This window comes from Vigna unguiculata, chromosome 11 (genome assembly GCF_004118075.2).
Source record: "Vigna unguiculata cultivar IT97K-499-35 chromosome 11, ASM411807v1, whole genome shotgun sequence".
NCBI classification, from domain to species: Eukaryota; Viridiplantae; Streptophyta; class Magnoliopsida; order Fabales; family Fabaceae; genus Vigna; species Vigna unguiculata.
The window spans coordinates 5,456,962-5,529,050 of record NC_040289.1 but is presented as its reverse complement, the minus strand read 5'-3'; the positions used below and the strand labels follow the sequence as shown (position 1 = coordinate 5,529,050).

At 32.9% G+C, this 72,089-nt stretch overlaps 6 protein-coding genes, 1 non-coding gene and 1 pseudogene across 9 annotated transcripts; 2 read left to right on the top strand and 6 right to left on the bottom strand.

Moving 5' to 3' along the window:
* Positions 1–1,565: 1,565 nt before the first annotated feature.
* On the top strand, positions 1,566–1,649 carry TRNAL-CAA. Its single transcript has one exon. It is a non-coding gene; the product is annotated as a tRNA-Leu (tRNA).
* Positions 1,650–15,503: 13,854 nt separating this feature from the next.
* On the bottom strand, positions 15,504–19,396 carry LOC114169235 (G-type lectin S-receptor-like serine/threonine-protein kinase At1g67520). Of its 2 annotated transcripts, XR_003600859.1 has the most exons (8): positions 19,133–19,396; positions 18,710–18,817; positions 18,451–18,623; positions 18,166–18,373; positions 17,679–17,916; positions 17,452–17,602; positions 15,986–17,378; positions 15,504–15,852 (listed from the first exon to the last, which is right to left on the bottom strand). XR_003600859.1 is itself a non-coding variant. In XM_028054288.1 (7 exons), the coding sequence occupies exons 3-7, from the start codon at positions 18,604–18,606 to the stop codon at positions 17,100–17,102; spliced, it is 1,032 nt and encodes a 343-aa protein (XP_027910089.1). In that variant the 5' UTR covers positions 18,607–18,623; positions 18,710–18,817; positions 19,133–19,396; the 3' UTR covers positions 15,504–17,099. The 2 variants fall into 2 exon arrangements, 1 of the variants encoding a protein (XP_027910089.1); XM_028054288.1 differs by having other exon boundaries at positions 15,504–17,378.
* A 19,557-nt stretch (positions 19,397–38,953) lies between these two features.
* Positions 38,954–42,778, bottom strand: LOC114169228 (G-type lectin S-receptor-like serine/threonine-protein kinase At1g67520). The gene is made up of 7 exons (XM_028054280.1): positions 41,509–42,778; positions 41,084–41,191; positions 40,828–41,000; positions 40,540–40,750; positions 40,042–40,279; positions 39,809–39,959; positions 38,954–39,734 (listed from the first exon to the last, which is right to left on the bottom strand). The coding sequence occupies exons 1-7, from the start codon at positions 42,674–42,676 to the stop codon at positions 39,429–39,431; spliced, it is 2,355 nt and encodes a 784-aa protein (XP_027910081.1). The 5' UTR covers positions 42,677–42,778; the 3' UTR covers positions 38,954–39,428.
* A 5,275-nt stretch (positions 42,779–48,053) lies between these two features.
* Positions 48,054–48,431, top strand: LOC114170130 (uncharacterized mitochondrial protein AtMg00820-like). Its single transcript, XM_028055613.1, has one exon. It carries the CDS (start codon positions 48,054–48,056, stop codon positions 48,429–48,431), a length of 378 nt encoding a protein of 125 aa, XP_027911414.1.
* Positions 48,432–59,771: 11,340 nt separating this feature from the next.
* Positions 59,772–60,472, bottom strand: LOC114170128 (cysteine-rich receptor-like protein kinase 4). Its single transcript, XM_028055612.1, has 3 exons — positions 60,384–60,472; positions 60,214–60,301; positions 59,772–60,077 (listed from the first exon to the last, which is right to left on the bottom strand). Exons 1-3 carry the CDS (start codon positions 60,470–60,472, stop codon positions 59,772–59,774), a joined length of 483 nt encoding a protein of 160 aa, XP_027911413.1.
* Positions 59,879–63,159, bottom strand: LOC114169232 (G-type lectin S-receptor-like serine/threonine-protein kinase At1g67520). Of its 2 annotated transcripts, XM_028054283.1 has the most exons (7): positions 61,888–63,159; positions 61,423–61,530; positions 61,167–61,339; positions 60,879–61,089; positions 60,384–60,619; positions 60,151–60,301; positions 59,879–60,077 (listed from the first exon to the last, which is right to left on the bottom strand). In XM_028054283.1, exons 1-5 carry the CDS (start codon positions 63,053–63,055, stop codon positions 60,492–60,494), a joined length of 1,788 nt encoding a protein of 595 aa, XP_027910084.1. In that variant the 5' UTR covers positions 63,056–63,159; the 3' UTR covers positions 59,879–60,077; positions 60,151–60,301; positions 60,384–60,491. The 2 variants fall into 2 exon arrangements, with proteins under 2 accessions (XP_027910084.1, XP_027910085.1); XM_028054284.1 differs by lacking the exon at positions 59,879–60,077 and having other exon boundaries at positions 60,172–60,301; positions 60,398–60,619.
* Positions 63,160–66,754: 3,595 nt separating this feature from the next.
* Positions 66,755–68,030, bottom strand: LOC114170127 (putative cysteine-rich receptor-like protein kinase 31). Its single transcript, XM_028055611.1, has 3 exons — positions 67,887–68,030; positions 67,541–67,813; positions 66,755–66,844 (listed from the first exon to the last, which is right to left on the bottom strand). The coding sequence occupies exons 1-3, from the start codon at positions 68,028–68,030 to the stop codon at positions 66,755–66,757; spliced, it is 507 nt and encodes a 168-aa protein (XP_027911412.1).
* An 88-nt stretch (positions 68,031–68,118) lies between these two features.
* LOC114169231 lies at positions 68,119–70,763 on the bottom strand (annotated as a pseudogene).
* Positions 70,764–72,089: the final 1,326 nt, after the last annotated feature.

Sequence of the window (72,089 nt, the reverse complement as noted above, 5' to 3'; positions counted from 1 at the left end):
CCTTAACACTCTTATTTATAGGTAAATTGGTTACAATTTTCATAGATACAGATGATCATATATTCTCAAATAATATCTCCTAATTTGGTTTATAGTTACCAAATATGGGAGGGATAACATTTTATCAAGATTCTCCTATATTTCCTCGAATATTTATCATATTTCGTTATTCTAGAATGTTCTTTGACTTTTTGGAGACATCTTTCCACATCTTGGGTTATCGCGTGACTTCTTACTGTGTGACCTTAGTTCTATGGAGACATCCTTCTATGACTTGAACCATCAGTTGGCTTCTTACAGTGACCTCGACTTTATGGAGATTTCATTTTATGACTTGAACTTGTACTATCACATGAATCCTTACAGTGATCTCGGCTCTATGGAGACATCCTTCTATGACTTGAACTTGTACTATCACGTGGATCCTTAAAAGAAACCCGATTCAAGTTTGGTTCTATTTTGCAAGCAGTATTGATTAGGTGGAATATCTAAGATTTATATATATATATATATATATATATATATATATATATATATATATATATATATATATATATATATATATATATATGCGGTGCCTATGTTGCATGTGTATCAAGGTGGGAACTAATATAAAAGAAGGACAAGGAAGCACAAGGGCAATGCTTCGATGAGCTATAGCAAAATAGTGACAGAACTATAAACAATTTAAGCAAATCTGGGAAATATATCAAGTTGACTACATTATCAACTATAATAATTTTGGAGCTACTGAAATATGTTTTCATCATCTTCACCATTAGTTACTCTATCAATTTAAAAAAAAATTATTCTTTTGTTTTTTATTAATATACCTATTTGAAAAATAAGTTTAAGACTAAAAAATAATTTATCATAATTTAATCAAAAGTTAAAAGACATAACTACTAAAAAAAATTATAATAATCAAGTTACAATTAAAAATCGACTATTAAAAATCACATTGTACATTGTTTCTTCTTCTATATTAACAAAAAATGAATATATAAAAAGGTTATGAGATAAAAAATAATGCTAAATATTAAATAAATAGTTTACTACCAAGTGAGATAAGAGAAAATTACCTTATTTATTTATTTAATAATGAAAGAGAAAATATGAAAAAATATGATAAAAATACAGATTTTATGTCTAACTTTTTTTAATAATAAAAGAAAATAAATAAGTATGAGAGAAGAATACAACATATACAAAATTCATAAGACAATGGGAGAGAAAACAAAAAATATCTTAATAATTTTTTTTTATATATTTGATTTTATGTTTTATTATTTATTATTGTACTTTATAAAATAAATAAAAAATACTTAATTTAATTTTTATTACTTTTGAATACAATATTATTTAATTTAAAAATACAAATAATTTAAAAAATTTAAAAATTTATATAGTTTAAAAAAATTAAATATAAAATAATAAAAAAAATTAGGGAAGGGGGCCGTAGCCCGCTGCCCCTTCCAACCTTCGCCATCGAAAGTAGTTTGATCTGGTATGTATGTATCTATACTTTTATTTATAATTTAAATTGCTAACAAAAAAAATAAAAAGTCAGGATGGCCGAGTGGTCTAAGGCGCCAGACTCAAGTTCTGGTCTTCGTGAGAAGGCGTGGGTTCAAATCCCACTTCTGACATTAATTTTTTTTTTTTTTTTATAAAACTCAGATTTAATATATTGGAATCACATTCTTGGAAAAGGATTGATATCTTTACCATTTATATAATATAATGTAACGCAAAACTACCGGTGTTAAAATATATGAAGTTGGACAGTTCATTTAAAAAAAGTTTCCCCGATCTAATATCCAGAAAAAAAATCCATACATTTTTTTTAATATCCGAGGGATTTCTATATATATATATATAAAAATACCCAAATTAGAAAGATATGATATAACTTATGTGATTGGATTCCACTAAACTTAATTAGATATTATTATATTATAAATACATATTTCTATATAATTTGGATATGAGAAACTAAGATTAAATTTATTTATTTTAAATTTTGTTTTTTAATGAACTAATACTTAGTTTTAAATATAATAAATAGAATTAACACCATAATATTAATTGATTTTACAAAATGATTATAATAGTCTATGATCCATGCGAATATTTTTTTGTTTTTTTATTTTATTTTTTTTAAATAATAATATAATTGTTATTATATTTATTTAACCATTAAAAATATTAATAATAATATTAATATAAATTATAAATTATAAATTTTTTAAAAGATTAAAATTCTATTTAGCAAAAGTATTTAGTATAACAACTATAATTAAAAAAACATACTTATAATAATAACACCATTATGAATAGTAATAATAAAAATAAAAAATGATACTAATAATAATAATAACAATATTTATGCTATAAATATTATTAATGATAACGCTAAGGTTAATGTCAATTATAATAATCCATAATCCATAATTATATATAAAGATATACATTAAAATACGATCTCGAAGTAGATTAATTTAAGAGGTGTGTCTAACTATAATAATAATAATAATAATAATAATAATAACAAAATATCATTATAATAATATCTCGTAGTGATAAAAATAACAATAATACAATAACTATATATATATATATATATATATATATATATATATATATATATATATATATATAAAGAGTATACATTTGTTGTGTTCTTTTTTGTTTATACAATTTTATCATCTTAATTATTATGTTAAATTAAAATAATTATTCATAAAAAAAATTATTTGTCCATTTTATCATTTTAATAATTTTAGTAACTATTTTTCTAATTCAAATAATTACAAAGATATAAAAATAAAATGAACAACAAAACAAATAAAAAGTGCAAGTAATTGAGATATGATCCCGTAGTAAATAAATATAAAATGTGTGTTTAACTATAATAATAATAATAATAATAATAATAATAGAAATAATAATAATAGATAATAGATAATAATAATAATAACACTAAAATAATATCGCGTAGTGATAAAAATGAGGGATAAGTATGTTTTTCATCCCTGTACTAACATGCTAAATTGGAAATCGTCAAAGTTTATATAAAAATGATCCTTTTACTTTTATAATGAGTGAAAAGTATCTCCATTTATTAAATATTTAATGATTTGGAAAACGACGTAGATGACGTGACAACTTTTTACTTCAACCGTTGTTACTGCAATTAAAACATTTAAAATTTAATTACCACATGTGGTGAATTGTTAAATTTTAAATTATAAAAATCAAGTAATTAAATTTTAATGTTTTAATTGCAGTAACAGCTGTTGAAGTAAAAAAATTGCCACGTCATCTACGTAGTTTGCTAAGTCATTAAATATGTAACACCGTTTAAAATGGAGGATACTTTTCACTCATTATAAAATTAAAAGGGTCATTTTTATATAAACTTTGACAGAGGGATGATTTCCAATTTAACATGTTAATACAGGGATGAAAAACATACTTATCCCTAAAAATAATAATAATAATAATAATAATAATAATACAACTATATATATAAAGAAATATATATATATATATATATATATATATATAGATAAACATCTTTGGTATCCTTTTTATTTTTTCAGTTTTATCCTCTTAATTGTTATATTTTAAACTTAAATAATTATTTAAAATAAAAAAATTATTTTTCAGTTTTATTATTTTACTAATTTTAGTGACTATTTTTTTTTTTGAATTAAAATAATTATTCAAATGTAAAGATAAATAAACAACAAAACAAATAAAAGAGACAAGTAATCGAACATGATTCATATATAGTAAGTAAATGTTAAATGTGTATGTAACCATAATAATAAAAACAGCAGTAGTAATAATAATAATAATAATAATATTATTATTATTATAATGATTATAGTTCTAATTAATAATAATAGTAGTAATAATAATAATAATGTAATAATAGAAATAATTGTAGTTAATAATGATAATTATAATACTTATAGTTGGTAGTAATATTGATCATAATGATTATACTTGATAACAACAATTATAGTTAATAATCTATAAATATATAGAGAGAGAATTCCCTCTTTTGTCTTCACATTTCATAATTTCAACTTTACCCTTTAGTATGTAATTATTTGTTAATTTTTTAAAAATTAACGGTTACTTTTACAAGTTTTTATAATTCTTTTTTTTTCCTATTCATCAACAATTATTTTCTCCATATATTTCACTTTATTTTTTAAAATATAATTTTATTTTGTTTATTGACTTAATAACATTACAATATCATTCATTACTAATATAATATCATGCATATTCAAAAATTGCGTACACACAGGCACGATGGTGCATTTGTTTACGCTAGTAATAATAATTATTATAATTAGAGCTGATAATAATAATAATAATAATTAGAGTTAAAATTGATAATAATAACAATAATATAAAAATAAAATAATAAATATCATGAAAGTTAGGTTATATTGTTGTAAATGTTATTATTAATGAAATGAAGTTGTAAATTCAGTTTTAAATATAATAAATAAAATTAATATCACAATATGGTACAGTTAATTGATTTTACAAAATAATTATAATATTTTTATTTATTTCAAATATGTTTAGAATAAAAATATAATTGTTATTATATTTATTTAACCATTAAAAATAATAATAATATTAATATAAATTATAAATTATAAAAATTTTAAAAGATTAAAAATATATTTAGCAAAAGTATTTAGTATAATAACGTTCTTTATATTTAAAAAAAAACACTTATACTAATAACATCACTATGAATAGTAATAATAATAATAAAAATAATAATGATACTAATAATAACAAACAAATGATAATAAAAATAATGTTTATGCTATAAACATTAATGTCAATAATGCAAATATCAAGGCTAATGTTGACATACTAATAATCTATAATTATATATAAAGATATATACATCAGCAACAAAACAATTAAAAAGGAAAAATAATTGAAATATAATCTCATAAAGGACAACTAATTGAAATATGATCTCGTAAATAAAATTAAGATGTGTGTCTAAGTATAATAATAATAATATCATTATAATAATATCCCATAATAATAATAATAATAATAATAATAATAATAATAATAATAATAATAATAATAATACACTAACTAAATATATAAAGAGATACACATTCCTTCAAAAGGACCCGGGTTCAAATCTTACAAAAGTCAATTAGTTTTTATTTTTTCATTTATTTCTATTACATATTAAGAAAATAAGATACTACCAAAATTACTACATTGTCTATTGTCTTTTATTGACAAGTGTCCTAAAAATTAATTTTTTCGTCATTTTAAAACTCAGGTACAAAAGGACTTGGGTTCAAATCTGTCAATTTGTTTTTATTTTTTCATTTATTTCTTACATATTTAGAAAAAATATACTACCAAAATTACTACATTACCCATTATCTTTTATTGACAAGTGTGTTAAGAATTTTTTTTTTTTCATTTTAAAATTCAGGTACAAAAAGACATGGGTTAAATCCTATAAAAGTCTCGTTTATTTACGATTTCAACTACAATATTAATTATAAGTAATATTATTATTTTAATATTTTTATAAGTTTTATTATTTGTAATTATTAATAATAATATTATTATAAATATTATTTTTAGTGATAATAATAAAGTTCTAACCAATATTATAATAATAATAATATTATTATTATTATTATTAATATTATTATTATATGTTACTATTCTATATTATTAGTATTATTAGTATTATTAACATTATTAATATTAAAGTTATTAATGTTATTAGTAATATTAGGTAATATACTAATTTTATTATTATATATTATTGATACAAGAAAAGAAGTACTAGAAAAATTATTATTGTTATTATTAATATTATTATTGTTATCATTGTTATTAATAATTATTATCATTATTAGGAATTATAATTAAGAACTATGATTATTATATTATTATAATTACTATCATATCTAATTTAAAAAATTGGCATTCCGAAAATATTGTTATTAACCATAATAATTATTATTACTATTAACTAGCATAAACATAAGCGTTATCGTGTCTGTGTGTATTAAATATATGTGATATTACATTAGTAGATGATGATATTGTAATGTTATTAAGTTAACATATAAAATAAAATTAATTATATTTATTAAAAATAAAGTGAAATAGGCCAGAAAAAGATAAGAGGATAACCGTTGATAAATAAAGAATAATAGAAGAAGCAGAGATAGACCATTTTATAAAAAGTTTGTAAAAATAACGGTCAATTTTCAAAAAGTTAATAAATAATTATATTTTAAAAGGTAAATTTAGTATTTTGAAATGTGAACACAAAAGAGAAAATCTCTTTATATATTGTTATAGATATTATTTTAATTATCCATAATTGTTATTATTATTATTATTATTTCTATTATTATTATTATTATAGTTAAACACACATCTTAATTTTATTTACTACAGATTTATATTTCAATTATTTGTCTTTTCTATTTGTTTTGTTGCTGATGTATATCTTTATATATAATTATAGATTATTATCGTTAATATTAACCATATTATTAACATTGACATTAGTATTTATAGCATAGACATTATTATTATTATTATTATCATTAGTTTGTTATTATTGGTATTATTATTATTATTATTATCAATATTCATAGTGATGTTATTATAAGTGTTTTTTTAAGGTTAAAATACCTTTTTGGTCTCAATTTTCGTCAATTTTTTTCAAATAAGTCCTAATTTTGGTTTTGTGTTCAAATAGGTATCAATTTTCATCAATTTTGTTCAATTGGGTCCTTTTTTCCTAACACCATTTAAAGTTTAAATCATTAAGGCCATGAACAGTGACTGTCACGTGTCACTTCGAGGTTTTTTGAATTTTTTTATTTTTTTATTTTCTTTTTTATTTTTATTATTTTTAATTTTTTTTAAATGTACACGTGTCAACCCAGGAGCGTGCCACGTGTCACTTAGTGGTTTTTTTTAATTTTTTTTTTAAATTTTTGTTAAATAGATTTTTAATCTTTTAAAAATTTTAGAACTTATAGTTTATATTAATTTTATTATTAGTATTTTTAATGGTTAAATAAACATAATAACAATTATATTATTATTCTAAAATGATTTGAAATAATAAAAAAGTTGTGCATACAAACCTCACCTTAAAAGTTGGTTTGATGGTGTTGAGTTAGGCTTAAAGTCCACTTCTTACATAGTATCAAAGCTATTGTTTAAAAAAGTCTATCTTAGCAAGATTTATTGGACATTCTGTTTCACCCGTCATCAAACCGCTACCAGACCATCCATTTCTAGACACACGCACGAGATATATATACCTCGGCATGAGTGAGTGTTTTGGAATTTTCACATCGACTATAGATAAGATAATTTCATAGTATATAAGTAGAGTGCAAGCCTCACCTTAAAAGCTGGTTTCGTGGGGTTTGTGGGATTGAGCTAGGCTTAAAGTCCACTTCTTACCACACATGGGTCATACGCTATTTTAATTATTTCATAAAATTAATTAACTGTACCATATTGCAATATCAATTTTATTTATTATATTTAAAAGTTAATTTACTACTTCATTACTTTAATAATAATATTTGCAATCGTATAACTTAATTCTCATTATGGTTATTATTCTATTGATATATATCTTTTAATATATAATTATAGATTATTCTTTTAAAAATTTAAAAATTTATAATTTATATTAATATTATTATTAGTATTTTTAATGGTTAAATAAATATAATAAAAATTATATTATTATTCTAAAAAGATTTGAAATAAACAGAAACAAAAAAGTGTATATAGACGCATGAAGAATAGGCTATTATAATTATTTCGTAAAAATCAATTAACTGCATTATATTTTTATTATATTTAAAATTGAAATTACTATCGTATCACTTAAATTTACTACTTCATTATTTTAGTAATAACATTTACAATAATATAACCTAATAACATTTCATTACATAATATTTTCACTGCTTTATTATTTTAATATTCAAAATAAAAAAATACAACCCGTGCGTACGCACATGTCAATCTACTAGTTATATGTACAGATATATACATCAGCAACAAAATAATTAAGAAGGACAACTAATTGAAATATGATCTTGTAGTAAATAAAATTAATATGTGTGTCTAACTATAATAATAATAATAATACCATTATAATAATATCCTATTGTGATAATAACAATAATAATAATAATACACTAACTAAATATATAAAGAATATATAAAGAGATACACATTTTTTATGTCCTTTTTTTGTTTTTATAATTTTATTCTCTTAATTATTATTTATTAAATTTAAATAATTATTCATAATAAAAAATTATTTGTTAGTTTTATCATTCTACTAATTTTAGTAATTATTTTTTTTTCAATTCAAAAAATACAAAGAATAGAGATGAAATGAATAACAAAACAAATACAAAAAGCAAGTAATTGAAATATGATCTCGTAGTAAATAAAGGTGAAATATGTGTCTAACTATAATAATAATAATAATAATAATAATAATAATAATAATAATAATAATAATACCACTATAATAATATCGCGTAGTGATAAAAAAAATAATACTAATACTACTACTAATAATAATATTAATATTAATATTAATACAACTACATATATAAAGAGATAAACATCTTGGGTGTCCTTTTTATTTTATCAATTTTATCCTCTTAATTATTATATTTTAAATTTAAATAATTATTTATAATAAAAAATATTTTTCAGTTTTATTATTTTACTAATTTTAGTAACTATTTTTTTAAATTGAAATAATTATTCAAATGGAAAGGTAAATGAACAACAAAACAAATAAAAATGACAAGTAATAGAAACATGATTCCTACATAGTAAGTAAAAGTAAAATGTGTATCTAATAATAATAATAATAATAATAATAATAATAATAATAATAATAATAACTATTATAATAATTATAGTTCTTAATAATAGTAATATAATAATAAAAATAATGATAATAATATTTATAATTGATATTAATAATGATTATTAATTATAGTTGATAATAATAACTCGTAACAAATCTTGACCAATAATTTTTAGGAGCCAAAATAACTTATAGTAAAAAATTTTGAACTCATTAATAATTTATTCGGAATAAAAATCTCCAGTTATTTCTTTTTGAATGTAAATAACCATATTGTGTTTAAGAAATTCATCTTTCATCTTATTCTGAATTTTGTTTTGATAATCTTCGTTGTAGTAAATGAAACATTAAGAATTAAGTAAAATGAATTAGATAATCAATTAAGTAAAATATCTTTAATTTTTTTGTTTTTGTAAAAAATTGACATAATTCAATAATGGTCGATAAATCCTTCAAATTTGAATGAGTATGAACATCAACAATGAAATATTGGAGTAAAATTTTAAACTAATCACATATTTATCAATATACCTATTTTTATTTTAAGTTTAAGACAAAAAAATAATTTATCATAATTTAATAAAAATTGAGACGTAATTACTAACAAAAATATATAATAGTAATAATATTATATATTACAAATAAGAGTAATAACTTTACTACTAATAATGTTAATAAACTAATAGTAATAATATATAATAGTAACATATAATAATAATAACAATTATTATTATTATTATTATTATAATACTAATACTTGTTATAGTTTTACTACTATCACTTTAAATAATATTTATAGTAATAATATTATTAATGATCAGAAATACTAATACTTATAAAAATACTACAAATAATAATATTATTTATAATTAATATTATAGTTGAAATCATAAATAAATGAAAAAATAAAAATAAATTGACTTTTGTAGGATTTGAATCTGGGTCCTTTTGTACCAGAGTTTTAAAATGACGAAAAAACTAAATTTTATGACACGTGTCGATGAAAAAAAATGGGTAATGTAGTAATTTTGGTAGTATCTTTTTTTCTTAATATGTAATAGATTTATATTAAAAAATTTAATATAATTGTTGTTATATTTGAATAAATTATTTATATAATTATATTTTACTTTATATAATTAATATAATTATTGTTATATTATTAATAATAATAGGTTATACTAATAATATAATAATAATAATAATGAGATTAAAAAATAATAGTTAGATACAAATTTGTTAATTTTAAATTATAAATTAGTAATGAGTATAATGAAATATTATTGTTATATGATTAAAATAAATGATTATAATTTTGAGTTATATATTGTATTAAAATGAAATGTTTATGTATGATTGTGGTCTTTATTAAAGTAAAATGTAGATATATTGTGTAATATGATTCCGTACAAAATAAATATAACATGAAATTGATGTTATAATTTTTAAATAAAAACACATGTAGATATAAATACATGTATATTATATTCAAATAAAATGCGTATGCACGTAGTCCAGGGGCATGCCATCATAATGACCAAGGATCCAACATTTTTAAAATTTTTATAATTAATATATAATTTTTAATATATTTTTTAAAAATGTAATATTTTTAATATATTTTATATAATTGATATTCTAATTTTTTTATACATTTATATTTATATATAAAAGAAAAGTAATTTTTTTATTGTCCACGTTTATTTTTTTAATTTTATCTTTTAAATATTTGTTTAACTTAAAATAATTATTTTATTAATATTATATGATTATTTGTTTAATTTAACATTTTTTTATTTAGCTGTTTTTTTAACATAATATTATAAATGAAAATTAATTATAATAAAAGTATAAAAATTATTATATTTAATTTTATAACAATATAATTATTTTATTATTTTTTATTATCATAAAAAAAAATATTTTTACTAATTTATATAACAATTTTGGGATTATTCTATTGGTTCTTATTTTCATTCAAAAATATCAAGATTGTCTTCTAGATCTTCTAAATCTCAATTTGATCTCGATTTTTGAAAAGATGCAATTTGCTTTTTTCTTGTCAAATCTCTTAATCAGATCAATGTTTTTTTATCAAAATTGAAGTTGTGAGTAATGATGATTTGCTTTGTTGGTGTAATAGACATAATCCTAGTGTCAATTTTGATGAAAAATTTGAGCTTAATTTTAAGAACTTTAACGAAAAAAGACTAACACTACTAAAAAATTCATATTTCTTACATATTTTGTTTTGAAATTTTTTTCGTAGATAATACTTACAAATTTTGTCGTGAAAAATAATTTACAAGAAATTGCTTTGCAAAATATTTTGTATAAAACACTTTTCGCAACAAGTTTTTTAGGAAATACTTGTAAATTTTATAATTTTGTAAGAAATGATTATCCACGAAAGAATTACATGCCAAGAAAAATGCCATCTAATATGAGAATTTTTAATAGTGTAAATTGCATCAATTTTTAAAGAATCAAGACTAAATTGAGACTAAAAAAAAGAAAAACTAGAGGATCAACTTAACATTTTTGAACGAAAAAAAGGATCAAAAGAGTAATTCAACTAAAATTTTGACACCCTCAATATATTGGTTGAAGATCCACCATTGACATCGTTATTAGAGTAAAATGTAGGCATATTAGGTAATATAGTCCCGTATAAATTAAATACAACATGAAATTGATGTAAATTTTTTTAAATAGAAACACATGTAGATATAAACACTTGCATGCTATCACTACAAAAAAAACTGAAATTATCGACGGAATTTTACCGACAGATATGTTTTAGTCGAAAAATTTGAATTACCGACGGATTTTACCGATGGATTTTAAAAATTTCAATTACCGACAAAAATATATATTAAAGTGAATTACGTACCCACAAGTCATTATTATTGTAAAATGTAGACATATTGTGTAATATGATCCCGAACAAAATAAATACATTATGAAATTGATGTTGATTTTTTTAAATAGAAACACATGTATATTATATTAAAATAAAATACGCACTAGGGCAAGAAAGGGTTTTGATAACGGTTATTGTTGCCCTTTTATCACGATTCTAGAACGGAGGCATATTCTAGCGAGGCAAAAAAGGGTCAACTTTTGGCTTTGGTTGCCAACCGAAGTAAAAAATTCCGCATTCTGGTTCGGTTCAGCTGACAACCGAAGCCATGCATCCTCTTCTTCCCCTTAAACCTTAGGTAGACTTACCCACCGCGACGCCGTCACACGTTGATGCACAACACTTCATTTGCGTCCACCATCAACCAACCAGAGCACGAGCTTCATTACTTGCAACGAAAAACGTTATCCCTTCACTATAGTGTTGGACAAAACAATGCAGCAACTCCGCTGTTAACCACGCAAAAATGCATCTGCATCGCAAAAAAAAAAAATGTAAAACAAAAAAAAAAGAGGAATCACATTTTTCAACTAACCACCACATAGAGCAGAGGTGGTCGGAATAATGGCAGGTGGTGTGCTAGAATAGTAGTAGAGGTGGTGCGCATCGGAACAAGAACAACACAGTGGTTTTGCAGCGTTTTTGGAAAAGAACGAACGAGCAAGACGAATAGTGGCATTCACGATTTTTGAACCCTAAATAAAACTTATGGTCTCGATTCAATTTTTAACCAAGGAAAAAAACTTATGGCCTCGGTTCAATTTTTAACCGAGACAAAAACCCCTTTTTGGCATCGGTTTCCTTTTAACCGAGGCCAAAAACAATTTTGCTAGTGGTAAATTTGGAATAATTAGCAAGTTTTTGGCTTTGGTTTAAAATAAACGAAGCATATAAGGACATTTGGCCTCCGTTATTTTTGAATCGAGGCAAAAAAACCTATTTTGTTCGGGTATGCACTGAACCGAGGAAGAAAAGTTGGTGAAAGTTTCAAAAATGTTATCGCCTTGTTATATGCTCTGGTTTCGCAAAAACCGAAGCATATAACGCATAGCAAAATCGTGAATTTGCACTAGTGATGTATGCACGGGTCATTGCTAAATTAAAATTTAGGCATATTATGTAATATAGTCTTGTACAAAATAAATACAACATAAGATTGATGTTAATATTTTCAAATAGAAACATATGTAGATAAAAACACATGTATATTACATCAAAATGAAATACATATGCATGAATCGTTGTTAAAGTAAAATGTAAACATACGATGTAATATGGTCCCGTATAAAATAAATATACATAAAATTGATGTTAAAATATTTAAATAAAAATACATGTGTATTATATTAAAATAAAATGTGTATGTAAGGGTTGTTATTAAAGTAAAATGTAGACATATTCTGTAATAAAGTCCCATATGACAATAAATATAGCATGAAATTGATGTTATAATTTTTAAAAAGAAACATATGCAAATATAAATAATAATAATAATAATAATAATAATAATAAAATAAGTAATAATACTAATACTAATAATAATAATAATAATAATAATATTAAATCATAAAAATGATACAATAATTAATTAATGATGTTTAATAAAACAATAGTTTTATGATCCCGTCAAAAACAAATATATGCTGAATTTTGTAAATAGAAAAGCATGTACAAATGTACACAAACAAAAATATATAGAATCATATACATATATATTTTTCTAATGATAAATATTAAGATTAAAAAATAACATTTATATACAAATTTGTTTATGCTAATTAATTCAACAATTAAATTTTATGCTATTGTTAGTAATATTAAGTATTCAAAATATCACTTACATAATTTATTTTAACTTATATAATATAGTATCTAAAAATATATAAATATTTGTTTTTATATAATATATCTATAAATTTAACTTATGAATATATATATATATATATATATATATAAAATTAAAATAAAATATTGAACTGATTAAATATAAATCCATGTATTCATTATTCTCTTCCCTTCTCTTTGCATTAATTGTCTTTATTATAATGTCAACGCAAAAAGATTATCAAATATCTACAGACTTTATTCAAATGTCTATTGGCAGTCAAAAGAATCTCGAGTCAAGCTAGGAGTGGCTTGTGAAAGAGTACATGATTTGAGCTAAAGTGGCTTGAGAAAGCATATTTATGCGTACTTTGTAGCGTGAGTCTGCATTGTGAAACTTAACTCGTTAGTCAACAACATAGTCTATGTAATCAAATGAAGTAATATAAAAATATTAAGTATCTTCTCATTCGTTTAAACTTTATCGCATATCAATATTAAAAAAACTCATATTTCATGTAAATTTCATTTTGATTTTTTTTTTTAAAAAATACTTACAAATTTAGATGTAAAAAAAAATTTACAATAAATTGCTACCAATTTTCTTATAAAATATTTTGTATAAAACATTTTTCGTAACAAATTTTGTAAGAAATACTTGCAAATTTTATAATTTCGTAGAAAATGATTACCCACGAAGGAATTACCTACCAACTAAAATTCTTAGAAAAAACGGTAGAAAAAAAATTTTTCTTACAAATTTTCTTAACAAATTTGTAAGAAAAATTTTATGTAATATGAGAATTTTTAGTAGTGTATGATTTAATTAATTGAAAAAGGAAGCAAAACCTTGAACTACAAAAGATGGGAAAATGTCTCATTCCTTGTTTAAAACCTTTTTAGTATTGTTTGAGATTTCAATTATAGACAATATGGAAAAAATATGCCAAAATTTAAAAACATAATTTAACCCTCTCTTCTTGTATTGTTTCTTATTTTTCACAAGAATAGTGAAAGAAACAATGTAATACTAATTACAAATCACTCTAAAGAAAATGACAAATAAAGAAAGAAAGAAAAATATGGATATCCGTTAGAGGTTCACAATTACAACTAACTAACATAATCAAATGTGTACTATATTGTTGGGTTGATTAAAAGATTACATCTTGAAAAGTCCTTCATCACTTAGGATAAGCAATAGATCGGATGATAATGATTATATAATACACTCTAAATTCATGATTTTATATGTCCCAAATCAAGTACACTTTAAGTTTGTATTTAATTTTTTCTATACTTTTCATAAGAGTGTTGTAAGGTATGGGTTAAATTCTTACTTTAAAGAGTGTAAATGTAATTAGGTTCAAAGGACATTAAATAGTTGTCCATATGTTATAAAATTTTCAGTATTATTCTCTAGTTGTTATTAGATATAGTTATGATTTTTTAGGATCGTGAAGTTTCCACATTATATATTATTTCTTTATTGTGAAAGTAATTCTCAGGAGTAAATGTTGATGTTGTTGGTGATGACGCATTTTTTTTCCGTCATATATAAATTGTTAGTTTACCAAATGACGTACTAAGTTACTGGACGATCCAACTATCATACGCGCTGACAAGAGTTAGACAACCCCTCGCTTATAAGTATTAGACAATCCAATAAATAGTTGTCTCCAACCATAATACTTTTAATCCTACAAATAGTTAAATACAACAAGACTTACATTTATAGTTTTAACTATTTGAACTTTTTATTTTAAATTTATGTAAATTAAATAAAAAAGTTTGACATCTCTAAAAATGAAATTGTACTGCATGACCCATCAACACCTCCAACCTTCAGCCCAAGGATAAGTGGTCGAAGGCCGATCGCTACAGGCAGACTATCCAATAGTTGGGATCAAGGTTGTGAACTTTGTTGATGTGACAATTTCTCTGGAGTGATTTTAGGGAGCTCACAACCAAGCGGTCCTAAGGACAAGCAGCTGAAGGACACCCGCAACGGTAGGTGTCCTGGTGATAGTGATAAGTAATTGAAAATCACACTGATAAGCTTCCTAGTGTGAATGTCGGCAAACACATGGCTGATCGGGGTACGAACGCTCAGTGACGTCAGTCAAGCAGACCAAAAAGATAACATCTGAAATTAAAGTAAAATAAGTCAGTAATCAAGTTTAAAAAGCAATTGAGCCTTGATTAAGAAAAATCCTAATCACAGCCCATATAAAAAACTATAAATAGGGGTTCAAGATAAGTTGGTAAGGACTTTTTACCTCACATTTATTACAACATTAATTGCATATTCCTGAACAGACTTAAGCATCGAAGCCTAATTGACAAGTACCTTGATTACTCGGGAAACCGAACAGGAGAACACATAGTGGATTTAAATGGAGAAATTGCAAGGAGAAGAAGGGAGATTGACTGAAGACTAATTGAGTGTTTTAGATAGGTGCTTGGTTCCTATACCCGAAACATGCGTACTGTATGACCCATCAACACCCCCAATCGTTCGGCCCAAGGATAAGCGGCCAAAGGTGGCCCACTATAGGAGAACTATCCAACGGTTGAGATCAAGGTTGTGAAATTTGTTGATGTGGCAATTGCTCCGGAGTGATTTTAGGGAGCCTACAACCGAGCGGCCCTAAGGACAAGCGGCCAAATTATGCCCACAATGGCTAATGTACCTAGCGATAAGTAATTGAAAATCACTCTAATACCCTTCTTAGTGTGAGTGTCGGCAAACACATGGCCGATCGGGGTGCGAATGCTCAACGACGTCATTCGGGCAGACCAAAAAGATAACATCTGAAATTAAAGTAAAATAAGTCAGTAATAAAGTTTAAAAAGCAATTGGTCCTTGATTAAGAAAACCCTAATCATAGGCCCATATCAAAAACTATAAATAGGGGCCCAAGGTAAGTTTGTAAAGACTTTTTACCTCGCATTTATTACAATATTAATTACAAACACCCGAATAGACTTAAACTGACTTAAACATCAGAACCTAATTGACAGGTACCCCGATCGCCCAAGAAACCGAATGGGAGAACACATAGTGGATTGAAAAGGAGAAATAGTAAGGAGAAGAAGGGAGATTGAGTTAAGATTAATTGAATGTTTTAGATAGGTGCTTGGTCCGTATTCCTAAAACAGAAATCTTAGATGGTTGCCTACCCCAAGAGAACAACCTCAAGGCAATTACATAAAATAAGTTATACTCAATTTCTGGCTTTCTCACCTGAAAAAATTAACTTACCCAAAACTATTTATATTTGACAGTTGGAGGGACTAATAAAAAAATTAAAGAAAAGGTCGATATCTAGTTTTTTTTTATTTAGTAAATAAGTGACTCAATTTATTCTAATTCCAATGAAGTAGTAATTTCTACTGTAGAAGCAGTACACAATTCTGCAGAGATGATAAATTTTCGTTAAGCATCTCTCTTTGAACATAGAATGCTGGTCTTTTAGGTAAAGACACTCTTTCACTCTTGTTTGTCAACATTGATATAACATCAGACATTGTAGGTCTATCATTTGCATAATGTTCAACACATAGAAGACCGGCATGAATACACCTCTGCACATCATCAGAATCTAATGACTCCATTAATGATGGATCCACTGATTCAACACACTTGTCATCTTTCCATAATTCCCATACCTGTAAGTATTTTAGAAATTAGATATAGACTATCATGCCAAAAAACAAACTCATCATAGCTTATCTTACGTACATGTCCAACTAGATTTATTGGGTGGTCATGATCATAAAAGCTGGTGTTTTTCCGTCCACTGACTATTTCAAGCAACAACACTCCAAAGCTATATACATCAGACTTTGTCGAGAAAACTCCTTCCATAGCATATTCTGGAGACATATAACGACTGCAAGAAATATTAGATGAAAAATATTTTTATTTACACATTAATACAAAAATGTAACCGAGTTTAGCAAGCTCACTATGTCCCAACAACTCTGTTCGTATTTGATATGGAGTCTTGTTGGGTAAACATTCTAGCCATTCCAAAATCTAAAATTTTTGGATTCATGTTCTCATCAAGAAGTATGTTACTAGTTTTCAAGTCTCTGTGTATCACTTTGAGTCCCGAATACTTGTGAAGATACAATAATCCTTGAGCAATTCGTTGTATTATGTTGAACCGCTTATTCCAATCTAGTAATTTGCTTCTTGTACACTCTTTTCCATGCTCATAGAGTAGTGATATGTACGTTAGAATGTATACTATACAAATGTAAAAAGCAAAAATGACTTTTTTTCATGATGTTAAGCATGAGTAATTATAGTAAATATATCATGAAAACCAATTGCATTTGAGTAAGATCAATGTTCACCTATATGTGTTTGGATAGCTGGATAATAATGAAAACAAATTTTATCTGTTTGTCATCCAAAACAACATTCGATTATCATTAACATATTTCTCACCGAAAAGATAGAAATCCAAGCTTTTATTGGGTATATACTCGTAAATCAGAATCTTCTCTTCTTCATGAATGCAACAACCAAGTAGTTGAACAAGATTCATGTGCTGAAGTTCGCATATAAGTGTTAGTTCATTTTTGAACTCCACAATTCCTTGTGCAGAACTTCTTGAAAGTCTTTTTACGGCAAACTCCTCTGTTGGTAAGGTTCCCTTTTGAAATGAGAATACAAGGTGATTAGTCCTCTGAAGCAAAGTTATGAATGCATAAGTTTTGTAGTTTAAATCACCTTATAAACTGGTCCAAAACCTCCCTGTCCTAACTTGTTTTCATGTGAGAATCCATTTGTGGCTGCCATAACCAACGTATAATCGAATACTTTTAAACCGTGTCCCTTTTTCAAATCATTTCGAAAATCGTCGATTAGAGATAATTTCACCCCCATTTGTTTCCTTTTCTTCTCTGTTAAGATGAAAATGAGAAATACTAAGATACGGAAAAATGATCGGGAGATTGTATTCAAGAATGAGTTTGAAGTATTTAACTACCTTGAAGAACATGTTTTCATTTCTTTATGGCTAACAATAGAACGGATGCGCTTGTTATCAGTAAAGTAGTTGCTATTATTGTAGTTATCCATATCCACCTTTTTGTACCTGCATACAATAATTTAAAATCTTCCGGTCAATTATTAATTTTATGGCTTTATAATTATTTCAAGTTCATTGTTAAGCGTTGTAGCATATGACTGTATTGTGTTTCTATTCGGAGATCAAAGACTGTAAAAATAAGAGAAAATTATCAGCGCAGTTCCCTGTAGAACCACACCGAAGTTGTACAAACAAAGAAATGCTCAAGAACTATTCATGCTTCTTAAAGGAGCTATGCAATTTAGGGAATGATTGGAATGATTAGAAATGAAACTTCTTTTTTGTCTATGAAAAATGAAACGAAGTTTGCATTAGACCTACCGTGATGATGAGGGGTTATGTTCCCTTTGTTCTCCAGTATGTAAAAGTCAAAACCCGAAACAGTGCCATCAACTATATAATCTTTGGATGAATTCCAATGATAGAATTCATAGCATCACCAGGCTTTAAACTGTTGTCTGCTGCGAGAACAACACAAGCAGTCCAGCACAACCACAAGTGCATGAAAGCAAACAGTAGTTTTTGTAGGATAAGCCCCATAACAATGCTTGAAATATGGAAAGACTAATCTGCAAGAAGTGGCTTTCGAAGGGATGGGAGTGTGATATTATCCATATTTATTTTTGTTCAAAATCTTTTATATTATCCATTTTTTTCCAACCGTAGTTGAAAATAAGTGACTTATCTTAATTATTTTAGATGTTAGTATTTTTCAAGGACAGTTATATTTTGACTACTAAATTTAGACAACTTTCTCTTACAGATGGTGACATATTCTAATTGGTTTTAAAATATTGAGAATGAAAAAAATGAAAAAATGAAAATCCATTTAGAGAATAACATTTATGATTGTAAGAGAAAGTTGTCAAAAAATCATTTTACATTTTTCAATGCACCAGAAAACAAACTTTATAAAACATAATGTGAAGTGAGGTTCTCATATTGATTTTGTAAAAGAAATTATAAGGCTATTTTTACATAATAATCACACACACACGCACGCACACACGCACGCACGAACACACACACACACATTTATAGACACACACACACACACACACACACACATATATATATATATATATATATATATATATATATATATATATATATCTAATACTATATACAATTATGAACTAACAAAGAGTAACTTTTTCAATATTTTAATCTTTCTGAATCATTTGCATTCAAATTTTTCTTTCTACAATAGGAAAAAATGACTACGTGTCATCTTCTCAGAATTTTCAAGATAAAAAAATAAATCAAAAATAAAACAATCTCACACCTTTTGTTCTCACTCTCCGTATCCCACACATAATATCATCTCTTTCAAACTTCTCTCTCTTTCTCAAACCTCTTTAGCTTCTTCTCTGTCTTCCTCAAACCTTTTCATTGTCTTCTCTCTCTTTCTCAAACCTCTTCAGAGCTTCTTCTCTCTCTTTCTCAAACCTCTTCAGCTTCTTCCTCTATTTCTGAATCACTCACACACAACACCATGGCGAACACCAAATCTTCAGCTTCTTCTCAACCTTCCTCTTTTCTCTATTTTTCTCACGCGCAAACAACACCTCTTCATCTTCCTCTTTTTCGCTTTTTCAAATGAGAAGATCTGAATATATAGTTTTTTTAAGCAGATATGAAGATGTTGTATCTCTTTTTTCGCAAGTGTTATCACCTTTCTCAAGCAAGCATCTCATTTTCTTCTTATATTTTGTCAGATCTAACTTTTTCATGCGTTTTTTTACAGGTAAGAACCCAGAAGTCGATTTTATTTTGAGTTTCTCAAGCGAACAACTCATTTTCTTCTTATTTTTTGTCAGATCTATCTTGTTCATGCGTTTTTTTACAGGTTTAAACCCATAACTCGTTTTTATTTTGAGTTTTCTCAAGCGAACATCTATTTTTCTTCTTATATTTTGTTAGATCTAACTTTTTCATGCGTTTTTTTACAGGTTTAAATCCAGAAGTCGATTTTATTTTGAGTTTTCTCAATCGAACAACTCATTTTCTTCTTATATTTTGTCAGATCTAACTATTTGTTTCGTTTTTGTACATATGGTTCACTGGGACATATGGTTTTATTACGCAGATTTCGTTTTCATTTTGACCTTTCTCAAGCGAACAACTCATATTCTTCTTTTATTTTCTCAGATCTAACTATTTTTTTCCGATGATGGTATTTTCTAGGGTTGCTACATGTCTAATATGGTTCACTGCGACAGATTTAACATCAGGTTTATAAAAACTTTTTATCTAACTATTTTTGGCGTTTATGTACTTTGATTTAACTGTTTCTTATATTTTTCTTCTGTTTACAGGCTTCAAATCAAGATTTCAAACTGATTCAAGAGTCTTTTTCGCTGTACAACTTAACTGGTAAGTAATTTGTATCAAAATCTACCTTTTCATTTACCAATTTATTTGTATTTTTCCACCTTTTACAAGCAACCCGTTCATCTTCTTCATTTTGCTACCTTCAACTCTCTTGGTGTCATTTTTTTTCGTTCATGGTCTTTTTTAATAATGCATTCTATCAACAGATCTCTTTATTGTTACCCGATTTACGTTTTTATTTGGACATTTTTCAAAGAGTTCATCATACACTATATTTTTTCAAAGTTCTACACCAAAAAGAGTTAATCTAACTATTTTTTCCGTTTATCTACTTTGATCTAACTATTTTTCTTCTGGATACAGGTTTCAAATCAAGATTTCAAAGTCATGCACGAGTCTTTTTCGCTGTACAACTTAACTGGTAAGTAATTTGTATCAAAATACCTTTTTCTTTACCAATTTATCTGTATTTTTCCACCTTTTACAAGCAAACCCTTCATCTTCTTCATTTTTCTACCTTAAACTCTGTTTGTGTCATTTTTTTTCGTTAATGGTATTTTTTAATAATGCATTGTATCACCAAATCTCTTTATTTTTACCCAATTTTTGTTGTTATTTGGACATTTTTCAAAGAGTTCTTCACATTTTTCCAATCACCGTTTACTCCATCAAAACCATTTCGTTTACAAAACGTTTTGTATTCCAACCCCTTCAAATACTGCTTCGAATTTTTTCAAAATCAACCTGTCAATCAGTATTCAAACGCATTAAATTTCGCACTGCTCGAGATAATGATGAATAAACTGCTCCATCATCTGCCATTACTCCATCATCTGCCACACGTTATAATTATTAAACTTTATTCTATTCCAATATTAAATACCCCATCCTGAAAAAAATCAACATTAGTAAATTACATTAAATAATTCTTCTTATACTTTTACGACGCTTCATAATTCTTTTTTTTAACGTATTATTTTTTAATTCATATTTATTAACCTGTACTTTTACCAGTTCAGACTGTCCAATATGTACGGATACTTCCAACAACTATGACTTCTCCTATTCTTTTTATATATATATTCCCTATGTTTACCAATTCAAAGTCAGACATCTGATTTTTCTACTGTTACCCATTTTCTTCTCTTACAATTTTACTTCATCACCAACCTATTCTCCTGCAATGGAATCCATGCCCACACCACAATCCATACTTTCTTCATAAATGGCTGGCGGATTCATTTATGTTTTTGAAAGACCAGGTATATTTTTTGATTCAAACTCATTTATTTTTGTTATTTATATTTATTTATTTCTTTATTCTTAACTTGCTAATCTTTTAAGGACTTTGGACACGTCGACCGAGTGTTCATAATACGCTATTGGAAGGACCTTGCTGCTAAATGGACTGTTGTTGATTACCAAAGTAATGTTCACCATGTTACTTACAACATGGATATTCACACTCCAATGATTACCCAAGGCTGGAACAAACTTAGATCTTTCTATGGAGATCATCAACTCTCTGCAGAGGATCACCCTGAATTGTTTTTTGAAGTTGAAAGTGAAAGAACAAGCAGAGATATCAAAGTTCTTTATCCATTTTTTTGGTATTAAAGTTGAAAATTTTGTATGTAATTTTGTATGAACTTCTTTTATATATATATATATATATATATATATATATATATATATATATATATATATATATATATATATATATATATATATATATATATAAAAAAGAAGATTTCAATTGGACTCTTATTTTGTATGCAGTTATTATATATCTCAATATAAAAGTTATATTTTATTCTCTTTTATTATATGTATTTTTTTTTGTATTAGATTTTGTTCGACTTCATTTTAGTCAATATAAATTATTTTTAATTAGAAATTGAATTACTTAACATTAATTACCATTCCATATAAATTGGAAATTTAAACGTCAATGAAATACAATAACTATTACTTATTAATTATTATTATTAAAATAATATAAGTTATAAAATAATTAAAATATTTTTCACCATTTTCATACTCAGAAGAATTTAAGATCAATTTTTATGGAAAAATAAATTTAAAATGACCGTTTAAAAAACTTTTTGTATTCCAACACCTTCAAAAAGTGGTTCGAGTTATCTCCAACTCAACGTGTCAATCAGTAGTCAAATGCATTAAATTTCGCACTGCTTGAGATAATGATGACTAAACTGCTCTATCATCTGCTACACGTTTTAATTATTAAATGTTTTCATATTCAATATTAAATACTAAATCGCCAACTAAGAAACATTTTATTTTTTTAAATTTCTCTTCATTATGGTTTTCACTTCTCAAGATAAAATTAATTGCACTGTCCAGAGTTATCAACACTTCTTAAGACGATAATCATGATTGCTATACGTAATATTATTATCACTAACACACTTTGACTACCGATACCTCTCTTCACACTCAAAGAACGCTGCTACGTCTACAATTTACAACTTATCTTCTTTCAAGGATACTCATATGGGTTCATCTGTGTAGATCAGATTTCCAGACATGTATTGGAATATACAACATTCATTTATTATAGTAAGAGAGTGTTATGTCCCTAAAAAACATAATTGGTGGTCTTTATAATTAATGTTTTGGAGCAGTAAGTATCATAAGATGACATTTTAGGAACTTTTACAAAGTTTTTTAGAGAAAGTAACTATTGTTTTTAAAATAAATTAAACTAAAAATGGTAATACAATAAATTAATTAGGATTTGGTGTGGAATTTACAAAATATTACATGATATTTACTGAAATGTTTCGTAGTTTTGAGAGTGAATACTTTCAAATATAATTTTCATGTTATTTGATACAATAATATTTACTGTTTAAGAATTATAATAGTGAAGTAAATGAAAATCACAAGTTACAATTTATTTTGTAAATAAATGCAAATCGAGGTAAAATCTAAATTTTCTAAATTTTTCAACAAACAAAATTGAAATAAAGCTCATGTTTCAATAAATATTTATTAAAGTTTAATAAGTTAAATCAATGAATGAAATATATTTGTTTGCTTCCTCATTCCAGTCCCACGTCTTAAAAATTTCAGAGTACAAAAAATATTTATAATTTAAAATTAAAAGAATACATAATGATAACTACCAAATATTTTTATATAAATATTAATAGTTTCTCCTTTTTTATAGACAAAATTAGTTATTTTTTTAAATTTTTGTTTTAAAAATAATATTACATATTACACTTTTTTTGAATCTGATTAATTAATAATTTCTTATTAATAAAAAATGCAAATAAAATTATTTACTTTAAATACATTTATTTACCAAATTAAAAATTAAAACTTTTTTTTTACTTGGCTTGCTAGATATGCTTTTAATACTTTTCAAAAAATACTTTTCATCTTCCAGAAATTAAAAGATGTTGAGGAGAATAAAAACAACTTTTCAATTTCTTTCAACATTACTTTCAAATAAAAATTTGTCTCTTCCAACACATCTTTATAATCAATTAGCATTAATTATGAAGAAACCAACAACTTTTTTTGTGTCTCAATACAATGTTATATTTGAATTTATTGTATTATAATTTTAAATGGAAAATATTTTAAAAAATCTACATAACTTCTTGAAAAACTTTTATACGGGGTCCAAAAATCTTCTCACATTCCCATAGAGTAAAAGTCATTTTGAATGACCAAAATCTCTAATAGTATCTAATCTAATATATAATTATATACAATTGGAAAGCTAACAATACTGTTTTGAGTTCTAATGTGCATTGTCCCAAAATATACATCATTGGTGGTCTTCATAATTAATATTTTGAAGTAAATATGATAAAATAACAACTTTAGAAACTTTTACAAAGTTTCTTAGAGAAGGTAGCTAATTTTTATAAAATAAATCTAATTAAAGAACATAATATAATAAATTAATTAGGATTTTGTGTGGAATTTACTGATATTACATGACTGAAATGTTTTGTAGAATCGAGAGTGAATACTTTAAAATATAATATTAAATCTTATTTGATAAGATAAAATTTACTATTTCAGAATTTTTATAGAGAAGTAAATGCAAATCATAAACTACATTTTATTTTTATAATAAATACAAATTATAAAGGCATAATCCAAGTTTTTAAATTTTTGAACAAACAAAATTAAAATAAAGTTCTGACTCCATGAATTTGTCTCATTAATGATAATATAGACTTTTAAAAAGTTCAAAGTAGAAAAAAGATTTATAACTAACAAATATTTTTTATATAAGTATTAATATTTTCTCCTCTTCTATAAAAAAATTATGTATTTTATTAATTTATTTTAAAAATAGTCATTAAATATTACACTTTTCTTAAAATCTGATCAGTTAATAGTTTCTTAAAATTACTTACCTTAAATATATTTAATTACCAAATTAAAAATTAAGACTTTGTTTTTTTTTACCTAGCTTACTGAAAAATATATTTATATTTTTCAAAATCTACTTTTCATCTTCCAAAAATATAAAGATGTTAAGAATTAAAACAATTTTCCAGATTTTCCAACACTACTTTCAAGCTATATTTTTTCAACCTCTTAAAGAACTTTTCAGTTTCTTCCAACCTACTTCCAAGATATATTTTTATGGCTTCTCAAAGATGAATGTCTTTGTCATTAAATAACATTAAATATTAGAAACCAACAACTTTTTGTGTTTCTCATTGCAATGTTATATATGAATTTATTGTATTAAAATTTTAAATGGAAAATATTTTAAAAATCTACCTACCTTTTTAAGAGAGCTTTATACAGTTTTCAAAAATCTTCTTAAATTTTAACGTAGCTTATTGAATAAACTTTATAAATCAACACTTACGTCTTTCAATATAAATGTCAAAAGTATAAAGAATAAATGGAAAAATTTTCGTCTTCCAAGAATTTTGCATTTTGAATTATGACTATTTATTATGAACAACAACAATCATGATTTGTGGGACTCAATGAATCATGAAGTATCAATCAAACACATAATTAGAGTTTAAGACATTCACGAAAAATATTATTTATCAATTTTAAGTATATAAAAAATATAAAATTTTTATATCATCATGTTGTTTTCTGAGATGTTATATGCTTCTTTATTTATCGCTAATGATTAACACAAAATGCAAAATCTTCTTCTATTAATGTGCTTGATGTAACGTCCCATTTAATTTATAAACATAATTAAAGGAAACGTCACACATAAGATAGTCAAATCACGCAGTCCTGGGGTTCCCAACATCGCCCCTACGAAACCAGGCACACCACGATGCCAACAAAACAGGATAACAGTTTGACTAAGAGTTTACAACCCAAAACAACGAATACAGGGGCCATAGCCCTAAAGAAAACATGAAAAGAAGGAGCGTGAGATCTAGCCCAGATGGCTAAGCTGCTGGATCACTGTTTCCCTGCTGACCACGAGAACTCCGCCCATCTGCTCCCATCAACCAAGTCGATGATCATCGCAAGAAAGAACAGCCACATACAACACAACCATGCAACAAAACGGGTAAGCTAGAGCCAAACAACATATTCAACATGCAATTAGATATATTTTCATCATCTCATCCACATAGCAACCAAACATGTTATGACCCCTTCATTCAATACACTACGACTCGACTCGACTCATCCGGATACGTATAACTCGGTCGGATTCAGCGGATGCTTGCACTTGTGGTGGATACCCCTGCTCGATCCTGAGCTGCTCGATCCTGAGCCATGTGTTACCAGTGTTACGATGAATCAAAAATCTCTCCCACCACAAGGTTAGCCCTTAATGAGTTTCAGGCCTCCTGCTACTCCCACCACAAGAGTCAGTCCGCTCTAAGTGAGACTAACTGGCTCCTCGGAGCGTCAGGATGCAACCTTACCTTGAATCCTTACCTAGTTATACAGATGGGGCACCACCATGAACACCCACTAGCAGGGGCCATGGAATTACGTCCCGACCACTGAAGCGCAACCCCAGAGGTCTCACCAAGAGACCCCAAGGAATTACACGCTGACACGGACCAACATTCATAAAACAACATTAAGGGAATATCGAAAACATATTTACAACCTCATACTCATCCATGAGATCTATTCCTCATACGCCTCACATTTTGAATCCATACCTCTGATCATCACCGTCCCATGAGTCTAGGGTCTCATCTCATGACAACACCATGTTCCTTTAATTTCAAACCACCCATTCATTTATTTCTCATGCCAAGTCTCATACCAATCCATTCATCCACAATTCATGAATCATGCCAAATATATGTTTCATACTCCATTATATACATGTCCATCATCACACAATCATACTCAGCCAACATGGTTCATTCGGGAAACATTAAACAACCAAAACACAGCACGATCTCGCCCAGCATCTCGCTCAGGCTGAGGGGTCTCGCTCAGGCGAGATGTGCTCGCTCAGGCGAGCCCCCCCTCGCCTAGGCGAGAATACAAAGAAAACAAGGGCATGGCAACACGGGATCTCGCTTAAGCGAGATCCCTCTCGCTTGGGCGAGTTGCCTGCTCGCTCAAAAATTGAGCGAGCCGCCCGGGCGACGTTTCGCGCAAAAAACTTAGGCGAACTCCCTGTTTCATCTCGCCTAGGCGAGATGGACTCGCTTGGGCGAGATTAACAGGTCTCGCCACTGTTCTTCGCTGTACAACCATGTTCTTCATCCAAACCACTCATGCAAAGCACTCTCACACATCCAAACGACAGATCCAACCGTACAATCAACAAATAACTCATAAACAGTGCCAAGAAAGACTCGAAACTAGAACCCTAACTTCCCGTACCTGGAAATGGGTTCGCACAGGACCTTCGACGCGCAACCAAGGGGCACAAAAGCTCAAGGACTCACTACGGAGCTGAAAACAGAAGGTAGGAACGAGAGCGCATTATTACTAAACGTTAACCGTGGAAAGAGTGGGGGAAAAACGATAGAAGCCATAAGATCTGGAAAAAGGACACTTACGTGGAGCCGGAACTGGGGTTGAGCTTGAATGAGGTGGACCTTAGGGCAAACCCTAGCAGAGCGTTCAGTGAGGTAGTGAGGGATGGCGGCTGGTTTCTGAAAGAGTGAAAGTGAGGTGAAATTAGGGCAACATAGCAATATCTTATATGCTGGGCCAACCCTTAGGCCCACTTACAAGGGCAGCCCACCAACTCTAGGGCAGGAAATAAAAGGGGCCTTACATTCTCCCCAACAAGAAAATTTTCGACCTCGAAAATAAAGACTCACTAGGTAAACAGATGTGGATGTGATTTTCTCATGTCCTCCTCTAACTCCCAAGTCGAGTCACCCGTCCTCCGATCCCAGATAACTTTAACCAGACTAACGGTCTTCCCACGACGTTCCTCTACCTTGCTATCCTCCAGAGCTATGGGTGGTACTTCCACTGTGAGGTCTTCCCTGATCGGTATATCCTCAGCTTCCAACACATGAGCCGGGTCGAACACATACTTCCTCAACTGCGAGACATGAAACACTGGATGAAGGTTCGCCAACTGCGGAGGTAAAGCTATCTCGTAGGCTACCGGTCCGATCCTCCTCGTGATCTGATATGGGCCAAGGAACTTAGGTGAAAGCTTCCTCGAGCGGAGAGCCCTTCCCACGCCCGTGGTTCGGGTCACCCTCAAGAATACATGGTCTCCCGCTGCAAACTCCAAAGGCCTCCTCCTGCGATCCGCATAGGCCTTCTGTCTACTCTGCGAAGCCAACATCCTGTCTCTCACCATCCTCACCTTCTCGGTGGTCTGCTCTAACAACTCAGGTCCAACCAACACGGCCTCTCCCTCCTGGTACCAGCAAAGAGGAGTCCTACACCTCCTGCCGTAAAGAGCCTCGTATGGCGCCATGCCAATGCTCGCATGAAAGCTGTTGTTGTAGGTGAACTCTATCAAAGGCAATACTTCATCCCAAGCACCCAGATGGTCCAATATACATGTCCTCAACAAGTCCTCTAACGACTGGATCGTCCTCTCAGACTGACCATCGGTCTGAGGGTGATAAGCTGAACTCATGGTGAGCTTGCTACCCATAGCACTCTGCAGCGTCTGCCAAAACCGGGACGTGAATCGCGGGTCTCTGTCGGAAACTATGCTCGAGGGCACTCCATGAAGTCTTACTATCTCCTTAATATACAACTGGGCCAGCTTGGCCATAGACATCCTCAAGTTCATCGCTAAGAAGTGAGCACTCTTGGTCAACCGGTCCACTATCACCCAGATAGTGTCATGTCCTCTAAAAGTCCGTGGAAGATGAGTCACGAAGTCCATGGAGATACTGTCCCATTTCCACACCGGTACCTCCAACGACTGTAGAACGCCACTAGGCCTCTGATGCTCCACCTTCGCCTTCTGACATGTTAAACAAGCTGATACAAACTGAGCCACATCTTTCTTCATTCCCTGCCACCAGAAAGTTTCCTTGAGGTCCTGGTACATCTTAGTCATGCCAGGATGCAAGCTAAGACGACTCTTGTGTCCTTCCTCAAGGATCAACTTCCTCACCTCGGCATCATCAGGTACGCATACTCTGCCTCGAAACCTCAGTATGCCATCATCACTCACAACAAAGTCTCTAGCCTCATCTGATCCAAGCTGTTCTCTAACTCTGTTCAGACTAGCATCCAACAACTGCCTCTCTCTGATCGAGCCCAAAAAGTCACTAGATATAGTAAGGGTACTACACCTAATGGACTCGGACCCCAACTCCACCTGTATCCTCATATCTCTGAACTTCTCTAGTAGTTCCACCTCCTTCATCATAAGGTGTGCAGTGTGTACCGTCTTCCTGCTCAGAGCATCTGCTACTACATTTGCCTTTCCCGGATGATATAGAAGCTCGAAGTCGTAGTCCTTCAGGAATTCCATCCACCTCCTTTGCCTCATGTTCAGCTCTTTCTGATCAAACAAGTACTTTAAGCTCTTGTGGTCGCTGAACACCCGAAACTGAGCGCCATACAAATAGTGCCTCCAGATCTTCAAGGCAAAAACTATGGCCGCCAATTCCAAGTCATGAGTGGGATAGTTACGCTCATGCACCTTAAGCTGCCTCGAAGCATATGCCACCGCCTTCTTTTCTTGCATCAAAACACAACCAAGTCCAAGATGAGACGCGTCGCAGTAGACTTCAAACGGTTTCCCCACATCCGGAATTACCAATATAGGAGCACTCGTCAATCTCCTCTTTAACTCTTGGAAGCTCTCCTCACACTTGTCCGTCCAAGTGAAAGGTTGGTCCTTCCGGGTAAGCAAAGTCAGAGGCGCCACTATCTTGGAGAATCCCTCTATGAATCTCCTATAGTAGCCTGCTAACCCCACAAAGCTCCTGATCTCTGTGGCCGACTTAGGACTTTCCCATTTAACCACTGCCTCGACCTTCGCCGGATCCACTGCAATCCCCTGAGCAGATATCACATGCCCCAAAAACTGAACCTCATCCATCCAGAACTCGCACTTGGACAACTTGGCATACAGCTGCTTCTCTCTCAAAACGCCAAGCACCAACCTCAGGTGTTCTGCATGTTCCTCCTGCGTTCTGGAGTAGATAAGGATGTCGTCTATGAAGACCACTACAAACTTATCTAAGAAGGGTCGGAAGATCCTGTTCATGTAGTCCATGAACACCGCTGGGGCGTTGGTCACACCAAACGGCATAACCACATACTCATAGTGGCCATACCTCGACCTGAAGGCTGTCTTCTGCACATCATCAGCCTTTACCAAGATCTGATGGTAACCCGATCGCAGATCTATCTTCGAGAACACCGATGACCCATGCAACTGATCCATCAAGTCGTCAATCCTCGGGAGCGGATACTTGTTCTTGATGGTCATCTTGTTCAGTTGCCTGTAATCCACACACAAGCGCGAACTCCCATCCTTCTTCTTCACCAACAACACTGGTGCTCCCCAAGGCGAAGTGCTGGGTCGGATGAACCGTTTCTCCATCAGATCCTCTATCTGTTTCTTGAGCTCCACCAACTCTGCTGGAGCCATACGATATGGAGCCATCGATACCGGACCTGTCCCGGGTACTAGATCTATAGAGAACTCCACTTCTCTATTGGGAGGCAACCCTGGTACCTCCTCCGGAAACACATCCACAAAGTCCTGGACAACCGGTATCACTGACGTTGCCCCTCCTCTCTCCACCTCCATATGTGTGAAGATCATGTAACACTGCGCACCGTCCTGTAGTTCCCGTATAACACCCTGGGAAGACACCAACTCTGGCTCCTCTGAGTCAGAAAACAACAACTTCTTCTCCCGACAGTCTATCAGAATGCGATTGGCAGAGAGCCAATCCATCCCTAAGATCACCTCCAACTCTTGTAGAGGTAGGCAGATTAAGTTCACCCTGTATCTGCGTCCCTCTACCTCCACTGGAAGCCTAGCGCACAAGGACGACGTCCTGACCAAACCCGACGCCGGAGTAGACACCGCAAGCTCACACTGTAGCTCGCGCACCGGCAAACCCAACCGTTCCACACAAGCAAAAGACACAAAAGAGTGTGTCGCTCCAGAATCATACAACACACAACATCTCATCCCAGAAATCACACAATAACCCGTAACAAGGTTACCTGAACCTGCAGCCTCAGCTCCGGTCATGGCATATACTCTGCCTGTCGCCTGAGGCCTGTTGCCTCTATCTCTCCGCTGATGCTGGTGAGGAGTCTGAACTGGAGGGCGTGCTGCTGCTCTAGCAAGGGTGGGACAATCCTTCCCAAAGCGGCCTTCCTTGCCACAGTTGTTGCACCGACGGTAACCCTCCATACGCGGGCATGCACTCCTCAGATGAGGGCCCCCACATATGTAGCACTGCACTCGACCCTGCTGGTGAGGAAGACCCCTCGACCCCTGAGACTGATGGTGGGGCCTATCATACGGTCTCCTCCGCTCCTCCTGTCTGGGCTTGGACCCAGATGGTCCGCCGATCCTCTGAGGTGGCTGTGGCTGCTGTGGGCGCTGGCCTTCCACCTCGCGCTTCATCTTCTCCATCACTCTGGCCTTCTCTACCAGAGCAGCAAAGTCCTTGATGGACAAGGGTGCCACCATCAAGCGAATATCTCCCCTGAGGCCGTTCTCAAACTTACAGCATCTCCACTCCTCATCCAGCGGCAGGGTGTAGAAACGGCTGAGGTGTTTGAACCTCTCAGCATATTCTGTGACAGTCTTCCCTCCCTGGGTCAACTGGAGAAACTCCACCTCCTTGGCGTATCGGATGCTGTCCGGAAAGTACTCGGAGAGGAATCTATCCCTGAAAGTTTCCCACGTCACTGGCTCATCCCTCTCCTCCAGGATGGATCGGGTGCTGCTCCACCAATGCTCCGCCTCTCCCGTGAGCATATAAACTGAGAACGCCAACCTGTTCTCCGCAGGGCACATCTTGGCGTCATAGATGCGCTCCAGGTCCTTCAGCCATTGGTCTGCGGCGTCAGGACTAGTTTTCCCATCAAACTTTGCCGGGTGGTGTTTCAGAAAGTCCTCCAGGCTCCACTCCCTAACTGCAGGTCGTGGTTCAGGACCAAACACAGGGGCAGCCACCCTGTTCTCCTCTAACTGGCGGAGGGCCTCCATGTGCTGCCGATGAGCATCCTCAGCAGCTACTCTCGCAGCCTCCATCTGCTGCATCACAGCCTGCTGCTGCTCAAGCGACGCTGTCTGTCGCTGCATGGATGCCTCATGCTGCTGCATCATCACAGCACTCTGCTGCGTCATAGCTGCTACCATCGCCTCTATAGCTCTGGCGATATCAGGTACGTCTCCCTGGGATGATTGAGAAACTCGACGAGGAGGTGCCATAGTCCACTGGCACACAGAAAATCACTTGGTTAGGCTCGATAAAAGGTAAGAATTTAACTAAGAACACTCAGAAGACACACAGAGAAGCTAAGCGGACATCCAAGTCCACAGACCTAAGGAATGACCGCTCTGATACCATAAATGTAACGTCCCATTTAATTTATAAACATAATTAAAGGAAACGTCACACATAAGATAGTCAAATCACGCAGTCCTGGGGTTCCCAACATCGCCCCTACGAAACCAGGCACACCACGATGCCAACAAAACAGGATAACAGTTTGACTAAGAGTTTACAACCCAAAACAACGAATACAGGGGCCATAGCCCTAAAGAAAACATGAAAAGAAGGAGCGTGAGATCTAGCCCAGATGGCTAAGCTGCTGGATCACTGTTTCCCTGCTGACCACGAGAACTCCGCCCATCTGCTCCCATCAACCAAGTCGATGATCATCGCAAGAAAGAACAGCCACATACAACACAACCATGCAACAAAACGGGTAAGCTAGAGCCAAACAACATATTCAACATGCAATTAGATATATTTTCATCATCTCATCCACATAGCAACCAAACATGTTATGACCCCTTCATTCAATACACTACGACTCGACTCGACTCATCCGGATACGTATAACTCGGTCGGATTCAGCGGATGCTTGCACTTGTGGTGGATACCCCTGCTCGACCCTGAGCTGCTCGATCCTGAGCCATGTGTTACCAGTGTTACGATGAATCAAAAATCTCTCCCACCACAAGGTTAGCCCTTAATGAGTTTCAGGCCTCCTGCTACTCCCACCACAAGAGTCAGTCCGCTCTAAGTGAGACTAACTGGCTCCTCGGAGCGTCAGGATGCAACCTTACCTTGAATCCTTACCTAGTTATACAGATGGGGCACCACCATGAACACCCACTAGCAGGGGCCATGGAATTACGTCCCGACCACTGAAGCGCAACCCCAGAGGTCTCACCAAGAGACCCCAAGGAATTACACGCTGACACGGACCAACATTCATAAAACAACATTAAGGGAATATCGAAAACATATTTACAACCTCATACTCATCCATGAGATCTATTCCTCATACGCCTCACATTTTGAATCCATACCTCTGATCATCACCGTCCCATGAGTCTAGGGTCTCATCTCATGACAACACCATGTTCCTTTAATTTCAAACCACCCATTCATTTATTTCTCATGCCAAGTCTCATACCAATCCATTCATCCACAATTCATGAATCATGCCAAATATATGTTTCATACTCCATTATATACATGTCCATCATCACACAATCATACTCAGCCAACATGGTTCATTCGGGAAACATTAAACAACCAAAACACAGCACGATCTCGCCCAGCATCTCGCTCAGGCTGAGGGGTCTCGCTCAGGCGAGATGTGCTCGCTCAGGCGAGCCCCCCCCTCGCCTAGGCGAGAATACAAAGAAAACAAGGGCATGGCAACACGGGATCTCGCTTAAGCGAGATCCCTCTCGCTTGGGCGAGTTGCCTGCTCGCTCAAAAATTGAGCAAGCCGCCCGGGCGACGTTTCGCGCAAAAAACTTAGGCGAACTCCCTGTTTCATCTCGCCTAGGCGAGATGGACTCGCTTGGGCGAGATTAACAGGTCTCGCCACTGTTCTTCGCTGTACAACCATGTTCTTCATCCAAACCACTCATGCAAAGCACTCTCACACATCCAAACGACAGATCCAACCGTACAATCAACAAATAACTCATAAACAGTGCCAAGAAAGACTCGAAACTAGAACCCTAACTTCCCGTACCTGGAAATGGGTTCGCACAGGACCTTCGACGCGCAACCAAGGGGCACAAAAGCTCAAGGACTCACTACGGAGCTGAAAACAGAAGGTAGGAACGAGAGCGCATTATTACTAAACGTTAACCGTGGAAAGAGTGGGGGAAAAACGATAGAAGCCATAAGATCTGGAAAAAGGACACTTACGTGGAGCCGGAACTGGGGTTGAGCTTGAATGAGGTGGACCTTAGGGCAAACCCTAGCAGAGCGTTCAGTGAGGTAGTGAGGGATGGCGGCTGGTTTCTGAAAGAGTGAAAGTGAGGTGAAATTAGGGCAACATAGCAATATCTTATATGCTGGGCCAACCCTTAGGCCCACTTACAAGGGCAGCCCACCAACTCTAGGGCAGGAAATAAAAGGGGCCTTACACTTGAAAACCGATTGATCTAATATTACTTATTATGGTTGTATTCTTAACTTTATATCAATTATGGTTTTAAAATATTGCATTGGAAATCAAAATCTTTTTCTATTAACGTGTTTGAAAACTGATTGATCTAATAATACTGATTATGGTTGTATTCTTAACTTCATATCAATTTATGATTAAATTTAAATATTAATTTAAGAATAAATTTATATTTATGTAGGATTAATGTAATATTATCATTTTATATTTTTATATAATATTACATTACATTGAATTTACAGTGGAAACTATTTTTTTTCATTTAATGTCCTTCAAAACTGAACTTGTCTTATAGTTGATTTTTGTAAACATCAAGCAGTAGATAATATTAGGTAATATATTCCTTCCGTTTGTTTTTAGAATAAATTTCAAAATTAATTCATTGAAAATAATATCGTTTTTAAGTTGTGAAAAATTAATCATAATACATATAATAATATTAATAAATTTTGGATTCAAATTTGAAATCGTAACAGACAGTAAAAGAAAGAGAATGTGATAAAAAAAATTAAATTTAACATTTAAAATGAAAAACATATACAAAAAGTTAATATTTGTAATAAATACTTTAATATTTCTGATAAAAATATATAAATTCAAATATTCAAAAAATTTGATGACCCATAATGATATAATAATATGTAACAATGTAAATATAAAATATAATAATATTAATATAATTAAAATATAAGGTAAAAAATAAAAATTATAATTTTTTTTAAAGATATGGAAATAATTAACTATTTCAATTTCAATATTATTGCAAGATTAAAATTCATATATTGTGAAAATTGGAATTCGAACTATATACAATAACATTTTCTCTAAAAGCAATTACCAAACTGAAACTTTAGAATGAAAGTGGTACTATTTGACTAATTAAACAAAAAATATACCAATAAAATTTAAATTTTAACATTAAAAAAAATTGTAAAATAGTGTAGGTTTTTCAATAGATTCTTATAATGTCTCTAAACAACTTTCAAATATTTTTAACTTATAAGAAAGGTTCGTATTTTATATATTATCAAAATCTGAAAAATGATAAATTAAAAACATTTAATGGAAATACATTAATATTCACAATTAAAAACAATAAAAGTTAAAAATATGATATAGAAAATAAACAAGTAATATAATATTTAGAAACAAAAGATCTATAGTTCTTAATAATATAATAATATATTAACATATTAGTCCTAATATAATAATAATAGTAAAAATAATTAAAATATGGTGTAAAATAATAAATAAATAATTGTAAATTTTAAATATGAATTTTTAAATATTTTTAACTATTTTTCACATATTTTTTGACATTTTACACAAACTTAAACAATAATTTAAAAAATAATTTTTATAACATAGACATTGGTATATCATTACAAGTTAAAATTATACATTCTTAAAATTTTTAAAGATATAAAAATCACTATTAATCTCAATTTCAATATTTTTTTTTCTAAATTAGGATATATATTGTCAAATTTGAAATTCAAAATATATAGTAATAAAGTTTGAATTTAAATTCTAAATTTTAAAAGCTATGAAATATGGGAGCAAAGTTAGAATTTGAAATTCAAAATCCAAAAAAATTGTAAAAAAAGGACTCCGATAGAAGAGTCTATCAACGTCTAACCTTTGTATTTTTGCATAGTGTACTATTTATATTTGTGTACATAGTCTACATTTTGTAAGTTTTGATTGTTTACTATTTATATTTTGTTTGCAGTCTAATATTTGTATCTTTAAAGAATCTACTTTTTATATTTAGGTGTAATTAATTGGATAATACTCACTTTTGTTTGGATATGTCAGATTCATACCCACTTTTACAAAGGTGTCAATTGGGTCCTAACTTTGGAAAAGATGTCTCAATCAGGTCCCTTTGAGAAAAAAATATTAACGCCATTAATGGTATCAATATTTAAAATGACTTACAAGAGTGAAATGAACTTAATTGAGACATTTTTCAAAAGTTGAGATTTGATTGACACATTCTTAAAAGTGAGTACCAAACTGACACATCTGAAAAGAGTGAGTACTATCTGACTAACTAATTAAACATTACATTTATACGCACGATCTATCATTTGTAGCTTTATATCGTTTACTCTTCATATTTTTTGTATCGTCTAATGTTTGTATCTTTATTAAGTCTACTTAACAATTTCTGTATCATCCATCATTTTTATTATTAGAGAAACAACTATTATATTTTTCTACATTTTTTACTCAATATTTCATTCAAAATTAAATTTGATTTCTTAATTTTAATTATCTAAATCTTAATATATTATTTAAAATAGTTATATATAATACATTTTATTAAAAAATATATAAATAACTTAAATATATTTTTATTATAAAATCAATTAAAATATTATTATTGAATTTTATAAAATAAAATTTATATTAAATTTAATTATACTTTTATAATTTCAAATTAATTTAATAAATATAATATAATTTTTAATTTTAAAATTCGATATCCTGTGCGTTGCACGGGTAAAAATACTAGTATATATATAAATTAAAATACTTATCTTAAATATAACAGATGAATACTTTAAAAAGTTATATAACAATGTAAAAAAATATGAATTATAGGTTGAATATTTAAATATGACCAGATGGAAAGAAAAAGAAAGACCCTTTAGTAAAAGAAAAGCATCAGTGATGTTTACAAAAATAATTGAAAAAGTATGTTTAAGTTGATTACTCGTTGTTATATTGTAGTTTTGAAGCTAAATCTTTCATAAACACTTATAATTTTTTATTTTGGTTTGAAGTTAGTTTCTTTGTACAAGTTAAAATTATCTTGTAAATGAATTAAATATTTTATTTTACAACATTAATAAAATAATTTTAGAAATATATAAACTAATTTAATTTATAAACGAATTGATTTTTCTGTTTCAAAATGCTTTTAAAATGTTTGCGCATGGTATCGATATAAAGGGAAACGAACTTATAATGGCCGACAAAACTTTTAGATTTATAATATAAGACTTACACTTTCAATTCCTTTTGGTTTTTTTACTAATCTCGTTTTACATGATTGAACTTTGAAAGATATGTGATATCATTTCAGCATGGATAAGTTTAACACTTTGTTTTCTTACACAGTACGAAAATTGAGTTCATATTTATTAGAGGTCCATTACGATTTTAAAAGTTTACTATAAAAGGAACTCAAGGTTAATAATCCCAAATTTTCTTCTAACTACTAATTTGTTGATTTTTGCTGTATGATTATTTAGAAAAGCACTAAATTGAATAGGATTATGCTAATAGTTCATATTCATTACATAATTAGCTTTCAATAGTAAATAAATTTGTTTGATTGTAGAAGATATTATCGAAGAATTCTTTTTATTATATCTCATTATCTCTTAGAAAAAATCTTTTATTTCCTTGAATGGACACAATGAAAGGGCAACCAAATGGGTTGGGAAAATTTTTATTAGTTTTGAGCAATAAAACTATATAGAAATATTTAAATAAGATTAATCAATACACAAGTTTTTAGTGATTTTTGTAGAGATGAAGAGAAATATGAAAGGAAAGTGCATATTGATTGATTAGGAATGATACAATAAGTGTATTATAAATATCTACAAAGCTAACCTAGAACTCACAAGAAAATAGGTCTAAAACATGAGTGTATGCTAACATCTCTCCTCAAACTCACAATATTATTGATAAATGCATTGAGAGTTTGTAGAACCAAAGAAACAAAATGGTTGATTCATTCATGAAAAATAGAGTTGTCAACAATACCAATAACATTTCTTTTGTCACAATCTTGGTAAATTCACCTCCACCATCTGATCTTATAACTTTGATACTCTTGCCAGATTGATTTTCCACGAGAATCTTGAACTCCTTAGAGATCTTAAAGACTTCATTCTTTGCCTTCGTTATGTATATCCATAATTTCCTACTGAAATCATCCACCATCAATACAAAGTATTTATTTTCTCCCAACAAAGGAACGTCGAATGGCCCATAAACATAAGAGTATATAACTTGCAAAACATCGTTGGTTTTTGACATAGGGAATGACCCAAAAGGGCTCTGTTTCCTTGCTAATCCAACAATTTTCACAAATCTTTGTAAAAATTTTAATTACGGGAAGACCAGTTAACATATTCTTTGAACTTAACACACTCAAGTCTTTGAACTTAACACAATTAGTTCATCCTATTTCCGACGAAGTGGTAGTTTCCATCGTAGAAGTAGTACACAACTCTGTAGACGACAAATTCTTGTTAAACATCTCTCTTTGAACATAGAATGCTGGTCTTTTAGGTGAAGACACTTTTTCACTCTTATTTGTCAACATTGATATAACTTCAGACATTGTAGGTCTATCATTTGCATAATGTTCAACACATATGAGACCAACATGAATACACCTCTGCACTTCATCATAATCAAATGACTCCTCTAATGATGGATCCACTGATTCAAAACACTTTCCATCTTTCCATAACTCCCATACCTGAAAGTAATTTTAGATATTAGACACAACATATGATGCCAAAAAGCAAACTCACCAAAGCTTATTTTACATACATGTCCAATTAGATTTATTGGGTGGTCATCATCATAAAAACTAGTGTTTTTTCGTCCACTAACTATTTCAAGCAATAACACTCCAAAGCTATATACATCAGACTTTGTAGAAAACACTCCTTCCATGGCGTATTCCGGAGACATATAACCACTGCAAGAAATTTTACATGAAAAATAAATATTAGTTATACATTGATTCAAAATAAATGTAACAAAGAGTTCAGCAAGCTCACTATGTCCCAACAACCCTGTTCGTATTTGATATAGAGTCTTCTTGGCTACAAATTCTAGCCATTCCAAAATCTGAAATTTTTGGATTCATGTTCTCATCAAGAAGTACGTTACTGGCTTTCAAGTCTCTGTGAATGACTTTGAGTCTTGAGTACTTGTGAAGATACAATAATCCTTGAGCAATTCGTTGTATTATGTTGAACCGCTTATTCCAATCTAGCAATTTGCTTCTTGTACAGTCTTCTCCATGGTCATATAGTAATGATGTGCGTTAGAATGTATAGTATACAAATATAAAATGCAAAAATGTTTTTCTTGATGATGTTCTACCTACGAAAACATGAGTAATTATAGTAAATCTATCATAAAAAGCAATTGCAGTTGAGAAAGATTAATGTTCATCTATATGTGTTTGGATAGCTGCATAATAATGAAAACTAATTTTATGTTTGACATAAAAAACAAACACCTAATTACATAATCATTAACACATTCCTCACCGAAAAGATAGAAATCCAAGCTTTTGTTGGGCATATACTCGTAAATTAGAATCTTCTCTTCTTCATGAATGCAGCAACCAAGTAGCTGTACAAGATTCATATGCTGAAGTTCACATATAAGTGTTAGTTCGTTTTTAAACTCCACAATTCCTTGTGCAGAACTTCTCGAAAGTCTTTTTATGGCAACCTCCTCTCCCGCTGGCAAAGTTCCCTTTTGAAATGAGAACAAAAGGCGATTAGTGCTCTGAAGCAAAGTTGTGAATGAATAAGTTAATTAGTTTCAATCACCTTATAAACTGGTCCGAAACCTCCCTGTCCTAACTTGTTTTCAGATGAAAATCCATTTGTGGCTGCCATAACCAACGTATAATCGAATACTTTTAAACCGTGGCCCTTTTTCAATTCATTTCGAAAATCGTCTAGTAGAGATGATTTCATCGCCATTTCTTTCCTTCTCTTCTCTGTTCGGTTGAAAACGAAAAATGTTAAAATATAGAAAGATTAGAAGATTTCGTTCAACAACGAGTTTGAAGTATGTAACTACCTTGAAGAACTTGTTTTCTTTTCTTTATGGCTAGGAATAGAACGGATGCACATGTTATCAGTAAAGTAGTTGCTATTATTGTACTTTTCCATATCCACCTTTTTGTACCTGCATACATAATTAAAAATCTTAGGGGTCAAATACTAATTTTATGGCTTTATAATTTTTCGAAGCCATTTTTAAGCATTGTAGCATATGACTGTATTGTTTTTCTGTTTGGAGATCAAACAGTCAAAATAAGAGAAAAATTTCAGCACAATTCCCTGAAGATCCACACTGAAGTTGTACAAACAAAGAAATGCTCAAGAATTATTCACTCTTCCTAAAGGGTCTATGCAATTTAGGGTATGATTGGAATCATTAAAACTGAAACTAACTTTTTGTCTGTGAAAAACAAAATTAAATGAAGTTAGCATTAGACCTACCGTGATGAAGAAGGGTTATGTTTCCTTTGTTCTCCAGTATGTAAACTTCTTGACCATAAACACTGTCTTCAACTATAATATCTTTGGATGAATTCCAAATATAGAAAGTACATCCAGTATCATCATCAAAATATTCTGCAAATGCATTGCAATTACAATCGCTCCAGCAAGCAGCCTCACAATCACTGTGACTAATATTCTGATTGTCATCATAGGTTTGCTTTTGGTAATTAAGGCGTAGAGTCTTTTTGGTGAACACATCACCAGGACTCCTGCACTTAGGTATATCCTGCCATCTTTGGCACCCTGCTTCTGTGTCATATCCATAACACAGATCAGCCCTTGCAACATATCGCTTTTTATTATTGTAAGATAACATCCCAGTATCCGAAAGGGACCACCAACGTGTAAGGTTTTCATTTGTAGATGTGAAAGAGAAGCTGTCTTCTTCTTCATTCGACACTATGGTGTAGATCAACACTACTTGTGCATCTCCTGGGATGTTCTCAAATCTATTGTTCCTCAGTTTCCCACTTTTCCAACAAACTTTTGCTCGTCTTCTTATTATCAATTCTTGTTCCGTCGGTTCCCATTCAAGACTAAAGGCCCCTGGGGTCGCAAGCTCAATGGTGATCTGTGAAATAAGTAACCAACGGTGGCCTGTTTTGTGATTAACACCTAACTTCATGGTGGGGACCAAAGTTTCAGTGGGGTAATCAAAACTCTGCCACAGAAGAATGTTTGTCCCATTGGGGTGAAGGTGTTGAAGCACAAAGTTCCCTGTGTCCAACAAAGTAGCCACAGTGTTGTTGATAGGTTGAGGAGGAGAATACAGAATAATTGGTTTTTTCAGAGATCCAGATTCTATTTTCAGAAACCCTGAGAAGTTTAGGGAGAGAACCACGTCACTCTGATTCACAGGTTGTTCTCTATTACCCTCCCAAACTATCTCATCTTCACTTCGTATTGCTAAGTAAGTAAGAGCTTCACTCACACTAAAAAATTCCAGAAAATATTTGCGACTCTTGGAATATAGTGATGGTGAAGAATATTTCAGCGTTTCACCTGGCTTTAAACTGTCATCTGCTGCATGAACATGAGTGGAAGAACTCCAGCACAACCACAAGTGCATGAAAGCAAGCAGTAGTTTGTGTAGGATAAGCCTCATGGAATGCTTCAAATATGGAGAGACTAATCTGCAAGAGGGTGCTTTGCCAAGAAATGAGAGTGATACTATTATGTGATATGTAGTTTTTATGTGCCACAATTTTTTTGTTACAACTTTGTCTTATAAAATAGTGGATAGACGTAAGAGACATTGGTATCGATATAACATTAATAAAATAATTTTACAAATATATAAACTAATTTTAATTTATAAACGAATTGATTTTTCTGTTTCAAAATGCTTTTAAAATGTTTGCGCATGGTACCGATATAAAGGGAAACGAACTGATAATGGCCGACAAAACTTTTAGATTTATAATATGAGACTTACACTTTCAATTCCTTTTGGTTTTTTCACTAATCTCGTTTTACATGATTGAACTTTGAAAGATATGTGATATCATTTCAGCATGAATAAGTTTAACACTTTGTTTTCTTACACAGTACGAAAATTGAGTTCATATTTATTAGAGGTCCATTACGATTTTAAAAGTTTACTATAAAAGGAACTCAAGGTTAATAATCCCAAATTTTCTTCTAACTACTAATTTGTTGATTTTTACTATATGATTATTTAGAAAAGCACTAAATTGAATATAGGATTTTGCTAATAGTTCATATTCATTACATAATTAGCTTTCAATAGTAAATAAATTTGTTTGATTGTAGAAGACATTATCGAAGAATTTCTTTTATTATATCTCATTATCTCTTAGGAAAAAAAATTTATTTCCTTAAATGGACTCAATGAAAGGCAACCAAATGGATTGGGATAATTTTTATTATCCCATTACTATGAGTTTTGAGCAATAAAACTATATAGAAATATTGAAATAAGATTAATCAATACACAACAATCTAGTCTTTAGTGATTTTTGTAGAGATCAAGAGAAATATGAAAGGGAAGTGCATATTGATTGATTAGGAATGATACAAGAAGTGTATTATAAATACATACAAAGCTAACTCTAGAACTCACAAGAAAATAGGTCTAAAACATGAGTGTATGCTAACATCTCTCCTCAAGCTCATAATACTATTGATAAATGCATTGAGAGTTTGTCAAGCAGAATGTGTAAATGGAGTGTGACTTAGTAAATATATCTGCAATTTGTAGAACTAAAGTAACAAAATGGTTTATTCGCTCATGAAAAATAGAGTTGTCAACAATACCAATAGCTTTTATTTTTTCACAATATTGGTAAATTCACCTCCACCATCTGTTCTTATAACTTTGATACTCTTGCCAAATTGATTTTCCACGAGAATCTTGGACTCCTTAGAGATCTTAAAGACTTCATTCTTTACCTTCCTCAGGTATATCCATAATTTCTTACTAAAATCATCCACCATCAATACAAAGTATTTATTTTCTCCCAACAAAGGAATAAAGGAACGTTGAATGCCCATAAACATAAGAGTATATAACTTGCAAAACATCGTTGGTTTTTTACATAGGGAATGACTCAAAAGGGCTCTATGTTTCCTTGTTAATCCAACAATTTTCACAAATCTTTAGCAATTTTAATTGCAGGAAGACTAGTTAACATATTCTTTGAACTTAACACACTTAAGTCTTTAAAGTTTAAGTGGCCTAATCATAGGTGTCATAACTGAGATTCATCTAACAGAACAACCATGGAAAAACATTGAGTGTCAAGACTATTCAGGCATACCTTGAAGATCTTATTTCTAGCCAATGGAGCTCTAATAACCATCCTTTTCATTGTATCATAGATTTCAGAAGGTTGTAAACCATGTTCATTGAGTAACCTTTCTCTAACAGTTAGTTGAGCTAATCAAATTACTCTTCATCTCGGTACATACAAGACATCTGTGTCAAAATAACAGAAGCAAAGACTCCACCACTTAGCATGCCTCATGTGTAATGCTTAATTCCTTTCTTTTTGTTATTCCGTTAGGTTTAAGTAACTATGCATGCTCCTATATATATTTTGCTTTTCTTCATTCTCTTTGTATAGTACAATTTTCACATCAATACACTTTTTCGTTCTCTTCTTTCATGCTAGCCTTTTGTTCACATGCACAGAACTCTCTGCAAGAGTCAAACACCTTCCGCGACACGTCAACCATGAAAGCCACGCGTTTCTAAGATGGTATCAGAGCACTTCATCCGAAGTGCTCTGGTGCGCCGTCTCTGAAATCTCTTTCTTCTCCTTTTACGTTTTCTTGTTTCTCTTTCGTTTTTTTTTGTATCTTTCATCATGAGTAAAAAAACACCTAACAACATCTCTGTGAATAGTTTCTTGTATCTTCATCCTAATGAAAGCCTAACAATTTCTTTGGTATTGCCAGTCTTGGACATCAATAATTACCACTCCTAGAGTAGGTCTATGGTCACTACTCTCATTGCAAAGAAAAAAAAAAACTCGAGTTTGTAGACGGTATAGCTCCTAAACCAGAGAAATATAAAGACACTTACCAAGCTTGGAGGCAATGTAATAACATGGTAGTATCATGGCTCATGCATTCTGTTTCACCAACCATATGTCGGAGTGTTCTATGGATGAATAAAGCTGAAGATATCAGGAGAGATCTCAAGGCCAGGTACTTTCAAGGCAATCTCATACGAGTTTTCAATCTACAAATGAAGGCATCTTCCATCAAAAAGGTGATCTTACGGTAACAGGTTATTTTACGAAACTTAGAAATTATATGGGATGAGATAGAAAATTTTAGACCTGATCCCGTATGTTCTTGCAAGAGTCCGTCTCCCTGTGGTGTTATATCTTTGATCTTGAAAAGGAAAGTTGAAGACCAGGTCATGCAGTTCCTTAGAAGCTTGAACGAACAATACAATAACGTGAAATCACACGTTCTCTTGATGGACCCTATGCCCTCAATCAACAAAATTTTCTCCTATGTCGCTTAGCAAGAATGCCAGTTTATGGGAAACAATGTGTTTAACGAGCTTGAGATCAAAGTAAATAATGTCAACAATCAAATAAGTTGCACCCATTGTGGAAGATCGTGTTACCTAGAATCTAACTGTTACAAGAAAAATGGATTTCCGCATAATGATGGTAAGAATTTCAAGAACATGACAAAAAAGGTTTGTCTTCATTATGGAAAGAATGGACACACTATAGACGTATGCTACAGAAATCATGGGTTAGCTCCAGGACTTATGTTATCCAACAGTAAAGCCAACTCTATCAAAACGACAAAAGTTCATCAAAAAGGAAATCAAGATACTGGACATCAAGAGCAGGACTTTCGCCTAACCTCTCAACAATATCAAGCTTTCATGAGTCTACTGCAGAATAGTAACAAAGAAGGATATGTTCCAGACTCACATGTCAACAAGATCAACACCATTTCCTCTGATCTAGCGCAACTAGGTAACCCTTTTGTTGGTTCGTATAATCTCAATAAAGATAATATCTGGATTCTGGATTCTAGAGCAACTGATCATGTACATGCTCTCTAAAACATTTCATTTTCTTTAATAAAACCAAACCCGTTGTTGTAAATCTTCCTAATAAAACCTGTTATTGCGACACAAAGGTCATACTAAACTAAAAGATAAACTTCTCTTAAAAGATGTTCTTTACATTTCATCATTTGACTATAATCTTATCTCCATCTCCATGTTAACTTGTTCCCTTAATATTGAGGTTATCTTTGCTACTAATCTTTGTGTCATTCAGGAACAGACCTCAAAATAGAAGATTGGTATAGTTAAAACCAGTGGCGGTCTCTAGGTTTTTGACAACCTCGTTGCTTGGACAAGTAATTCTCGTGGATGTAATAATATAGATGCTAATCTTTGGCATGATAGTTTAGGCCATTTATGTGATGATAGGCTAGCCATATTGAAACAAAAACATTCATATATCAGATACACTAAAACTGATAGATGTAATTCTTGTCAATTTGCCAAACAAAAAAGACTTCCTTTCCCTAAAAATGCTTCAAGTGCAAAAAAAATGCTTTGATATTATACATGTTGATATATTGGGGTCATGCTCTATCCCTTCTATACATTCTCATAGATATTATCTTACAATTGTTGATGGATACTCACACTACAACAATTTATAGTTTAGACCACACTAAAATAGATAACGATTAAATAAATGTAGCCTAAACATATAATAAACAACATTTTTATAAATGATGTATAAATATCATGAAAGTCCATGATTATATAATTGTTGCTTTAAACTATGTGGGCAAAACTAGTAAAAATGTGGTCTAAAAACATAGGTAAGGTATAGAATCAACATGTAAAACTGTTGTCTATTGTGAGAATTTTAAGAAACGGTTTTAAAAATATTGTCATACTAAAAACCGTTGTCTATTATCTATAGCTACACTCACCTATACCACGCCTAAAAAATTGTGGTCTAATCTTTAAACTACGGTTTTTATAATTTATATCATAATTTTATGCCGTTGTCTAAAGTGATTTTTGTTGTAGTGTCAAGATTTACATGGGTATATTTGATGAATAATAAAGCTGAAACACGAAAATACCTTGTCAATTTTTTATCTTTTGTTAAAAATCAGTTTGAGACATCTATAAAGGTCATACGAAGTGACAATGGACCAGAATTCAAGATGAGTAATTTGTATAAAGCTGAAGGGATCATACATCAAACAAGCTGTGTAGAAACACTAGAGCAGAATGGACTGGTGGAGCGAAAGCATCAACACCTAATGAATGTGACCCGAGCACTACTTTTCAGGTCATGTCTACCATCTCAATTTTGGAACTTTGCTGTTGAGTATGTTGCATATTTAATAAATGTTACTCTCACATCTTTATTGAAAAATGATTCTCCCTTTGAAAGACTATACAAAAAGAAACCCGATCTTAGTAATCTACGCATTTTTTAGTGTCTATGCTATAATAGTACTTTAACTGCTAATTGTAAAGCTTGATTCCCGTGCTAGTCTTGGGGTTTTTCTTGGCTTTAAAGTCAACACTAAAGGGTACATAATTTTTAATCTTAAAACCCATGTTTGTTTGTTTCTAGAAATGTCATCTTTCACGAAAACATTTTTCCATATTGTAATAAAACTAATGAGAATAAAGAATCTAATGAACCTTTCTTACCTATTTTTGAGTCTACCTTTGATTACTCAAGTGAAGAAGTCTTTGAAACAAAAATAAACACGTCTCAGGAAATAACAATGATAACAGTACTTTTAATGAAGATTATCAAATCATAATAAATAACGATGTTATAAAAAACTGCATTGGTAGAATCAGAAGACCTCCATCGTATCTAAAAGATTATCATGTGTTTTCTGGGTCATCTAAGACCATAAAACATCCCATTGAATCTTACATATCATATTCATGTCTTACTCCTCATTTTAAACATATGATTTGTTCTCTTATCAACATTATGGAACCTACTACCTACCAAGAAGTTGCACAAATTGAAGAATGGCGCAAAGCTATGAATGAGGAGCTGACAACTTTAGAAAGAAATAAAACTTGGACCATTGTGAATTTTCCGCCTAACCAAAATGCCATAGGTTGCAAATGGGTCTTCAAAGTGAAGTTCAAGACTGAAGGAACCATTGAAAGGCATAAGGCGCATCTCGTTGCGAAAGGTTATACGCAGATAGAGGGCCTTGATTTCCTCGATACCTTCTCACTTGTAGCCAAGCTCACCAACATTCGTCTTCTGCTTTCTCAAGCTGTTGTGAGCAAATGGGATCTAAACCAGCTGGATGTGAACAACGCTTTTCTGCACGGAGAATTGAATGAAGAAGTGTAAATGGAGCTTCCTCCTGATATCAACTCTTCAAACACAAATCAAGTTTGCAAACTGCACAAGTCCTTGTATGGCCTTAAATAGGCAAGTCGTTAGTGGTATGAGAAACTTACCACCCTTTTATTGTCTCATAAATATACGCAAGCTAAAGGTGATCATACCCTTTTTGTAAAGAAATCTGAAACAAGCATGACAACTCTCTTGATATACGTGGATGATATCATACTAATTGGAAATAACATTTATGAAATTAACAACATTACTTTGATTCTAGATAAGACTTTTAAGATTAAAAATTTGAGAGATTTAACCTTCTTTCTTGGTCTCGAGGTTGCACGAAGTAGTAAAGGCATCCACATCTCACAAAGGAAGTACACATTAGATCTTCTGTTGGGTTTTTATTTTAATAAACTTAAATGTATTAGCCGTTGGGTGGTTAATGTACTAGCTATTGGGTGGTTAATGTACTAGCCGTTGAATAGTTAATGCACTAGCCGTGGGGTAGTTAATGTACTAGTCGTTTATAGCCGTTGGGAGTACAACGAACGAAAATTGTAAGCCTATAAATTGTATTGCTTATGCCATGAATAAACACAATGCAAAGTGAATAAGCTTTCCATTCTAGAGCCTCTTTATCCTAACAAAGTGGTATCAAGAGCTAGGTAGACAACCAAAGAGCTAGAGAAAGCTAGGTTGTTCTTGAGTGTTAGAGAGAGTCAGTTGCCCGAGTGTCTGAGTGAAACAAATAGTAAGAGAGAGTGATGGCCAACAATATGTCCTTACCCCAGTTGACACAAAAAGCCAACTATGATAAGTGGAGCATGCAGATGAAGGCCTACCTCGGATCCCAAAGATAGGAAAGCTATGTATGCATTGTACTAAGCTGTGGACGATGCAGGCCTTGAGAAGTTAGCAAACGCTACGACTTCAAAAGAGGCATGGGAGATCCTTGAGAAAACATATAAGGGAGATGACCGTGTGAAACAAGTTCGTCTTCAAGCTCTTAGAGGAGAGTTTGAGAGGTTGCTGATGAAGGAGACACTACAACAAAAATCACTTTAGACAACGGCATAAAATTACGATATAAATTATAAAAATCGTGGTTTAAAGATTAGACCACAATTTTTTAGGCGTGGTATAGGTGAGTGTAGCTATAGATAATAGACAACGATTTTTAGTATGACAATATTTTTAAAACCGTTGCTTAAAATTTTCACAATAGACAACAATTTTACATGTTGATTTTATACCTTACCTCTGTTTTTAGACCACATTTTTACTAGTTTTGCCCACATAGTTTAAAGAAACAATTATATAATCATGGACTTTCATGATATTTATACATCATTTATAAAAATGTTATTTATTATATGTTTAGGCTACATTTATTTAGCCGTTATCTATTTTAGTGTGGTCTAAACTATAAATTGTTGTAGTGAGAACGAAGGGGTAACCGAGTTCATATCTCGGGTGGAGACTGTAGCAAACCAACTCGGCAAGAATGGGGAAACCGAGTTGTGGAAAAAATTTTGAAACCACTAACGATGAAGATGAACCCCGACGACCGAGAATACGAACCATACAAGAATTGTATGAGTCTACTGAATAGGTACATGTTGTTTGTCTTTTGGCAGGTTCTGAGAACATAACCTTTGAGGAGGCGGTGCAAGATGAGAAGTGGAGACTTGCAATGGATGAGGAGATCGATGCAATTGAGCGCAATAACACGTGGGAGTTGTCCAATCCCCCGATAGGAGCTCGGCCCATTGGTGTGAAATGGGTATACAAGAAGAAGATGAATGCTCAAGGTGAAATAGAGCGTTACAAAGCCTGGCTTGTAGCTAAGGGCTATAAACAAAAGGAGGGAACTGACTATGCTGAGGTGTTTGCGCCAGTCACTAGAATGGAGACAGTTCGACTGCTAATTTCAATGGCAGCTCAGCACAAATGGTCGATCTATCAGATGGACGTGAAGTCAGCATTTCTGAATGGAATCCTAGAGGAAGAAGTTTATGTTGAATTACCACTGAGATACATGAGAAGAGGAGAAGAGAAGAAAGTACTTCGATTGAAGAAAGCGCTTTATGGGTTGAAGCAAGCTCCTCGGGCATGGAATTACCGCATTGACAAGTACTTCAAGAAGAAAGGATATGAGCAATGTCCATATGAACATGCTTTGTACATAAAGAAAAGTAAAGGTGATGTAATGTTTGTTGTTCTTTATGTAGATGACCTTATATTCATGGGGAACAATGCTGAGATGATTCAAGAATTCAAGGACATAATGACAAAGGAGTTTGAGATGACAGACATGGGATTGATGGAGTACTTCCTTGGCTTGGAAGTCAAACAGGATGAGAAAGGCATTTTTGTGTCCCAAGTAAGGTATGCCGAGGAGATCTTGAACAAATTCAAGATGACAAACTACAACCCGGTTTCGACCCCAATGGAACCGGGTACAAAACTCTCGAAGTTTGATGGAGGAGACCGAGTTGATGCCAGCAAGTACCGAAGCTTGGTTGGAAGCCTTCGTTATCTGACGAGTACAACGCCAGACTTACTACTAAGTGTTGGAATAGTAAGTCGGTATATGAAGGAGCTGAGCTACAGTCATTGAAAGGTTCTGAAGCGAATACTAAGGTATATTCGAGGAACAATATCACTCAAACTATACTACACTAAGTCGGACAACTACGAACTAGTAGGGTACTCAGATAGTGATTGGTGCGAAGATGTAGACGACCGGAAAAGCACATCTAGATATGTATTTTTCATGGGCCATACAACGTTCACTTGGCTTTCAAAGAAGCAACCCATAGTAACATTGTCAACGTGTGAAGCCGAGTATGTTGCAGCATCATGGTGTGTATGTCATGCGGTATGGCTTAGAAATCTTCTAAGCAAACTAGAGATGAAACAAGAACACTAGTGCATAATTGCATTTTTACCTCGCCTTATAGGCCTCGGTTGGCGAGGAACCGAAGCATATAACGATGCGGTGACAATTTTGAAATTAAAGGCAACTTATAGGCCTCGGTTCACACAAAAACCGGTGCCAAATGTAGTTATAGGCCTCGGTTCAAAAAAAACCGGTGCCAAAAGCTGTTATAGGCCTCGGTTAAGGAGGCCCGAAGCCAAAAGGGTTGCCAGAAAGGTGTTATATGCCTCGGGTTTCAGGGAACCGGGGCCAAATAGGTGTTATATGCCTCGGTTCTAAATTGAACCGAGGCCATATGGTTTAATTAGGGCTAAAAAACAGAACCCCTTTCTTCCTCGCGCGCGCCAGCTGCTCTGCATTTTTCTCTACAAATTTCGGCCAGTTGTTGTCTCCTCTTCTCTCCACGACTTCCGGCGAGCCCACCACCCGACACCACCATGCGAGCCCCTGCCGCCGTCCACCACCCTTAACGCTGCCATCATCTGCGTCCACCTGCACTTTCTCACATGCATCGTTCTTCTCTTCTCTTGGAGCTTCTTATTCAAAACAAGAAGGTTCTGGAACCTTCCCCCAGGGCCCTTCTCCATCCTCATAATCGGAAACCTCCACCAGATGAGACAACCGCTCCACCGCACCTTCCACGCCCTTTCTCAGAAACACGGCAAAGTCTTCTCTCTCTGGTTCGGTTCGCGCTTTGTCGTTGCCGCCGTCCACCACCCTCATCGCAACCATTGGAGCAGAACGAAGCCACCTGCACTTTGAACCTAAATCGCGCACCACAAAACTCATGAAGCAGATCGGAATGTTAAACCACCGCGAATCAAGCCAAAACGCAGCCGCGCCTAAACTGTAGAACAAGGAAACCCTAATTATGAGAAGGAATATTAGGCCTCGGTTCATACCAGAACCGAGGCAAAAAGGTGACATATGGCCTCGGGTTGCGACCGAGGCCAAAGGCTATCCTCCTTTGGCCTCGCCCCAATATGCCTCGGTCCGGGAACCGATGCAGAATGTGAAAAATAACCGCTGCCAAAAGGCCTTCCTGCACTAGTGGAAGAAGGTACTGTCATACGAGTGGACAACAAGTTAGCCATTGAGTTGGCAAAGAATCCGGTCAACCATGAAAGGAGGAAGCACATTGATGTGCGTTTTCATTTCATCCGAGAATAGGTAAAGGAAGGCAATGTGGAGCTGGTGCATGTGGGAAGCCGAGATCAAGTTGCAAATTTGTTTACAAAGCCACTACCCATTGTGTTGTTCAATAATTGCAAGAAACTGATCGGGATGGAGGATAAAAGAAACATTTAAGTTTATGGGAGAGTTTTGTTGGGTTTTTATTTTAATAAACTTAAATGTATTAGTTGTTGGGTGGTTAATGTACTAGACGTTGGGTGGTTAATATACTAGCTGTTGAATAGTTAATGCATTAGCCATTGGGTAGTTAATGTACTAGTCGTTTATAGCCGTTGAGAGTACAACAGACGAAAATTGTAAGCCTATAAATTGTATTGCTTATGCCATGAATAAACACAATGCAAAGTGAATAAGTTTTCCATTCTAGAGCCTCTTTATCCTAACATCTTCTTCGTGAAACTGGGATGCTTGCTTCAGCACCAGTCTCTACTCCTATGAATTTCTCCAAACGAGCTGCTGTTGATCAAGGAACTCCTCTCAAGGACCCTACATCCTTTAGGAGACTCATTGGTAAACTCATATACTTGACTAATATGAGATCGGAGATCACGTACGCGGTACATAACCTAAGTCAACATGTTTATGCACCAACCACCATTCTTCATCAAGCTACGCTTAGAATTCTACGTTATCTAAACCAAAGTCCAGGAGATGGGATCTTTCTTGATGCAAATAGTGAAATCAAGCTTAATAGTTTTAGTGATTCAAATTGGGCTGGGTGCCCCAAAACTCGAAAGTCTTTGTCTGGATATATTATATATCTTGGTCATTCTCCTCTAGCTTGGAAATCGAAGAAACAAAACATAGTTTCGAGAAGCTCACCAGAGGCCAAATATAAGGCTCTTGCATCCACCACGTGCGAGTTTCAATGGCTCTTTTATTTATTGGAAGATTTTCACGCTCAACATGCTCAACCCGCACTACTATTCTACAATAATCAATCAGCCATTCAGATTGCATTGATGCAAACATCCTCACCAAAGCCTTAGCTCTGTTGACAAACAAGTCTCTCTGGATAAACACTCTTTGTATTCAGATTTGTTGTGTATTGAAATGAAGCAATACATGGTCCTTTTATAGGCCTTTAGACATGACCCTTCAACTACATTCATTAAATATAACTACTACCTAACTCACAATTAATGAACTCTATTGCATGCTTAATCATAGCTAGACCCACTCTCAACCTTTTGCAATCTCCTTGACAATTAATACAACAACTTCCAACTACCCACATTTAAGTTTACCTAACAAAATCCTCCCATAAACTTAAATGCTTTTCTTGTCCTTCATTCCGAGTATTATCTTATTGTTCTCGAACAGAGAGGATGGCAGCGACTTTGTATACATATCTGCAGCTTGTGCTCGACTTTTAACGTGCTCCAACTCTACATTTCCTTCTTTCACTTGTTCTCGGATGAAGTGAAATCGAACATCAATGTGCTTGCTTCTCTCATGATTGACTGGGTTCTTTGCCAATTCAATGGTTGACTTGTTATCAACTCGAATCATAGTCCCCTTTTCTTGCTTCAATTATAGTTTGCTTAGAAGGTTTCTAAGCCAAACTGCATGGCAAACACTCCAGGATGCTGCAACGTACTCTGCTTCACATGTTGACAGTGTTACAATAAGCTATTTCTTTGAAAGCTAGGTGAACGTCGTGCTCCCCATGAAGAATACATATTTAGACGTGTTTTTCTGGTCATCGACATCTCCACACCAATCACTGTCTGAGTAGCTGACTAGTCGGTAATCATCCGTCCTAGTATACATCAAACCAAGTGACACAGTTCCTCTCACACACCTTAGAATTCTCTTTAAGGCCTTCCAATGAGTATACCTCGGTTCCTCCATATACCGACTTGCTATTCCAACACTCAGCATTAAATCTGGTCTGGTATTTGTAAGATACCTGAGACTTCCAATCAGACTTCGGTATTTGCTCGCATCAACTCGGTCTCCATTTGCATACTTAGAAAGTTTTGTGCCCGGTTCCATAGGGGTGGAAACCGGGTTGCAACTCGTCATCTTGAACTTCTTTAAGACATCCTCAACATACCTTTCCTGCGACACAAAGATACCGTCCTTCCCTTGAATGACTTCCAAACCAAGGAAATACTTCATAAGACCTAAGTCGGTCATCTCGAACTCCTTCTTCATCACTTCTTTAAATGCTTCAATTAGCTCAACATTATTCCCCGTGAATATAAGATCATCGACATAGAGGGCAATGAACATCACATTTTCTCCTTTCTTCTTTATGTAAAGAGCATGTTCATAAGGGCATTGCTCATACCTATTCTTTTTGAAGTAAGTGTCGATTCTTTCATTCCATGCTCGTGGAGCTTGCTTCAGGCCATAAAGTGCCTTCTTCAATCTCAGGACTTTCTTCTCTTCGCCTCTTTGCATGTATCCAAGTGGTTGTTCAACATATACTTCCTCCTCCAAGACTCCATTCAGAAATGCTGACTTCACATCCATCTGCAAGATTGTCCATCTGTGTTGAGCTGCTAAGGAAATAAACAACCTGATTGTTTCCATCCTTGTCACTGGAGCGAATATTTCGTCATAGTCTATTCCTTCCTTCTGCTTGTACCCCTTCACTACGAGTCGAGCTTTATATCGCTCAACTTCTCCTTCAGTGTTTGTTTTCTTCTTGTACACCCACTTTACGCCAATAGGCCGAGCTCCTTTGGGCAGATCGGTTAGCTCCCACGTGTTGTTGTGTTCGATTGCTCCGATCTCTTCATTCATTGCCATTTGCCACTTTTCCTCCTGCACGGCCTCTTCAAAGCTCAAGTCTTCCGAATCTGCCAAGAAACATACAACATGTACTTCGTCAATCGAGTTGTATATGTCTTGAAAGCTTCGCGCTCTAGGCTGTAGAGGTTCATCTTCTTCATCAGAAGTCTCATGATCTCTCACAGTTGGTGGTGTATCTACTTCCAAGCTTCTAGGCTCTTTCTCCGAGTTGTTCCACTTCCACTCGCTCTCTTCATCAACTTGAACATCTCGGCTCATAATCACCTTCTTTGTTATTGGGTTGAACAACCTATACGCCTTGGTTTTTTCATCACACCCAATAAACACGTACTTCTTGCTCCGATCTTCAAGTTTGGTCCTTTGTTGAGCAGGAACATGACCATAAGCAATGCTACCAAACACTTTGAGGTGAGACACACTCGGCTTTCTTCCGCTCCAGACTTCTTGCGGTGTCTTCTCGTTCAGCTTGGCATGTGGACATCTATTTTGTACATAGATGCCACATTGCACTGCTTCCGCCTAAAACTCCTTAGGCACGTTCTTGCTTTTCAACATTGTACGAACCATGTCAAGTATGGTTCAATTTTTCCTCTCAGCTACTCCATTCTGTTGGGGTGAGTATGATGCTGTCAGAAATCTTTTTATTCCTTGCTCCTCACAATACTTCATGAGCTCTGATGAGATGAACTCGCCTCCTCGATCAGACCTAACAGATTTGATAGGCATACCAGTCTCCTTTTCAACCATTGCCTTGAACCTTTTAAACACTTGAAACACCTCATATTTCTCCTTCAAAAAATACACCCATGTTTTTCTTGAAAAATCATCTATGAAAGAAATGAAATACCTTTTCCCACTAAAAGATTCAAGGGTAATTGGTCCACAAATGTCTGTGTGAATTAATTTGAGTTGTTCCTTTGCCCAGTACTCGGCAGTCCTCAGAAATGAGGTCCTTGGATGCTTCCCGAGCACACACTCTTCACAAAATTTCTTTTCAAACTCCACCGTCGGGAGTCCTCGCACCATCTCCTTTTTCACCAACTCGGCCAACCCATCAAAATGCAAGTGGCCAAACCGGAAGTGCCACTTCATAGCTTCATCCTTCACGTCAAGTTTCAAGCACCTCTCTTGGATTATTTTCAAGTCCAGCTTATACATCCTGTTCTTCTTCATCTCTACTCGGGCAATCAATCGATCTGACTTGTCTTTCAAGTATAGTACTCAACCTTTCATCAGAACCGAGTAGCCTTTCTCCATCAGCTGGCCCATGCTCAATATGTTGCTCTTGAGGGTACATAATACACATCTTTGATTTCTCCAACTCGGTTGTTCTTCTGCAGGTACCAGATTGTACCCCGGCCTTTTACTGCCACCTTTGATGCATCTCCAAATGATACATGTCCAACATCAACTTTGGTGAGCTCCTTAAAAAAATTCTCGTCCCCGCACATGTGGTTGCTTGCTCTTGTATCAAGGTACGAAACTGAGTTGTCAGAACAACTCGGACTTAGCTCGACACTTGATCTCCTGGACATCATCAATTTTCCTTCTTCCTTAACATCCTCAGAAAGGAAGTTCGTTTCCTTCTTGCTTTCATATCGACAATCCTTTGCGAAATGTCCAACCTTCCCACAATTGTAACATTTGACTCCTGAGTAGCAGTCTTTGGCAAAATGACCGTACTTACCACATTTGAAGCACTCAACTCCTGAGTTGTTCGAATGACCTCCTCGGCCTCTACCACCATGACCTCCACCTTGTCCTCGGCCACGCCAGTTTTGTTGGCCGACCTGTTCTTGACCTCTTTCATATCTTCCTCTGCCTCTACCACTTCGGCCTCGAGTGTTTTGAGTATAAGGAACCTTCTTCTCCCTAATGCTTGCCTTTGCTTGGAGTGCTTAATCAAGGGACTCTTCCTTCTTCTTCCTTCTCCGCTGCTCATGCGCTTCAAGCGACCCAACAAGCTCTTCCATCGAGAGTGCTGTCAAGTCCTTGGATTCCCAACAAACTATATTCTCGAAGTCATCGGTTAACGACCTCAAGATTTTCTCCACCACTCGGCAAGCGGGCAGCGTCTCTCCATTTCTACCGAGCTAATTCGCTACGATCTCAACTCGGGAGACGTACTCGGCAACCCCTTCATCTTCCTTCATCCTCATCCTTTCAAGCTCACCTCTGAGAGTTTGAAGCCGAACTTGCTTGACACGGTTATCCCATTTGTATGCCTTCTCCAGAATGTCCCACGCTTCTTTTGAAGACATAGCATTTGCTATCTTCTCAAAGCCGGACTCATCAATAGCTCGGTACAGCACGTACAGAGCCGTTTTGTCCTTTGCTCGTGTTGCTTTTAACGTAGCAATCTGGGCTATCGTCATTTCTCCAATGTCCTCTGGTTCTTGGTGCCCATTTTCGACCACTTCCCATACTTCTTGGGAACCAAGGAGAACCTTCATTTGCAGACTCCAGTTATCATAACTGACGCCTTTTGATAACTTCGACATGGGCATGCTGTTAGCTAAGCTGGCCATCTCGATCAAGCTTTGATGCCAATTTGTTGACAAACAAGTCTCTCTGGATAAACACTCTTTGTATTCAGATTTGTTGTGTATTGAAATGAAGCACTACATGGTCCTTTTATAGGCCTTTGGACATGACCTTTCAACTACATTCATTAAATATAACTACTACCTAACTCACAATTAATGAACTCTATTGCATGCTTAATCATAGCTAGACTCACTCTCAACCTTTTGCAATCTCCTAGACAATTAATACAACAACTTCCAACTACCCACATTTAAGTTTACCTAACAAGCTTCCTCTGCTTTCCATTTCATTCGCTGCAAGCTGGGAATTCTTAATATCCACTACCAACTTGAGGGGGTTGTGAAAATAACAGAAGCAAAGACGCCACCACTTAACATGCATCATGTGTGGCGCTTAGTTCCTTTCTTTCTGTTATTCCGTTAGGTTAAGTAACCGTGCATGCTCCTGTATATATTTCGCTTTTCTTCATTCTCTTTGTACAGTACAGTTTTCACATCAATACACTTTTTTGTTCTCTTCTTTCACGCTGTAGCCTTTTTTTCACATGCACAGAGCTCTCTGCAAGAGTCAAACACCTTCTGCAACACGTCAGTCATGAAAGTCATGCGTTTCTATGAATCTGAAATCATTGCCTGTTTTCCAACTTGTTTTGTAAGCAAAACATTCCCAGTGCCCTTAGCTTGAGTGACCCTGTTGTCAGCAAATCTAATTGTATCTTCTTTTTCTCATCAAAGTCAACAAGCCATTAACGATGACCTGACATGTGATTTGAACACCCGGTGTCTATGTACTAGATTTCATTATTCAACTAGTCTGGATTAATAATCATTATCAATATCACATGTTCTTCTGTTTCTTCATTGTTCTCTTCCTTAGCCATATGCGCTTGATGATCTAAGTTCTGACTATTTTCCATAACCACCTTTGGAGTTTCTCTCACAACCACGAACTCAAAAACCTCGTCATGAATGTGTTTTCTCTGACGTGTGAGCTTTAAATGCTTGACTGTCATTCGGCTTCTCCGACTCGCTTTTGGTTAATCGTTGCTCATGGGCTTCTAGGCAGCCTTGAAGCTCTTCAACATTTAATTCTTCGATATTCTTGGATTCTGTAATCGCAACTACAATGTGGTTGTATTAGGGGTTGAGGGTTCTTAAATCTTTTCAACAATCGTTTGATCAGAAAATAACTTGTACTACTGTTTGAATCACATCCTAATAATTTTAGTTTAAGAATAGATAATTCCAATTGGAGAAGTTCAAATTAAATCATTGCATTTAATCTCAATTACAATCCGAGAAAACTAAAATTAGATGTTCTAAATATGAGTAAAATTGTAATTATGAAGCATCTTATTCTAATGAGTCGTATATTTTTACCAATTTTGCAACTCAAGGTTGATGTCAGTGAAGATGTCTACTACAAGAACAACAGAACCAACCACAGATCAACAAGAGAGAAGAGGAATTAATACTTCACGCAAAGCAGTAAATGCCTCTCTATGTCAAAGCTCAACAAATGATAACAAAAAGAGGAAGAAGACATTCAAGTGAGTTTAAAGCTAAGACATGAAAACGGGTTGCAGAGGTCATCTCTTCTCAAGCTTATATAAAGAGTTTTTTGGAAATAGAAGATAGAAGACCAAGTGCTAATTGTGCAAAAATTGCTAATGAGATTTACTTATGTCCTAAAATGTTTTGGAAGAAAATTGTTTGTGTTCATTCCAGCAATCTTGTGGGAGAGCTTAAATCTGGTACTTAAAAAGACGTTACCTCTCTAGTAAGCTAAACTAAGCTAAACTGTGATTTTGTTTATGATTCAAATCTTGTGTTTGTATAAGAGTAGACTAGTCTAAAGAATACTAATTTTAACTTTTTATTTTAAATTTATGTACAATTAATTCATCCTATTTCCGACGAAGTGGTAATTTCCATCGTAGAAGTAGTACACAACTCTGTAGACGACAAATTCTTGTTAAACATCTCTCTTTGAACATAGAATGCTGGTCTTTTAGGTGAAGACACTTTTTCACTCTTATTTGTCAACATTGATATAACTTCAGACATTGTAGGTCTATCATTTGCATAATGTTCAACACATATGAGACCAACACGAATACACCTCTGCACTTCATCATAATCAAATACCTCCTCTAATGATGGATCCACTGATTCAAAACACTTTTCTTCTTTCCATAATTCCCATACCTGTAAATATTTTAGAAATTAGACACAGAATATCATGCCAAAAAGCAAACTTACCGTAGCTTATTTTACATACATGTCCAATTAGATTTATTGGGTGGTCATCATCATAAAAACTAGTGTTTTTTCGTCCACTAACTATTTCAAGCAACAACACTCCAAAGCTATATACATCAGACTTTGTAGAAAACACTCCTTCCATGGCGTATTCCGGAGACATATAACCACTGCAAGAAATTTTACATGAAAAATAAATATTAGTTATACATTGATTCAAAATAAATGTAACAACGAGTTCAGCAAGCTCACTATGTTCCAACAACCCTGTTCGTATTTGATATAGAGTCTTGTTGGCTACAAATTCTAGCCATTCCAAAATCTGAAATTTTTGGATTCATGTTCTCATCAAGAAGTACGTTACTGGCTTTCAAGTCTCTGTGAATGACTGAGTCTTGAATACTTGTGAAGATACAATAATCCTTGAGCAATTCGTTGTATTATGTTGAACCGCTTATTCCAATCTAGCAATTTGCTTCTTGTACAGTCTTCTCCATGGTCATATAGTAATGATGTGCGTTAGAATGTATAGTATACAAATATAAAATGCAAAAATGTTTTTCTTGATGATGTTCTACCTACGAAAACATGAGTAATTATAGTAAATCTATCATAAAAAGCAATTGCAGTTGAGAAAGATTAATGTTCATCTATATGTGTTTGGATAGCTGCATAATAATGAAAACTAATTTTATGTTTGACATCCAAAACAACACCTAATTACATAATCATTAACATATTCCTCACCGAAAAGATAGAAATCCAAGCTTTTGTTGGGCATATACTCGTAAATTAGAATCTTCTCTTCTACATGAATGCAGCAACCAAGTAGTTGAACAAGATTCATGTGCTGAAGTTCGCATATAAGTGTTAGTTCATTTTTAAACTCCACAATTCCTTGTGCAGAACTTCTCGAAAGTCTTTTTATGGCAACCTCCTCTCCCGCTGGCAAAGTTCCCTTTTGAAATGAGAACAAAAGGCGATTAGTGCTCTGAAGCAAAGTTGTGAATGAATAAGTTAATTAGTTTCAATCACCTTATAAACTGGTCCGAAACCTCCCTGTCCTAACTTGTTTTCAGATGAAAATCCATTTGTGGCTGCCATAACCAACGTATAATCGAATACTTTTAAACCGTGGCCCTTTTTCAATTCATTTCGAAAATCGTCTATTAGAGATGATTTCATCGCCATTTCTTTCCTTCTCTTCTCTGTTCGGTTGAAAACGAAAAATGTTAAAATATAGAAAGATCAGAAGATTTCGTTCAACAACAAGTTTGAAGTATGTAACTACCTTGAAGAACTTGTTTTCTTTTCTTTACGGCTAGGAATAGAACGGATGCACATGTTATCAGTAAAGTAGTTGCTATTATTGTACTTATCCATATCCACCTTTTTGTACCTGCATACAATAATTAAAAATCTTAGGGTAATTACTAACTTTATGCTTTATAATTTTTCGAAGCCATTTTTAAGCATTGTAGCATATGACTGTATTGGTTTCTGTTTGGAGATCAAACAGTCAAAATAAGAGAAAATTTTCAGCACAATTCCCTGAAGATCCACACTGAAGTTGTACAAACAAAGAAATTCTTAAGAACTATTCACTCTTCTTAAAGGGTCTACGCAATTTAGGGTATGATTGGAATCTTTACAAACTTTGCTGAACATATTTTGGGGTATGATTGGAATCATTAGAACTGAAACTTCCTTTTTGTCTGTGAAAAACAAAATCAAATGAAATTTGCAATAGACCTACCGTGATGAAGAAGGGTTATGTTTCCTTTGTTCTCCAGTATGTAAAATTCTTGACCATAAACACTGTCGTCAACTATAATATCTTTGGATGAATTCCAATGATAGAAACTACATCCAGTTCCATCATCAAAATATTCTGCAAATCCATTGCAATTACAATCGCTCCAGCAAGCAGCCTCACAATCACTGTGACTAATATTCTGATTGTCATCATTGGTTTGATTTTGGTAATTAAGGCGAAGACTCTTTTTGGTGAACACATCACCAGGACTCCTGCACTTAGGTATACCCTGCCAACTTTGGCACCCTCCTTCTGTGTTATATCCATAACACAAATCAGCCCTTGCAACATATCCCTCTTTATTATTGTAAGATAACCTCCCAGTATCCGAAAGGGACCACCAACGTGTAAGGTTTTCATTTGTAGATGTGAAAGAGAAGCTATCTTCTTCCTCATTAGACACTATGGTGTACTTCAACACGCCTTGTGCATCTTCTGGGATGTTCTCAAATCTATTGTTCTTCATTTTCCCACTTTTCCAACAAACTTTCCCTCGTCTTCTTATCATCAGTTTCTGTTCCTTCGGTTCCCATTCAAGACTAAAGGCACCTGGAGTCGCAAGCTCAATGGTGATCTGTGAAACAAGTAACCAACGGTGGCCTGTTTTGTGATTAACACCTAACTTCATGGTAGGGACCAAAGTTTTCGTGGGGTAATCAAAACTCTGCCACAGAAGAATGTTTGTCCCATTGGGGTGAAGGTGTTGAAGCACAAAGTTCCCTGTGTCCAACAAAGTAGCCACAGTGTTGTTGATAGGTTGAGGAGGAGAATACAGAATAATTGGTTTTTTCAGAGATCCAGGTTCTATTTTCAGAAACCCTGAGAAGTCTAGGGAGAGAACCGCGTCACTCTGATTCACTGGTTGTTCTCTATTACCCTCCCAAACTATCTCATCTTCACTTCGTATTGCTAAGTAAGTAAGAGCTTCACTCACACTAAAAAATTCCAGAAAATATTTGCGACTCTTAGAATATAGTGATGGTGAAGAATATTTCAGCGTTTCACCTGGTTTTAAACTGTCATCTGCTGCATGAACATGAGTGGAAGAACTCCAGCACAACCACAAGTGCATGAAAGCAAGCAGTAGTTTGTGTAGGATAAGCCTCATGGGATGCTTCAAATATGGAGAGACTAATCTGCAAGAGGGTGCTTTGCCAAGAAATGAGAGTGATACTATTATGTGATATGTAGTTTTTATGTGCCACAATTTTTTTGTTACAACTTTGTCTTATAAAATAGTGGATAGATGTAAGAGACATTGGTTATCAACCAAATTTACTTGTAAAATGAGGAAGTACAGGAATCAGTAAAAACTTTTTATCATACTTATTTTTGTTTCAAAATCTCTTAAATTATCTTCATTTTTTCAACCGTAGTTGGAAATAAGTGACTAATACTAATTACTTTCGTTGTAAAAAATATCCGTTAAAACATCTCAAAGCAAGCAGATGATAAAACCTAATGTGAAGTGAGGTTGTCATATTCATTGTATAAAAATATTTACAAGGCTCCTTTCACAGAATAATTAGTTAGAGATGTGTGTGTGTGAGTATATATATATACATATCTAAAAAATTAAAATATAACAGAAATATAAAGAAGTTATAACAAAATAAAAAATATATATAAATTATAAGTTGAATATCTGTTAAGACACAAAATACTTACCTAGTTCATGAATGTGATAGTGTTTTCTTTTTTCCTGGTTTGGCATAGTTTTATATTTATGATAGTTATAATAATATAAAAATTTATAAATTATCTTCATTTCAGCGATGTAAGTCTAGATGATAACACATAATATTTTAGAATTTTATCTGGTACTCGAATATTAAATATGACCAGCCTTTTCCATTGGAAAAGAAAAAGAAAAGACCTTTATTAAAAGAAAAGTATCAGTTATCTTTACCAAAAGATAATTGAAAAAGTATGGAAAAGTATCAGTTATCTTTACCAAAAGATATTTTTGAAGCCCAATACTTCATTAACTCTTATAAATATAAAAATAAGGGTTTCTCTTTATACAAGTTAAAATTATTTTGTAAATAAATTAAAAAGTAAATTTTACAACATTAATAATAAGGATACTTTTTACAAATATAAACTTACTTTAATTTATAAACGAATTAAACTTATTTTATAAACTTATTTGAATATAAAGGGAAGCACATTAACAATGGCCGACAACATTTTTAGTGTTATCCGAGACCTATATCTTTCATGTCCTTCTTATTCCGAGTCATCAATTTTGTTGTCTTTCCATTATTGAAATTTCAAAGGTATATATGGATCATTTTTGTGTGGACAAGTTTAGCAATTATTTTTTCTCACAATAGGAAAATTCTGCTCATACCTTTTAGAGAGAACGATTAAGATTTTGAAAATTACTACATAATAAGATCATTGTAATGGAACACAAATTATAAAAGGCCTAAATATATATTTTGTTATCTATAGTTGTGTATAGCTTTAAAAATATGTAATTTTAGATTTTATAACCATAATTGTACCTGGTCAACCCAATAGATATAATATAAAGAACATGGTCCAACAAGATCCATTTAGTGTTATTAGCTTAAAGTAGTTACTAGTATTTGAAGATATATTTGTTAATATATTTACTGTATACAATGATCTCGGTATTTTGATTTAATATCATATATCAACAAAATATATAGTATATTTGATCTCTTATTATCTTTATTATCATATTAATTGCGATATACATGGTAGACTTTTATTATCTTTTATTTTATAACATTTCATAAGCCTAAAAATCATATAAATACATGTCATTCTTCCAGAGGATGACACATCCCTATGTTTGAGTCTTCAAGAGCATTCATCATGAGTCATCAAACCACACAGATCTTACCACTTGTCGAAGCAAGATGCTCCAAAGTTTGGTCAAAACATTTAGTGCTCACCTTGAGGCTAAATAAAACTTTGCCTCGACCTCACTCTTTCATGGTCACAACGAGAAGACAAAAGCAACTGTCCGAGCCATCCGCTCTAATAAATGAGATGGAGTCCAACCCAATGACGACTATGAGATCTAGATACACGCGTTGATTCTATAGAACGAGTAACTTTGCAGGTTGAACGACGAGGAGCTATAGGCCATGCACATCCAATATAAAGCACACCTGCAAATGCTAAATTACAAGCTTAACGAGTTGCTGAACGGAGAGTTGCCCCACCACCCTCTTCGTCCCCGAGGAAGAACCGCACTAACATAAAAAGAGTTTATAACGTTGTCATTTTAACGTCAGCTAGTTAAAAATCAGACCTCAAAAATGACCAGTGACATTATTGTAATTGAAAGGAGAAGATTGATGTCGGCCGCTTAAGGAAGGGACGTCTTTATTTAATTCGACGTTCGCTTTTTGCATACCCGATGTCAAGAGACATCAGTTTCTCCCACCCGACGACGTAAAAAAATGTTGGATTCTGCTTCCCCGACGTCAAAGGGCGTCAGTTTCTGGTTACCCCGACGTCGATAGTTATAAAATATAGTACAGAGATTGTGCTAACCACACTATTCCTGCGCGCTTTCGTTTCTGGACGAATCAGAGCTTTCGTTAACAGCGATTGAGAGGAAAAACGAAGGTTAGTTTTTCCCATGAAACTCAAATGAACGTTTGTGGTTGAACTCTCATGGGTTTTATTTGAGTTTTGATGGATTGGTTTTCCCTTTTTGTGTTGCCACAGTGTACGACGTAGCGGTATGCGAAGCGGCAACAAGTGAAGCGACGTGCATGGTGGAGATGTAGTGCTGATCTGCGTTTTTCGGTGGTGCATTCTTGCAGGTTTTTGTCCTCACGTTTGGTGTTGTGCAGGTGCGTTCGAGATGTACTAAACCATGGATGGTTGACGACGATGTGATTCTACGCGATCTTTTGTTTCGACGTGATGTCGTAGCTGCTGCGTTTTTGTGTGTTGAGGGTTCGATTTCAGTGGCAGATTGCAGGTGGTTTATGTGCGACAACTCCTTCGTCAATGGTGCAAGAATGGTGACTCAAAGGTGCTACCATAGTGTTTTTGTTCATCTAGGGTTTTTTATTTTGGAGAAGAAGATGGGGACGTGGCATAATCTGGTTGAGCAGCTTGTTAGTGTAAGGAACGTCAGGTATTTAAAGTCATATGTTAATTTTAACGTCCCCGATGTCGGGGTGCGGGCAAACGCCAAAAGCCTAGAATGACAAATGTTAAAGTCTTTATTGTGTTAGTGTCCCTAGAGTCAAGACTTGGTATACGAAAGTAAGTGAATAGTTTGATCATGCAAGTGTTAATAGTATTTTTAGGTTGCGAAAAGAATAATTGATGGGATAGAAAAAATTGTGAAGATAGTAGAATGCGAAAGTTGTAGTTGGAAGGAGTATGTAGTTGTAGTTGGGAGTGGTGTATTAGATGTTGTCTTTGTTCTTGTCATTTATCAAATGATTGAGTATATGGGTATTTATAGATCTATAGAGTATTCTAGAAAGTGCTAGCCACAACTTGTGTGAAATGTTATAAATTTTTTCCTACGTAAAATGTTTTTGATATTTTCTTCCTATCTTAGGTTTTTTTTTGTTTTAGAACTTTAATTACATTTCAATACTTTTATCTTACGATTTTCTAGATTCTTCTAGAATTTGCATAAAACTTTAATAATTGTCAAGAGTTGCTTGTCCAAGAACCTTGGAGTCGCCAAGGTGAATTGTTACACAATTCTCAAGGAGATCGAAGTCTGTCTCCCCAAAGTGAGTGCAAAAGAGATCGCAAACAATCTCCTCGGTGCAGTTCCCTATGAGGCCATAGTTAGTCACCTCGGCACGGCTCTGGAGGGGCCGTAGTACGCTGCCTCAACGCGGCCCTCGTCAAAACGGAAAACGGGAGAAGTCTTAGAACTCCACTAGAGCACCCAACAGGCATTTAAGTCCAGAAGGAGATCACCGAGCTTTTACACTATGCCTTCAACACCTTAATTTCCAAAACATGCCTAGCCTACCAAGAGGTAAAAACTTGAACTAAAAAATGTAAAAATGTCTCATTTCCTTGTTTAAAACCTTTTTAGTATTGTTACAGACAATATATGCGATAAAACTGCAAAATTTTAAAAGCATAATTTAATCTCTCTTGTATCTCTTGTATCGTTCCTTATTTTTCACAAGAATAGTGACAAACAAAGAACACATACACATAAAGCAAGATAAAGGTGTATCTCATTCTCGTAAATTTTACAATAAAATGGTTACATGTCATTAAGAAGTCCACAGACAACTAACACAATAAAAGGAACATAATAAAAGGTGTACTATAAATTGTTAGTTTACCAAATGACAGTCTATGTCATTAAACATCTCTAAAAATGAAATCTTACATGGTTGCCCACCCAAAGAGAACAACCTCTAGGCAATTACATAAAAAAAGTTATGCATAACTTCCGGCTCTTTCACCTGAAAAAATTAACTTACCAAAAACCATTTATATTGGACGGTGGGAAGGATAAATAAAAAAAGAAAAGCAAAAGACAATATCTAATTTCTTGTTTTAATTAGTAAATAACTCACTGATATTATTCTATTTCCAACGAAGAAGTAATTTCAACCGTAGAAGCAGTACACAGCCCCGGAGAAGATAAATTTTGGTTAAGCATCTCTCTTTGAACATAGAATGCTGGTCTTTTAGGTAAAGACACTATTTCACTCTTATTTGTCAACATTGATATAACGTCAGACATTGTTGGTCTATCATTTGCATATTGTTCAACACATAGGAGACCAACATGAATACACCTCTGCACTTCATCACAATCAAATACTTCCTCTAATGAGGGATCCACTGATTCAAAACACTTTCCATCTTTCCATAATTCCCATACCTGTAAGAATTTTAGAAATTAGACGTAGAATATCATGCTGAAAAGCAATCTCACTATACCTTATTTTACATACATGTCCAATTAGATTTATTGGGTGTTCATCATCATAAAAGCTAGTGTTTTTTCGTCCACAAACTATTTCAAGCAACAACACTCCAAAGCTGTACACATCTGACTTTGTAGAAAAAATTCCTTCCATAGCATATTCCGGAGACATATAACCACTGCAAAAAATATTGCATGCAAAATAAATTTTAGTTATACATTAACACAAAATAAATGTAACAAAGAGTTCAGCAAACTCACTATGTCCCAACAACCCTGTTCGTATTTGATACGGATTCTTGTTGGGTAAACATTCTGGCCATTCCAAAATCTGAAATTTTTGGATTCATGTTCTCATCAAGAAGTATATTACTAGCTTTCAAGTCTCTGAGAATGACTTTAAGTCTTGAGTACTTGTGAAGATACAATAATCCTTGAGAAATTCCTTGTATTATGTTGAACCGCTTATTCCAATCTAGTAATTTGCTTCTTGTACGGTCTTCTCCATGGTCATACAATAGTGATAATGATATGCGTTAGCATGTATACTATACAAATGTAAAAAGAAAAAAGTAACTTTTCTTCATGATATTCTACCTAGGAAAACATGGGTAATTATAGTAAATCTATCATAAAAAACAATTGTAGTTGAGAAAAGTCAATCTTATAATCCATGTGTTTGGATAGTTGCATAATAATGATAATAAATTTATCTGTTTGACATCCAAAACAACACATAATTAGATAATGATTAACACATTCCTCACCGAAAAGATAGAAATCCAAACTTTTGTTGGGCATATACTCGTAAATTAGAATCTTCTCTTCTTCATGAATGCAGCAACCAAGTAGTTGAACAAGATTCATGTGCTGAAGTTCACATATAAGAGTTACTTCGTTTTTAAACTCCACAATTCCCTGTGTTGAACTTTTTGAAAGTCTTTTTATTGCAACCTCCTCGCCTGTTGGCAAAGTTCCCTAATAAAATGAGATAAAAAGTGTCATGAGTACTCAAAACAAAGTTTTCAAATACATAAACTTAAGTAATTTAAATCACCTTCTAAACTGGTCCAAAACCTCCCTGTCCTAACTTATTTTCGGATGAAAACCCATTTGTGGCTTCCACAACTAATGTATAATCGAACACTTTCAAACCGTGTCCCTTTTTAAAATCATTTCCAAAATCATCGATTTCGGATAATTTCATCGCCATTTCTTTCCGTTTCTTCTCTGTTCAGATGAAAATGAGGAATATCAAAATATAGAAAAATGATTAAAAGGTTGTTTTAAACAATGAGTTTGAATCCAACCACCTTGAAGCACATGTTTTCGTTTCATTATGGCTAGGAATAGAATGGATGCGCATATTATCAGTAAAGTGGCTGCTGTTACTGTACTTATCCATATCCACCTTTTTGTACCTGTATACAATAATTACAAATCTTCAAGTATCAATTATAAATTTTAAGGCTTTATAATTTTTCAAAGCCGTTGTTAATCGTTGCAGTAAAATGACTGTGTGCTATGTTTCTATTTGGAGATCAAAAACTGTCAAAAAGTTTCAGCAAACAAAAATGTTCAAGAACTTCGCAATCAATGAAATTTAGAGTATCATTGGAATCTTTAGACTTTGCTGTATATATTTTAGAGTAAGACTTCTTTTTTGTCTATGACAAATAAAATAAAGTTAGCATTAAACATACCGTGATGAAGAGGGGTTATGTTCCCTTTGTTCTCCAGTATGTAAAAGTCTTCACCCGAAACACTGCCGTCAACTATAATATCTTTTGATGAGTTCCAACGATAGAATCTACAACCACTTCCATCATAATACACTTCTTTGAATCCATTGCAATCGCAATTGCTCCAGCACGCAGCCTCACAATCGCTGTGACTAATATTCTGATTTTGATCATAGGTTACATTTTCATAATTAGAACGAAGACTCTTTTTGGTGAAGACATCACCAGGACTCCTGCAATTAGGTATATCCTGCCATCTTTGACACCCTCCTTCTGTGTTGTTGTATCCATAACACAGATCAGCCCTTGCAACATATCCCTCTTCCAAATTGTAAAATAAGCGTCCAGTATTCGATAGGGTCCACCAACTTGTAAGGTTTTCATTTGTAGATGTGAAAGAGAAGCTGTCTTCTTCCTCATTAGACACTATGGTGTAGTTCAACACTCCTTGTGCATCTTCTGGAATGTTCTCAAATCTATTGTTCTTCATTTTCCCACTTTTCCAACAAACTTTTCCTCGTCTTCTTATCACAAGTTCCTGTTCCTTCGGTTCCCATTCAAGACTAAAGGCACCAGGAGTCGCACGCGAATCGGTCAACTGTGAAACAAGTAACCAACGATGGCCTGTTTTGTGATTAACTCCTAACTTCATGGTGGGGATCAAAGTGTCAGTGGGAGAATCAAAACTCTGCCACAGAAGAATGTTTGTGCCATTGGGGTGAAGTTTTTGAAGCACAAAGTTGCCTGTGTCCAACAAAGTGGCCACAGTGTTGTTGATAAGTTGAGGAGGAGAATACAGAATTATTGGTTTCTTCACAGATTCAGATTCTATTTTCAGCACGCCTGAGAAGTTTAGGGATAGAACTGCATCACTCTGGTCGACCGATTGTTCTCTATTACCCTCCCAAACTATCTGATTCTCATATGCACTTTGGACTGTCAAGTAAGTAAAATCTCCATCCGCAATTCCAATCGTATAAAATCCAAGAAAATATTTGCGACTCTTTGAATATAGTGATGGTGAGAAAGAATTCAGTGTATCACCGGGCTTTAAACTGTCATGTGCTGCGTGAACATGAACACAAGAACTCCAGCACAACCACAAGTGCATGAAAGCAAGCAGTAGTTTCTGTAAGATAAGCCTCATCGGATGCTTTAAGTATTGAAAGGCTAATCTGTAAGAGAGTGCTTTGCGAAGGAATGAGAGTGATACTATATATGTGAGTAAGTTGAAATAGTATGCATGTATTTTTTAAGTCTAATTTTCTGTTATACTGTTGTCACTTAAATTAAACATATGATCAAATATGTGGAGAAACTGATTATCAACTAAATACTTGTAAAAGGAAAAACCTTTTAGTATTATTTAAGAGTATTATGCAAATAAAGAGTGAAGCATTGGAATGATGGGAATGTCTATTTTTTATTAGGAATCAGTAAAAACCTTTTTATCATATTTATTTTTGTTACAAAATCTTTTATATTATATTTTTTTTCAACAATAGATATGTGACTTATCTTAATTATTTTCAATGAAAAAACTGTTTGTCAATGCATCAGAAAGCAAACCTTATAAAACCTCATGTGCAGTGAGGTTATCGTATTGATTTTATGAAAGTAATTACAACGCTATTTCTACAGAATATATATATATATATATATATATATATATATATATATATATATATATATATATATATATATATATATATTGAAATGCATATCTAAAAATTTTAAATATAGCAGACGAATACATGAAAAAGTTATAACAGTATAAAAAATATATAAATTATAGGTTCAATATTTGTTAAGGCACTATTTAACTAGTACATGCATGGGATAGAGATTTTTTTGTCCTGGTTTCTGATGGTGTTATATTTGTTTATATTAGTTATAATAATATAAAAATTATAAATTATCTTCATTTCAGCAATACAAGTCAAGTCATGATTACACAGAACATTTTAGAATTTTCTCTACAACTCGAATTCTAATTATGACAAGCCTTTTCTGTTGAAAAGAAAAATAAAAGACCCTTTAGTAAAAGAAAAGCATCAGTTCTCTTTACTAAAGTAATTGAAAAAGTGTGGATCAGTTAATTACTCGTTTAGGTTCTATTTTTGAAGGTAAATCTTTCAAAAACTTCTAAAATTAAAAAAAAAAAAAAAGGTTAGTTTCTTTGTACAAGTAAAAATTATCTAGTAAATAAATTAATAAATATGTTTTACAAAAATTAATAAAAATAATTTTACAAATATACAAACTAATTTTAATTTATAAACGAATTAATTTTTTTTATTCTCAGAAACGCTTTTAAAATGGTTGCGCATAATACCAATATAAAGGGAAACGCATTAAGAATGGTCGACAAAACTTTTAGTTTTATTGGACTTAACACTTTCATTTCCTTTTTTTTAGTAATCTGTTGTCTTCCATTATTTGAAATTTGAAAGATAAGGAATATCATTTTAGGACAAGTTTAACACTTA

What these genes read in the sequence shown, in the direction of transcription:
- LOC114169235 (XM_028054288.1), bottom strand. Translation starts at nt 18,606, where the DNA reads ATGGGGGTGAAATTATCTCTAATCGACGATTTTCGAAATGATTTGAAA. An exon ending in CTTGGATTTCTATCTTTTCG is followed by an intron (nt 17,917 to 18,165) that starts GTGAGAAATATG and finishes AGCATGGAAAAG; the next exon opens with AGTGTACAAGAAGCAAATTA. An exon ending in CAATAAATCTAGTTGGACAT is followed by an intron (nt 17,379 to 17,451) that starts GTACGTAAGATA and finishes AAATACTTACAG; the next exon opens with GTATGGGAATTATGGAAAGA.
- LOC114169228 (XM_028054280.1), bottom strand. Translation starts at nt 42,676, where the DNA reads ATGAGGCTTATCCTACACAAACTACTGCTTGCTTTCATGCACTTGTGG. An exon ending in CATAACCCTTCTTCATCACG is followed by an intron (nt 41,192 to 41,508) that starts GTAGGTCTAATG and finishes TTATGTATGCAG; the next exon opens with GTACAAAAAGGTGGATATGG. An exon ending in AAGAAAACAAGTTCTTCAAG is followed by an intron (nt 41,001 to 41,083) that starts GTAGTTACATAC and finishes TCAACCGAACAG; the next exon opens with AGAAGAGAAGGAAAGAAATG.
- LOC114170130 (XM_028055613.1), top strand. Translation starts at nt 48,054, where the DNA reads ATGGAACCTACTACCTACCAAGAAGTTGCACAAATTGAAGAATGGCGC.
- LOC114170128 (XM_028055612.1), bottom strand. Translation starts at nt 60,472, where the DNA reads ATGAATCCAAAAATTTCAGATTTTGGAATGGCTAGAATTTGTAGCCAA. An exon ending in AACAGGGTTGTTGGAACATA is followed by an intron (nt 60,302 to 60,383) that starts GTGAGCTTGCTG and finishes AATTTCTTGCAG; the next exon opens with TGGTTATATGTCTCCGGAAT. An exon ending in GAGTGTTGTTGCTTGAAATA is followed by an intron (nt 60,078 to 60,213) that starts GTTAGTGGACGA and finishes AAATATTTACAG; the next exon opens with GTATGGGAATTATGGAAAGA.
- LOC114169232 (XM_028054283.1), bottom strand. Translation starts at nt 63,055, where the DNA reads ATGAGGCTTATCCTACACAAACTACTGCTTGCTTTCATGCACTTGTGG. An exon ending in CATAACCCTTCTTCATCACG is followed by an intron (nt 61,531 to 61,887) that starts GTAGGTCTATTG and finishes TATTGTATGCAG; the next exon opens with GTACAAAAAGGTGGATATGG. An exon ending in GTTTCGGACCAGTTTATAAG is followed by an intron (nt 61,090 to 61,166) that starts GTGATTGAAACT and finishes TCATTTCAAAAG; the next exon opens with GGAACTTTGCCAGCGGGAGA.
- LOC114170127 (XM_028055611.1), bottom strand. Translation starts at nt 68,030, where the DNA reads ATGTCTCCGGAATATGCTATGGAAGGAATTTTTTCTACAAAGTCAGAT. An exon ending in CAATAAATCTAATTGGACAT is followed by an intron (nt 67,814 to 67,886) that starts GTATGTAAAATA and finishes AAATTCTTACAG; the next exon opens with GTATGGGAATTATGGAAAGA. An exon ending in GGCTGTGTACTGCTTCTACG is followed by an intron (nt 66,845 to 67,540) that starts GTTGAAATTACT and finishes TGGGTGCTCTAG; the next exon opens with TGGAGTTCTAAGACTTCTCC.